Below are 58,100 nucleotides of genomic sequence, written 5' to 3' on the forward strand. Positions count from 1 at the left end.
TCTTCTGTTTTCAGAGATTTTCCTGTGTCTTCTGTTTCAAAATAATCAGCTCAAAATACAGTTGACCCTTGAACAACACGGGTTTGAACTGTGTAGGTCCACTTGTACATGGATTTTTTTCAGTAGTAAATGTTACAGTACTACATGATCCAAGGTTGGTTAAATCCACAGATGTGGTACTTCAGATTCAGGGGAACCTCAGATGCAGAGGTCTTATTGTGCGTCACACTCAGATTTTCAACTATGCGGAGGGTCAGCACCCCTAAGTCCTGTGATGCTCAAGGGTCAACTGTAATCATTATGCCAAAGGTGCATATTTTGGAGTGGCATTTTCTGCCACCTTTCAACATGCACCCGTGCCTCTGGTTCACACTCTTCTGGAATAGACTGTGGCTTTTGTGCAGCTTTAACCTGACCCTCCTTTCAATGTCCACTCTAAGTTGGATGTATGATTCAATGTCCAGCCACTCACAAACCTCCAGGGACCAGCCCAGCTCTTTGACACATCTCCCAACCACTTCATCACTGGTGGCCTGTCTCTTGATTTGTCTCTCACCGCAAGTTGTACAGGCACACCTTGGAGGTATTGCTGATTCAGTTCCAGACCACTGCAATAAAGCAAATATCACAATCAAGACAGTCACACAAATCATTTGCTTTCCCAGTGCATCTAAAAGTTGTTTACACTACACCGTGGCCTATGAAGTGTGCAAAAGCATTATGTCTAAAAGAACAATATGCATACCTTAATCTTAAAATAATGCTGATGGGAAAATGGTGCCAAGACTTGCTCAATGCAGGGGTTGCCACAAACCTTCAATTTGTAAAACATGCAGTATCTGGAAATCACAACAAAATGAGGTATGCCTGTGCTGTAATTATCCAACAATGGTTAGATTCTGTCTTGCTAGAAAGCTTTGCACCCCAGCATCTAGCATACCACCTGGCACACAGCAGATGCTCAGTAAATACTTGTTAATTGCTTAATAAGTATAAGCCTATTGGCTTTTGAGACCTTAGAGGCCCGCTTCTGAAGGGCCCATGGCATTCCACCCCAACCAGGGCCATAAATATTCTGAGGGGCAAACAAACTCAACTTGGAAGCCAGAGAATAAGGTCATTGTTTGACTCTAAATGAAACTGCAAAGAGGACTTTGGAGCTTCAAAGAGAAACTGAATTTTCTTTCCCTTGATCAGAAATTTCTAGGCCAGGTTTCAGAGGTCCACAGAACCTGAAGAAGGAGCACACTGAAAGGCCCAACAGGACAACCAGGTAAGATGTCTATGAATTCCTCTGCTTGATTCTGACAGAGACTGGACCATAGCAGGAGAGACATGGGGGCCTAGACGGGCCCTGAGAAGGGTCTCTGGGGAACTGCCATGACTCAGGAGTCTGTAAATTATGTATAAACCTTTTTATAAAAGACTTTGAGATAAGCCAGTAGACTCCAGCGAGACAAAGTTTGCAACTGCCTAACCTTGATGTTGCAGAGCCTGGGCAGCTGGGAGGTAAGTGAAGAGGGAGAACAGCTTTCAGAGACTAGTTCATATCTCTGTGTGGAGCCAGCGATCTTAAGATAGAAGGCGGGAAACCCAGCAGGGCATCTTCTGTCTCACCCCCTCCCCGAGTCCGGCTGTAAGGAAAGTGTGATCAGGTTTAGAACCTGTTCCAGAACCGATAGAAAGGCTCCTAGCAGGACTCCGTCCCTTGTTCCTGACAGCAGGGGAAACCGAAGGGGTCCTGGAGTGTCCATCACAGGATCCTATACCAATCGCCAGGTTTATAGTTGTATTGTTTTTCACACATATAAGGAGGGAAGTCTGTTCAGAAAAAGAGAGACAGAAATAACCCATTCTTTCATATCATGAAGCAGAATATAACATTCAATATGGTATTCATTATGAAAATTGAAGGCAGACAGACCCAGGTTCGAATCTCAGTGTCGGTGTTTCCTAGCTGTGTGTCTGTGACCCAGTTACTTAACCTCTCTTAGCCTCAGTTAGCTCGTCTGCAAAATGCTCATAGCAATGATATATGGCTAGAGGAATTGCTTGATGTCTACAGGGCTGTGAGGCCTAAACACTCATGTTTGCTGTAGTTGTTATGGTAAACCATCCCCACAGGAAACCTGAAGTTCCTCCGAGAAAGCAAGGGATGCATCAAGGTCAAGGCAGAATTGGCGCATGTTGCCTGTGTGGACACTGACAAACATTCCGCCACTCCTATGTCACCTGTAGAGAGAACATTCTTTTTTTTTCTTTAAGTTTTTTTTGATATGGACCATTTTTAATGTCTTTGCTGAATTTGTTACAATATTGCTTCTGTTTTATGTTTTGGTTTTTTTGGCCAGGAGGCATGTGGGATCTTAGCTCCCCAACCAGGGACCAAACCCACACCCCCTGCACTGGAAGGCGAAGTCTTAACCACTGGACCACCAGGGAAGTCCCTGAGAGGATTCCTTTTGAAAAATGAAAAAAAAAAAAAAAACACACACACACAGTGGAAAGACGATAGCAGTCAGAAAAAATAAATTTGAGTCTCAGATCCATTTATCCACAGGCAAGTTGTTTCACCTTCAAAGCCTCCATCTCCCTGCTTTGCAGGGATACAGGTAAGATAGAAAATAGTGAGGAGACGTAGGTGAATGCCTGAGCTGTCAGGTGACAGACCAGTGAAAGTTGTTGCTCTTATGGGAGAGCTGGAAGGGACCTTAGAGACCAGCTGGATTTTACAATAAGGAAAAAATTGGCAATTTCTTGAAGTTCTATTTAGTTAATATTTTTAACTGTTAGGGTCCAAGAGAAGGAAGTAAACCACCAAGGAGACATGCAGGACATCTGTGTACAGCTGTGGTTCTCAAACTTTTTACCAGCCTCAGAGTCACCTGGAGAGTAAGTCCCCACCCCTGGGGTTCTGATTCAGTAGGTCTGGGAAAGGGACCAAAAATCTGCATTTTAATAAGTTCCCAGGTACTTCTGGTCCAGAGACCACACTTTGAGATCCACAGCTGTAGGTACTGGAAACAAAACAGTTTGAGCTCAATTAGGAAAAACGTTCAAAGCAACGGCCCTTCTCTAAGGATGGTCTCTACCCATCAACAAACAAGTGTTGAGTATTTCCTCTGTGCCACGCTCTGTGCTGGAAGTTTTCTCACTTAATCCTGACAGCTCCCTTTGGAAAAGCTGTTATTAGGATCTACTTTTCAGAGATAAGGAAATTGACGCCTAGAGAGCTCATGCAACTTGGTCAAGTTTGTGTAACTAGTAAATGAAGGAACTGGGAAATGGACCCAAGGCTGTCTGAGCTCTTAGCCCTGATGCTGTCTTGCCTGTGAGTTTATTTTTTTAGCTGATTAATATTAAATAGTGCTAATCAAACAGCCAGTGCCAAACCCAGGTTAGTTGTTGACAGTTGGAGTGTTTTTCTCAATCTGGAAGCAGTTAGGACAATGAGGGAAGATGTGGAGGGATTCATTTTAAAAGTGCAAGAAAGCCCCCTGAATTGGGAGATTGGGATTGCCATATATACATTACTAATAAGGAAAAAATATCAAATTGTACACTTTGAAAAAAAGCCAAAAAAAAAAAAAAACCCTAAATAAATAAATAAACATATAGTTACATAGTGAAAGAGGGAAAAAAAGCCACCTGATAGCAGACTTCTGGAATCCAGTAACCATAGAACTCAGTTTCCTGCCAGCAGGGAGTATACAATTTAGATGGAGAGACAAGACCAGCAACTACAGCAATTAACATCAATTAGTGAATGATGCAAGTGACGTTTTCTCTCACCTGAGTGGGAAATCTTTCCACCTGCCGCCATCGTCAGGGTCTAAGGCTACGTGTCCACCCCCATCCACTGCATCCGTGTTCATCAGCATAGAAAAATTAAGATGTTCTCCAAGTCTCTCACCTTATCAGAGGTCAAATCAGGACCAGATCCCAAGTCACACTCCAAGTGATTCCCTTATCAGCTATCTCTAAAGCTCAGGACTCATCTGAAACTACATGCTAGGAAGGGTGGGGCCACTATCATAATCCCCAGTACCTTGCACCATAATGGTTTAAACACAATAAATAGAAATCAGCAAAACTCCTACATGGCCCTAATTACATCACCAACATGGACACGACTCATGGGATGAAAAGGATGATTGTTCCCGTTTCACTGGGTCTAGGGTCCCTCCTGGGATGGCAGGTAGCCAGGGACAGTCTGGGTTTTCTCTCCAAAACCAATTAATGTTAAAAAGTCATATACAAATTAGCTTCATTAGATTAAACCCATAACCAGTTAACTAGTGATACCAAGAGATTTTAAAGGGCAGAGAGTACAGCTGCAGATAATAAGAACCTGGAACCAAAATTAAAAAGCATCAGGATCCAAAGTGTTTCCCTCTCTCTGTCTCTCTCTCTCCTCCCCCTTCTTTAATTACTGCCCCACCCCCGCTCCACCCCACTACCATATCAGCTTCATTCTTTTCACCCTGTTAACTGACATTCTCCACTCCACTTCCCCTATACATGACACAAATGGTACCCTCTCCGGCTCTGCACAGTCCTCCATCCCACAATGGTTCTTGGGTCCACTTCCCAATTCCCAGGATTCAAAAGTTATGGGCCCAGTTGGGGTCACTTGTCCATCCCCAAACCAATCAGCTGTGGCCAGAGCAGGGGGCTGGATGGAAAGGTAGCATCTGATCACTCAGATAACTCAAGGCAGGCAGATTGAAACATCAGACTCAGGGTTCTAAACAAAGCCACTGCCTAAATTGTAAACAAAGGGTCTACAAAGATAAGGAGCCCTGGGAAGCCTAGTCTTGCAAATCCAAACCCATTAAAAAAAACAAAACAAAACAAAAACAAAAACAAAAAAAAAAAACCAGCACATCACAAAGAACACGGACTACAAGGAAGGCAAGAAGATCATTCTTTATAATATCTCACTAGGTGGTTTTTATTTTCATGAAGATAAAGCTAAAGGTAAGAATGGGGTAAGATGCAGTGCTCGTTTTCTCAGAGGAGGGAAAATGCACTGTCTTACATGTTTTGCAGGACTTGTGCATCATGGCCGAGCAGGCGGTAGAAGCCAACGGTGTGCCTGGCATTACTGCCCCAGGTAATGTCCACGTCATCCAGGCCAGGAACCCTGTGGCTTTTGGAAGCCAGGGGCAGCCTGTGGGCGTGACCACTTACTTAACATCAAGAGTGACTGAGTGTGATGCAGGAAGAGTGAACTTACAGAAGCCTCTCATGGTGACCCAGAATCCAGTGAAAGTGGAAGCCACACAGGGCCCACCCACTGTGCTCCAGCATCCAGCAGCAATGGCCAGTTTGCAGAGCCCACCGGGGGTGATCCAGTACTCACTGGGAACCACGGACCTCCAGACCCTGCCTGGGGACCCTCAGTATCCCCCAAATCTTATCCCTGGGCCGATGCACACCTCAAACCAATTCCAATGGAACATGCCATTTGCATCACTTTCTACATTTAATCCCAAGAAATTCGTAAATGAGGAGGTCAGAACACTGGGGGTGAGTGTGACTTCTTTTTCTCTCCAGTTTGGGTAACTTCATAAGCCCAGCTGTAGTTCACTTGGATAAGGAAGGGAAGGAAGTTAGAGGGCAAAGGCCAAAGAGGTAGGTGGCAGTTTCTGAAGGCTGGGTCAGGACGACCCCACAGAGGCCAGCCCCTCCCTTGCCTCCCTCCCACCCCAACCCCCACCCCCCAGATGGAGACTTGGTCTTTGCTGGAGGCAAACTGATAAAAAAACAAAACCAAAAAAGCTGACTCCCCTATCCAGCTCTCAGGTTCACAGTCAGCAAACGTTGCCCTGAAAAGACAATTGATAAGGAAGTCACAGGTTTCAGAGCCTGGTGGATGTGCTGTGCAGCCTCAGGCACACTTCTTCCCCTCTCTGGACCTCCATGTCCTCATCTTCAGAAAGAGAAGGTCTAGTGAGCTGCAATCTTAAATTTCTTCTAACTCTGATGTTCTGGAATTTCCTCTTCAACCCAGGTGGTTCCTGCTCCTTTCTTGCCTCCTCCATTTTATTTGGTACCTTGCAAAGCTCAATTTGATTCCACTTATGAGGGACCAACCAGATCTTTCTGCACCCACCAGATCCCCGGCCAGCTCCTAGCATGGAGCCAGGCAAGCGACAGGTGCTCAGTTGATTTGCATTCACCCCTTCAACGTGGCAGCCGCTCTGCAGGGAGCTAGAGACTCAGAGATGGGCCAGACACCATCCTTGAAGACCTAGAAGGGGCTTTGATTCTTGCAGTTGTTGTAATTACAATACCTTCTGGCAATTGCCATAAGATATGTGCAAACTGTGGTGGGTGCGGAAGAGTGCAAACTGTCCAGCTTTCCCGAGAGCATCCAACCCTCTGCTGGGAGCAGGAGGATAAGGACAGGCTCATACTCTCCCCAGCCCAGCTCTCCTTGTTGATCCTTCAGGAACAGACAAACCAGTGGACTATACCAAGAGCAAGGCATTATTTGCATCCTAAACTTATCCAAGTCAACTCTTGGACTAAATTCTATAAAACAGTACCAACAAAAATAATCAATAAACAATCTATGATAGGAATAGAAAAGGGTTTTATTTGGGCCAAACTGAGGAGTATAACCTGGAAGACAGCCCCTCAGATAACTAAGGAACTGCTCCAGAGCAGCAGGGTTTTCAGCACAGTTTTACATCTTGTCAGAACAAAGAACATCATACAAGTCAGTGATACATGTCTTTAAGGGTTCAAAAAAAACAGACCAGCATGTACACATCAAGTCAGTATGACCTCAGCACCTGGGAAGGGGGTTCATCATCAAAGGGGCACCAGCATGGGTGTCCCAGGAAGGGAGACATTTAATCTATTTAATCTTTATTTTTAACATAGATGTTCTTTCTTTTTTTTTTTTTTCTTTTTTTAAATGCATCAGGTCTTAGTTGCGACACACAGGATTTTCATTGCGGCACACAGACTTCTCTCTAGTTGTGACATGTGGGTTTTCTCTCTCTAGTTGAGGCACACAGGCTCAGTAGTTGTGGCATGGGCTTAGCTGCCCCGAGGCATGTGGGTTCTTAGTTCCCTGACCAGAGATCAAACCCATGTCCCCTGCATTGGAAGGTGGATTCTTTCCCACTGGACAACCAGGGAAGTCCCAAACACAGACCTTCTTTACTTCTGGTTGCTGTGCCCTTTTTTTAATAGTTAAAGCAGATGTACAATGTAGGTCTGAAAAACTTCAATAGGGAAAGATATCATATGATATTGCATAGTAATTATAATTTCATGTTATGATTACTCTCCTTACTATTGATTAATACTGGACAAATCCGTGTTAACTTTGGGCCCCAATTACTTTAAAGTCTTTTGGAAGAATTATTTTAAGTTAGGGCAAATGCCTGGGGAGTCTGCTCCAACACAGAGAAAAGCCCAAAACACAGACCGTCTTTAGTGAATTACAATTCATTTGGGAGAAACAATGTCTGTATCTTAAGATACAGATAAAGCAGGCACGCAGACAAGTGGTTCACGTGAAATCCAGATCTGTCACTAAGTCCTAGACTCATGGAGCCTGAGAGCTGGAAGCATCTGTTCAACATTGGTCACTTGACCCCAGAGGAAACTGAGGCTTGAAGAAGTCAAATGCTACCCCCACCTCCTCAGGTATAGCAAGTGCTGCGGGACCCCCAAATAGGAGGGAATCTGTCCTGAATGGGGGTGAGGGGGTCAGTAAAATGATGTAGCTGGTCGTCAGGGTAGGACAGGACTTTGGGGGTAAACCAGTACATTTCAGACAGAGGCAATAGTGGAAGAAAAGCAGAGGGGAAGGGGAGAAACACAGGACTTGCAGGCACTGAGGGTCCCAGGAGTATCACTGCAAAGGGAAATCATGGGCATGTGGCAAGGAAGGCTGAAAGGAGCACATGGCGGTGGGGACAAGGAAAGGCGTGAGCGGAGGACTTGGAAACACCTGCCACGTGCCAGGACCGGGTCTGTAAGCTTTACGGGCGGTTTTTTTTTGTGGGTTTTTTTTTTTTGGCCACACCTTGTGGCATGCAGGATCTTAATTCCCAGACTGAGGATCGAACCCGTGCCCCCTGCAGTGGAAGCGCAGTCTTAACCACTGGACCGCCAGGGAATTCCCTATGGGCACCTTTTCTAATCCCTACAACAACCCTGCAAGCCAGATATGATCATCCCTGTCTTAATACAGAAACTGAGACGTGGAGAGGGTGCTTGCCTGAGGCCATGCAGCTGGTTTGCTGCCAAAGCCCCAGCCCAGGCATCTTCTCTGCAGAGTCCAAAGCGAAGATGTTTCCCCCTCTGTTCTAAACTGTCCCGCCCTTCATGTATGCCCGTGGCTCTCAACTCTGGGTGTACATTCGCACCACCTATGAAGCTTTTAAGACAACACCTGAGCATGGACCCCACCCCCAGAGATTTTGATCTGGTTGGCCCCAACACCAGTCACACTCAGGGATTCTTGGGTGCAGCTGCAAGCCCACAGGCCCCCAGCTCCACTCTGTCTCATGATGCCTTGTCCTCCCCGGCAGGCCATCCAGATCCTCATCGGTCTGATGCACATCTTCTCTGCAATCAATCCTTTGCTGTATAGATCAGAATCTGTGACCGGGTTGTCAGGGTACCTGGTCTGGGGAGGAATATCCGTGAGTACTAGGCCCCGTGGCCTCCTTCTGGGTTACCAGATGGGGATGGGGGAGTGAAGGAGGAAGGAGCGTGGAATCCATTCCCAGCAATATGGCCCTGGGAACCCATAGCTAGCCCCTAACTCTGCAGGTGCAGGACAGGGTTAAGGACCCAACCCCTACCCTGTGCCCCAGCAACTCCTCCTCCTGCCTCTAAGGAACTTTTAGCTACACACAAGCATATTAGGCGCTTTAATTATTCCACTCCTTCTGGGTCCTCTTTTGATGAAAGATCTCATATGCAAATCAGAGCACATGAAGTTGTGTGCTAGAGCCTACCAGTCCCCAGAACCAATTGTAAATTTTTCAGGAATTCTGTAAGCTGGTTGTCAAGCCAGTCGAGAGAGGGAAATTGGTTATGGTTTTATAATAAATCTTGATACCTAGAATTCCCCTTCTTTTCAGGAGTGTCTTAACTAATTTTAGCTTTTGATCATCCATCAAAATTTCACATTCCATGAAAAACTATCTTGAGATTTTGATTTAACTTATTCTAAATCTACAACCAATTTAGGGAAAATTCTCATCTTCATGAAATTGAGCCCTCTGATCCACGAATATGGTATATCATTCCATTTTTAAAGTCTCCTTTAATGTCTTTCAATAAAGAGTAATTAACTTTTCCATAAAAACATATTTTTTTCTATTTTTTCCTAAATATTTTTTCATTTTCCTTGGTTAAATAAATTTTATTTTTCTTGTGTAAATATGTTTTAAAATTACATTTTCAGACTGCTTATTCCTGATATATAGACATGCAATTAACTTGTTTTCTTACAATTGACTTTTTTTTCCAGATCTTTATTGGAGTATAATTGCTTTACACTGTTGTGCCAGTTTCTGCCATACAACAAAGTGAATCAGCTGTATTTGTACATATATCCCCATATCCCCTCCCTCTTGAGCCTCCCTCCCATCCTCCCTATCCCACCTCTCTAGGTCATTACCAATCATTGAGTTGATCTCCCTGTGTTATGCAGAAGCTTCCCACTAGCCATCTATTTTACATTCGGTAGTGTATATATGACAATGCTACACTCTCACTTCGTCCCGGCTTCCCCTTCCCCCAACCTCCATGTCCTCAAATCCATTCTCTACATCTACATCTTTATTCTTGCCCTGTCACTGGGTTCATCAGTACCAGTTTTTAGATTCCATATATATGCGTTAGCATACGGTATTCGTTTTTCTCTTTCTGGCTTACTTCACTCTGTATGACAGACTCTAGGTCTATCCACCTCACTACAAATAACTCAATTTCATTCCTTTTTATGGCTGAGTAATATCCCATTGTATATATGTGCCATATCTTCTTTATCCATTCATTTGTTGATGGGCATTTAGGTTGCTTCCATGTCCTGGCTATTGGAAATAGTGCTGCAATAAACATTGTGGTACATGTATGTTTTTGAATTATTATGGTTTGCTCAGGATATATGCCCAGTAGTGGGATTGTTGGGTCATATGGTAGTTCTATTTTTAGTTTTTTAAGGAACCTCCATACTGTTTTCCATAGTGGCTGTACCAATTTGCATTCCCACCAACAGTGCAGGAGGGTTCCCTTTTCTCCAGCATTTATTGTTTCTAGATTTTTTTGACAATGGCCATTCTGACCGGTGTGAGGTGATACCTCATTATGGCTTTGATTTGCATTTCTCTAATGATTAGTTCTGTTGAGCATCTTTTCATGTGTTTGTTAGCCATCTGCATGTCTTCTTTGGAAAAATGTCTATTTAGGTCTTCCATCCATTTTTGGATTGGGTTCTTTGCTTTTTTGATATTGAGCTGCATGAGCTGTTTGTATATTTTTGAGATTAATCCTTTGTAGGTTGCTTCATTGGCAAATATTTTCTCCCATTCTGAGGGTTGTCTTCTTGTCTTGTTTATGGTTTCTTTCGCTGTGCAAAAGCTTTTGTTTCATTAGGTCCTATTTGTTTATTTTTGTTTTTATTTCCATTATTCTAGGAGGTGGGTCAAAAAGGAGCTTGTTTTGATGTATGTCATAGAGTGTTCTGCCTATGTTTTCCTCTAAGAGATTTATACTGTCTGGCCTTACATTTAGGTCTTTAATCCATTTTGAGTTTATTTCTGTGGATGGTATTAGGAAGTGTTCTAATTTCATTCCTTTACATGTAGCTGTCCAATTTTGCCAGCACCATTTATTGAAGAAGCTGTCTTTTCTGCATTGTATATTCTTGCCTCCTTTGTCATAGATAAGGTGCCCATATGTGCATGGGTTTATCTCTGGGCTCTCTATTCTGTTCCATTGATCTATATTTCTGTTTTTGTGCCAGTACCATACTGTCTTGATCATTATAGCCTTGTAGTATACTCTGAAGTCAGGGACCCTGATTCCTCCAGCTCCGTCTTTCCTTCTCAAGATTGCTTTGGCTATTCAGGGTCACCTGCATTTCCATACAAATTGTAAAGTTTCTTGTTCAAGTTCTGTAAAAAATGCCACTGGTAATTTGATAGGGATTGCATTGAATCTGTAGATTGCTTTGGGTAGTACAGTCATTTTCACAATGTTGATTCTTCCAATCCAAGAACATGGTATATCTCTCCATCTGTTTGTATTGTCTTTCATTTCTTTCATCAATGTCCTATAGTTTTCTACATACAGGTCTTTTCCCTTCTTAGGTAGGTTTTTTCCTAGATATTTTGTTCTTTTTTGTTGCAATGGTAAGTAGGAGTGTTTCCTTAATTTCTCTTTCTGATTTTTCGTTGTCAGTGTATAAGAATGCAAGAGATTTCTGTGCATTACTTTTGTATCCTGCTATTTTGCTAAATTCATCGATTCGTGTTAGCAGTTTTCTGGTAGCATCTTTAGGATTTTCTATGTATAATATCATGCCATCTGCAAATAGTGACAATTTTGCTTCTTCTTTTCCAATTTGAATTCCTTTTATTTCTTTTTTTTTCTCTGATTGCTGTGGCTAAAACTTCCAAAATTATGTTGAATAATAGTGGAGAGTGGGCACCCTTGTCTTGCTCCTGTTCTTCGAGGGAATACTTCCAGTTTTTCACCACTGAGAATGATGTTGGCTGTTGGTTTGTCTTATATGGCTTTTATTATGTTGAGGTAGTTTCCTTCTATGCAGACTTTCTGCAGAGTTTTTGTCATAAACAGGTGTTGAATTTTGTTGAAAGCTTTTTCTGCATCTGTTGAGATTATCATATGGTTTTTATCCTTCAATTTGTTGATATGATGTATCACATTGATTGATTTGCATATATTGAAAAATCCTTGCAGTCCAGGGTTAAACCCCACTTGATCATGGTGTACGATCTTTTCAATGTGCTGTTGGATTCTGTTTGCTAATATTGTGTTGAGGATTTTTGCATCTATATTCATCAGGGATATTGGCCTGTAATTTTATTTTTTTGCAGTATCTTTGTCTGGTTTTGGTATCAGGGTGATGGTGGCCTCATAGAATGAGTTGGGAGTGTTCCTCCTTCTGCTACATTTTGAAACAGTTTGAGAAGGATAAGTGTTAACTCTTCTCTAAATGTTTGATAGAATTCACCTCAGAAGCCATCTGGCTCTGGGCTTTTGTTTGTTGGGTGATTTTTTAATCACAGTCTCAATTTCCGTGCTTGTGATTGGTCTGTTCATATTTTCTATTTCTTCCTGGTTCCGTCTCGGAAGGTTGTACTTTTCTAAGGATTTATCCATTTCCTCCAGGCTGTCCAGTTTGTTGGCATATAGTTGCTTGTAGTTGTCTCTCATGATACTTTGTATTTCTGCAGTGTCTGTTGTTATTTCTCCTTTTTAATTTCTAATTCTATTGATTTGCGTCTTCTCCCTTTTTTTCCTGATGAGTCTGGCTGATGGTTTATCAGTTTTGTTTATCTTCTCAAAGAATCAGCTTTTAATTTTATTGATCTTTGCTATTGTTTCCTTTATTTCTTTTTCATTTATTTCTGCTCTGATCTTTATGATTTCATTCCTTCTGCTCACTTTGGGGTTTTTTATTCTTTTCTCTAATTGCTTTGGGTATAAGGTTAGGTTGTTTATTCTATATTTTTCTTGTTTCTTGAGGTAGGATTGTATTGCTATAAACTTCTCTCTTAGCACTGCTTTTGCTACATCCCATAGATTTTGGGTCATCATGGTTTCATTGTCATTTGTTTCTACATATTTTTTGATTTCCTCTTTGATTTCTTCAGTGATCTTTTGGTTGTTTAATAGCATATTGTTTAGCCTTCATGTGTTTGTATTTTTTGCAATTTTTTTCCTGCAATTGGTATCTAGTCTCATGATGTGCAATTGACTTTTGTGTTTTGATCTTATATCTAGTTAAGTTGCCAAACTTTCTTATTAATTCTAGTGATTTGCACTGAGGATCTTTTGGGGTTTCTGTGTAGACTATTGTATTGCAGACTAATAATTACACTGTTGTTTCTTCTTTCTCAATCCTTTTATGTTTTTATTTCTCTTTCTTGTCTCTTTATACTGGCTATTATCCTCTTCCTGCATTCTTAGATTTCAGGTAACTTTTAGGTTTTAGTTCCTGCACCAAATCATCTGGAACTAGGTTTTAATTTTCAGGATTTCTGATCATCCAACAAAGCTTCCTTCTGAATTTACAAGGATTCATCACAATAAATGTTTTTAGAGCACTTTAATATTTACAAGTATTTCTCAGACAGCATCTCAGTGATCTTTATGAAAAGTAATGTAAGGAAGGAGCTATTACTATGATTATTTTACAGCTGAAGAAACTGAGTTTAAACAGAAGTGCAAAGAGATCGTCTGTCTAGAAAGCAGGAGAGCTGTGCCCAGTGGGGTAACTTCCCAGATCCATTCCAGTATTACTATTCTTTCCAAGCTAGAAGGGACCTTTGGTGTCATGCATCTCCAGCATTGTCATGAGATCACCAGATATGTCAATATCTTTAATCCATTCAGGTTTTTTTTCAGCTGGGAATTTTTGAAATTCATTTACAAACCTAAATTGATTACTGCATGGTGGGTTAAGTAAAAATGTCAAAAAGGTACCAAATACCCTCCCCTTTTAGATTTACATGTAAAAAATAAGTCACAATAAGAAAAGTTAGGATAGGTCAATCTGCTTTTCCCTGACTACAAACTTGGAGTCTTCAATATTAAAATACAGCCTTGTGGAGGTGGAAAGGGGAACTGGGGATGACATAAGAGAGTAGCATTAACACGTATACACTACCAAATGTAAAATAGCTACCTAGTGGGAAGCTGCTTCATAATACAGGGAGATGAACTCGATGATGGGTGATGACTTAAAGGACTGGGATAGGGAGGGTGGGAAGGAATCACAGGGGGGAGGGAATATGGGGATATATGTATAAATACAGCTGATTCACTTTGTTGTGCAGCAAAAACTGGCGCAAGAGTGTAAAGCAATTCAATTCCAATAAAGAGCTTTAAAAAATAAAAATAAAATAAAAATAAAACACAGCCTTGAGTTGGCCAGATTTTAGACTAGTTTACCACCCTGATGACCTGGTTCCAGGCTTATTTTCCCTACATAAAGTGACAAGGACATCTGCCCCCTGGGGACAACACCTTGAACATAAACAAGTCCCATCTGTGAAGAATGTGGTCATGGCTGAAAGGCTGAGAGTTGCTTTCAGCAGGAGGTGTTATATAACACCTCCTGCTGAAATGTGGAAGTCTTTAGGGAGGACAGGCACCTGTCATGCTCCCAGTCCCCCCTGAAAGTCCCACAGTGGCTTCCTAGCAAGCCCCAAATCTGCGCTTTATGCTCCTAACCTTACTGACTTCCAGCTTCCCCAGTGGCAGAAGAAGTAAGTTCCTTTGGGGATTAGCTTCAAGAGGGCTAGCAAGGCCCCAACCTCCCCATTTATAACCCCACCCTATTCTCCCATTAGAACTGCATGACCCACCTCCACTTTTAGGTGGAAAGGGCAGGGATTGTTAGTTTATATCCATTTGCCAGATGAGAAGACTGAGGCTCAGAGAGGTTAGGAGAGATGACTACAGCCTCACAGCCAGGAAGTGTTGAAAGAAAGTCTTGATAGAGCCCAGGACCCCTCAGTTCAAGGCTCTCATAACTGGACCAAGTTCTTACTGCCTCTGGGTTCATACACCCATCACCAGCCTTGAAGCATCAAGGGCTAGTTAGGACCCCCAGGCGGGGGCAGCAACTTGTCTTGGGTCACAGCAAGGTGAGTTAGGAGCAAGAGTGGAGCAGAAGTTTAGGTCTCCTGTCTCCCAGCCCCAAGGCTCTGCTCACCCTGCTACCCTGTCCCTGCTTTTCCAAGATCACAGTCAAGAATAGGGAAGCATGAGGCCAGATGAACAATCAAAGAGTTTGGGCAATGCCTATGCCCAGGCAATGGACCCAACGGGAACCAGGCACAAAAATGAGGCTTCTAGCATCCTGGCACAAAATGCAGGCTTTTAGAGAAAAAGAAGGTTTTAACCCAGACCCACAGAAGTTTGAGTATTGTGGTATTTGGTATATTTGGCATCCAACTACTGGGATAGTGAAAATGTTGAGAGGAGGTAAATAGACTTGCACATCTTGGGAAACAAGGTATGTAGAGCTTAAAGACTGGCTGCGAGCTATGCCTCTTAATGGACAATGGTCTTTTTCAACGCACTGCACAATTTCTCTTTCTCCTTTTTGTCTGTATAGTTTATCATATCTGGATCCCTCTCAGGGCAGGCTGAAAAGGACCCCAACCCCTGTATGGTGAGTTACAGTTCCATCTTTGATCATCCCTGAATGTTAGAATGTGACTCTCTATGGGAAAGAGGCCTCCCAGTAGCTGAGTGGCCTGGCCCTGGCCTGGGGTTCAGTGCTCTTATATACTTTGCTTCATTCAGTCCCCACAGATCTGGTCCTCATTTGCAGAGGAGGAAACTGAGGCACAGATAGGTCAGGTGACTGGACTAAGATCACACAGCAGGAATGTGGCAGAGCCAGGATTTAAACCCAGAGTCCTCTGATTCCAGAGCTGTGCCTTCACCTTTTGCATTTAACTACTTGAAAGCTTGGTATTTGGGGAAACTCACAAGTATTCACAACACAATGACACAGGGGTGCTCTGAACTAAGCAGAAAGCCAGGTGGAGGCCAAATGGAAATGTGTGTACATTTCAGCCACCTATTTAAGGCATTTCTCACCCTTCTCTTTGGCTGGACCTAGAACAGTGATGGGAATGTTTGCCTTGAACAGTTTAGAGTCAAAACAACAGGACACAGGACCCAGAACTCCCTTGTACATTTGGAATGCCATTTTCTGTCTCAGCAGCCAGCAATGTAACTGCACATGTTTTGATTTTTTGTAGTGGCCCCTAAGAAGCTTAGGGAGAAATGTAGAGCTTCAAAGCACCCTCCTTTCATCCCTGGATCTGAGTCCTCCTTCCCCTTCTCCACGTTTTCCAAATGGCTCCTTGTCTCTTCTGCCTTTTTAATGGGAAAGTGATGGATCGGCTAGGAGCTGAGTTGTGTAACAGAGTTTCCAATGACCAATCCCCAGTCTGTAAGACAAATTCTGCTGCCCCTCAGTCTATCTTACTCCATCCCCTTCAACAGGACCAGGACCTCCCCCCTCCTCAACCCTGGCACCCCAATATCAGCTGAGCTCACAGTGCTCCTTCATAGCCTAATAAAAATGAATTGAACTCTGTCCCACATCCTCTGGGAAGTCCAATGCCCTCTCCAAGATGCCTGCCAATTCCTGGGGGGCTCCCAGTCCCCTCCGGTTCTGATGCCTGACTTCGGGTTGAAGTCTCTACTTCTGTCTCTACTCTGTGTGCCAGCTGCCCTAGCCTCAGCCCACAGGTGAACATAGTCCCTTCTGTATTCCCTCCCCATCTCCATTCCCATGAACCACTCCCCAGCTTCAGCAGGAGACAGAGAGTGAATGATTGGAGGATTTCAGCATCTCAACACTGGGCAGCAGATCCTTTAAAATGGAATACTAGACTTTCTGGTTCTGAAAACCTTCCCCAACCAACCCTGCCAGCCCAGACTCCAGCCTCCCGCCAGCAGGACCAGAACTTTCCCTCTCTCTTCTCTCAAGACAATCCCGGAATCCCTGCTCATCCCCCCTGTCACCACCACCACCCCACCCCTGCTCATTTCTTCCATAGAGCGATTCAGCATCCTTGCTTTCTCTCCTTCCAACCTGGCTTCCGAATCCATTTCCTGCCCCTCAGCTAAGTATGGAGGTATTTTCCCAAACAAATAGAGTCCCTGCCCTACGTGGACTCTGCATGTTGAATAAAGAATAATCTTCTTACCTCACTGCACTCGGGATAAGCTGGCTTCTCCACTCCCATCTCTTTCCTGCACTGACGCCTTTTCTCCTGCTCCCCGAGAGTCGGCACAAGCTTACCGATGCCTCTCCCTCTGCCTCCTCCAGGTGAATGGCAGTGTTGGCATGAACGTGGTCAGCTCAATCTTCGCCCTGATGGGGGTCTTGATTCTCATCGCCGATCTGTTCGTTGCCCATCAGGTGAGCGTCCAGTGCCCCAGGCTTCCAAAAGATTGGAAAGGCTTGTTTACGAGGTTGTTCCAGAGCAGGAAGGGATCACAGCCAAAGTCCATCTTGGTACAACATCCCGAGGTTCCAAAATGCTTAGCCCTTGCCAAGACCCCTGACTTCTGAGGCAGGCAAAATAGACCCCATTTTACAGACAAGGACACTGAAGCTCAGAGAACTGAAGCCATGTGGTCCCTCCTTATGTCTGTTTTATTCCTGCTTGGAGGCAGCAAGTGCCAAGGCAAGCAGGCAGGGAAGCTGCTACACTCAAATCCACAAGACCGCCTGCCCCTAGGAACCTGTTGAAAGAGGTACCTTGTCGCACGAACAGGAGGTGCTGGCACAAGGTTCTTGTCTTATCCAGGGCCCCCCAGAAAGCAGATGCTGGGACAAGGACTCAGGTGCAAGTCATTTATTTGGAGGTTCTCCCAGGAAACACTGATAGGGGAGGGAATAAGATAAGTTAGGAGAGGAAGCCACAGATAAAGGGCATCACCAAGCTAGTCACCACCAGAGCTTAATCCTGCTGAGATGCTGGCAGACAATGAAGACACTGCCTCAGTTATACCCCTGTCCTGGGGTGAGGGGCCTGGGGTACTTGCCCAGCAACTGCCATCATTATTGATTGAAAACTACTCCTGGGGCATAAAGTCCCCCAGGGTCCAGTCTGCTGCACAGGTAAGCAGATGTGTCTCCATGGCCAACAGAAATGCCTGGGCAAAGTAGTGTAGCAGGAAGGCAGCCAGCAGATGTGGAGAGGGTCAGGGCCAGTGGGAGCCAGGCAGGACACCACTAGCCTCGAGTAGGCCTGCAGAACAAGATCCACGGTTACCTGCAACCTGGTCCTCCCTCAGGATTAACCAAGCAGACCAGGGAAGGCTGGTGGGCGCAGGGTCTTAAACCCGGTCCATCTACAGAGTGCACTCCCTAAGGGGAGAGGTCCCTGCAGGCTCAGCTGGTGTAACTTGGTATCTACAGGATGCAGCAGCAAACCACAAACCTGTTACCAAACCAAACTTGGGTCCTCTTGTCTGACACACAGCAAAGCCAATCTACTGACACTGTGGTGGTGACAAAAAGTACAGTGTTTATTGCAGGGCTCCAAGCAAGGAGAACAGGCAGCTCGTGCTCAAAAGACCCAAATTCCCTGAAGGCTTTCAGGAAAGGGTTTTTAAAAACACTGTGAGGGAGAGGGTGTAGGGTCAGCTCATGCACAGGTCTCTGATTGGTTGATGGTGCAGTAACAGGGTGATGTTTCAAGACCCTCAATCACCAACCTTCTGGTTCCAACTGGTCTGGGGTCTATATGCTGATGACCAGCATGCCCTTAACTTCTTTCACCTGGTGGGAGCTTTAGAATCTGCAAAACAGCTCAAGGATATCACTCAGGATATGATCTATAGCCCTGGAGGAGGAACTAAGGGTCCCAGACCTTGTTTTATGGCTAAATTATTATTATTTTGTCTCTCTTGACTGCTTTCCTTTGTTTCTGTGTCTTCTCACTTCTCTGGTTAACTTTGTTCTTTTGAACTTGGGGAAGGCTTAGGAGGCTAAAGCTTTTCTACAAACAAGAGGTGAGGGACATGGGGCGGAGGTGGGGGGGGCGATCTGTCCCCTGGAAGGTCCTGCAGGGTCCTATTCAGTTTGAAATGCAGGCAGGGTGCTGGCCTTGGGAGTCCAACACAAGCAACGAGGACATCCCCACATGGGGGTGGATCACGGTCATGGGGAGTCAGGAGCTTCAATATCTGCAAGTCCTTTAGGTCTTGACTGCCAGTGACTTTAAGTGGTCACTGGTGTCACTGGTAGTCAAGACGTCTGTCAATCAAGGAGACTACTTAGAGGAGTGTGGCACCAGGGCTTTGCATTCTCAGCCTGGGTGCCCCCAAACCCTGCCGTAGAGAGGAGTGTAGAGGGGATCAAGAGAGGAGTGTTGTTCTCTGCAGGAGCTCTGTGGACCCGCACACCCCACAGAGGGTGGGGCCTCTTCCATCTGGCCTTGGCCAGGGACAAGGCCAGGGCCAGAACTGTCCTAGCAGGACCCCTTGGAGCTTAGAAGGTCCTTTCCAACCTTCCAAGGTAGCGTCCAGGCAGGATCACAGAAAGCAGGGCTACAAAAGCCAGGAGCCAGGCAGAGCTGATGATCCTGACCCCAGGGACGAACCCCAGCCTCTTCACAATGTACGCTGACAGTGTGCTTGGGTGGGGGGCGGGTCTCGCTTTGCGTTCCTCCCAGAGCTGACTCTGAGAAAAGTACTTTATTTGGGAGAGGAAGGACATGCTAGCAGGGCATTGAGGAATGAAAGGGAGAAGAGAAGGGACCAATAAAGTGCCATGTGATCAAGTCACTTACCCTGAGTGTTGGTTCGCAAACCAGCCCCTACGTGTGAAGGGCAGGGGGACCAAAGAAAGAGGCAGCCACTCTAGATTGGCAGATGGCAGGTTTAATAAGCAAGGGAACTCATGTATGAGGTTTGTCTTGGGTGGCTGCAAGGTGAGTCGATCTCCACACGGCCCACCAGCATCCTAAAAGCTTATATAGAGGCCTTAACAGCATCCAATCACATATACCATCCAGGTGGTCTCAACACCAGCTTACTCTCAAGGCTGCATCCTTGAAAATGGCTCCCACTGCAGAAGTACCTACCAAGGACAGGGGAGAGGGTGACGACTCTCTGATTGCCTGTGTCCAGTTAGAGGGTCAACTAGCAGTCCCATCCTCTAGATGACTTCATCCAACACTGAGGGCGATGGGAGCTCACCTGGGAAGATGGTACAGACACATGCTGTAGTCACCCCCTCTCAGCCCAGGGGTGAGAAGTGAGGGCATTTGTCCGCTAGCCCCTGACACTCATTGATAGATGGCTGCCCTGGAATTTCCCCAGAATTTTGGACCTGTTGTGCAAACAGCAAATTGGGCTCCAAAGGCCAGAGAAAGCCCCAAGGCAAAGAAACGCAAGTGCTGGCAGTTGGAAGTCTGACCCGTGTGCACTCAAGGGTAGGGCGGGGGTGTGTGAAAGGAGTACCCACAGCAACCGCCCCACAGAGCACATGGGAGAGGGTCTGGGGTCCTCCAGGTGAGGCATGTGGCAAGTGCCTAATGAGCCCTACAGGTGTGGACAGTCACCCAGACAGTCACCCCACGTGATGAAAAGCCTCCGATTCCTCTCTGCCTCTAGGTTGAAATGAAGACAATTTCCGGTGGTGTCCTCCCCTTTGCTCTGCTGGAGTTCTGCCTCACCTGCGTGGTCTCACATTTTGGGTGCCAGGCTGTCTGCTGCAATCAGTTTGTGGTGAGTGTTGGGCTCTGCCCCAGCAATCAGAGCATGCTCTGGGGGTAGCAAAGGCGACCAGAGATTGGGAGAAGTGGGGCCTGAGAGGATATCTTAGTTGGTTTCAGGATGCTATAACAAATATACCATAGACCGCGTGGCTTGTAGATAACAGAAACTATTTCTCACAGTCAGGAGACTAGAAGTCTGAGATCAGGGTGCCAGAATGGTCCGATTCTGGTGAGAGCTCTCCTCTTGACTTGCTCTTATAATAATATCTTCTTATTATAGCCTCACATTGCAGAAAGAGTAGCAGAGCTCTCTGGAGTCTCTTATAAGGTCACTAATCTCATTCGTGACAGCTCTGCCCTCAAGACCTAATCACATCCCAAAGGCCGCACCTCCTAATACTGTCACTTTGGGGGGTTAAAATTTCAACATGAATTTTGGGGGAACACAAACATTCAGTTCACCACCAAAAGGGGATATCAGCTGAGTTTTGCTGCATAACAGACTACCCCAAAACTTAGCAACTTGAAACAGCAACCATGTCTTTAGCTCGTGATTCTCTTATCAACGTGGGCTGTGACCAGTGGGTAGCTCTTCTGCTGGCCTCAGATAGACCCACTCTGACATCTGCAGCAGGTGCCAGGTTGGCACAGGGATGGATGAACTGCAAAAGCCTTGGAGGAAAAGCCCATCCCTGCTCCACATAGTACTGCATCCTCCAGTAGCTGGCCTGAGCTTCTTCACAGAGTAGCTGGGTTCCAAGAGCAGCAAGACACAGCCAGCCCCCACAGGCAAGCACTTTAAGTCCTGCTCGCATCACCTTCTTTAATGTCCCTTTGGCCAAAGTAAGTTGCATGACCAACTCCAGATTCAAGGGGTGGAGACAAGAACAGGATAGCTGCAGTGGGCCCCCTCATTTGGTAAGAGGAAGAACAGGAAATACAGGGCAGTCATGGCTCCATAATAATCCTGAGATCCTGGGGCCAGCTGTTGCCCCACGCTGGGAGCAGAGAACCTTCCTTGATGAAAGGCTGATTCTGCTCCCCAGAAGAGTCTGCCCAGACCACGGTTCTCTCCTGCTTCCCCGGAGGAACTTCCCACCCACATTCTCCATGGCCTTGACTGCATCCTCTGAACTCTTGGCTCCACCCTCAGAAACATTTTTCCTTTTTCATAAGAAATGACCCATTTTCCATAACAAACGGTCTATCTTTTTCACCTTGAGGAAGAAAAGTAGCTCTCTTAACCTGCTTTCTGTATGAAGAATGTAGGACCCAAAGGTCTTTTTGCAGTTTGAGTCACTCCAAGCTGGTCCTAGTTGATGGTCGGTTTGCTGATACAATTTCCTTTAAACCTGGGAGAGTGTTTTATAGAGCAGATTATGGGTTTTACCATTTGACAAAAACTACACCTGAGATTATGTTCCAGACATTCCTCTCTCTTTCAATCTACCAATATCTATTTTAGGGTTAAGTTTCCATGGGCCCACGCCCTTAAAATTCTTAGAAGCCTCTCTGTCTACTTGAAAGGGTCTGCTAGTCACTTGCCTTAAATCTTTTAAAGGTCTTAACAAAGGGTTGTATAGAGACAGCTCAATTTGATCTTTGTTCTCAGACCTACTTTTACTTCAAATGTCATTTATGTGTTAGGAACCTGGAAATAAGAGACAAATTTAATTTCTAATTTTTCAAGTCCTGGGCTCTCTTTTTTCCCTCCAAATACTACTTACAAACTGAATCATTCTTTATCTGATCTCTTCCTTCCAGTACTTTATCATATGCAGCTGGGGCAAACTACTGACATCCCCTTATAACACCTGATGACCTCCTTAGCAAGATGCAAAAGTTTTTAGGTACATTTTCTGTCTTCCAAAATGTGACAGTGCTTCACCAGTATATAACGTGGGTAACTCTACACCCAGCCTGTTAGGCCAGGCTTCTCCAGCCTCACTGGCCACCCAGTCCCAAAGCCAATGCACGTGTTACATTTTTATTATCCTGCTTCTAGCTGCCAATTTCTCTGTCAATTAGCTTTTGCTACATATCAAACAAATACAGAGGCTTAAACAATAGCCGCTTCTGTGGTTAGTGATTCTCTAGGTCTGTTGGGCGGTTCTTCTGGTCTGGACCAGCTCAGCTGAGCTCTGCTGGGCTCGCCATGAGTGTGCAGGTGGTTAGTGAGTTGCCTGTTGGCTAGATCATCTCAGATGCTCTCACTTGCATGTCTGGCAGTTGGCACACCATCTGTCAACAGGGACAACTTGCCCACTTATGTCTTATCATCCAGCAGGCCAGCCCAGGCTTCTTTACCCGGCAGCCCCAGTGTTCGGAAGAGTGGCAAGAGAGAGCAAACCCCAATGTGCAAATACTTCCCAGATCTCTGCTTGCTTCACATTTTTACAGTTGTTCCATTGACCAAAGAAAGTTCCATGACTAAGGCCAGCATCAATGAGGGAAGGTCTACCCAAGGGCATGGCAACAGGAAGGGGAAGAATTTGTGGCCATTTTTGCAACTGACCACATAGGAAGTTAATGGCCTCACATCCTTTGTCTTTCAGAACACGACGGCAATTCCAACCATAGTCATTGCCAATCCAGCCAGTGCCACCATGGGCCCCATCAACGCTACCACCAGCCCAGCCAGCACTACCACAAGCCCTGCCAACCCCACCTACGCCAGCAATGCTCCACCAATGGTGCCCCCTACACCCTCCAATGAAGATGTAGCTGATTTTGCCCAGAAATAGATGACCTCTTTCAATGATGAGGAGTGCAGCTGAATCTTTCCTTCTCCCAGAAACATCCATGCCCAAGACCCAGAACTGTTGCTGGTCCAAAATGAACAATCATTTTCTCTCTTCTTTACTCTTCAGTTCCATTTTTGTTATTGATGTCTTTTTTTTTTTTTAATTCATAAATAACTTCCCTAGGACTTAGCATCCTTTAACCTTGGTGAACTGCAGAGTGCATTTTTACAGTTGCTCCTGGTATAGGCACACTGCTCAGAGACTTGTTCTAAATTGTTGCCTTAGCCGTGGAACTCTTGGAGGTCTGACTCTTCCCCTTCCCCAGAGCTCTGACCCTGACATGGTCGCCCCCAAGGATCAGGGGGAGCAGTGGAGAGTGGGAACACTGTGGCTAGCAGAGTGGACACCTCAGCACTCGTGGGTGACCGAGTAGGAAAGTGTATGGGCCCAGGCACTGTTGTCTGGAGCTCTGGAAACATGCCTCACCCCTGCCCCAGAGAGAGAGCTGTTCAGGTTTGGCCAGTGATATACATATGAACTTAAAACAATACCTTTACTCAATGAATAGGTACTGTCCCCATTTGCACAAAGTGCCCTCTGGACTAGCAGCGTCCCTGCAAGTGCTTTCAGCCCATGGAGAGTCAGCTGCAGGGGCCTCCCCTCACCTCCCTCCACCTTCCAGGGTCCTGGCTCCAGCCTGACAGCAGACCCAAAGTCAAGATAATGGAAGCCACATTCCTGGTGCCATACAAGAGGGTGGCAGTGGCTCCTTACAGACCTCCAGAGTTATTTCCTATCGATGCATCGACAAGGAATCAACCAGCCACTCTCTTGCTAATTTGACAACCGCTCCTAGCATAACTGCAGTAAGTAAGTCTGCTCAAGCATCTCTTTTCTACCAGGAGCAAGGAAGATGGGGCAAAAAAATGAGTGAAGGCCATAAAGGTCATACCTGATGGCCTGAAGCATCCCAGTCACAACTTCTGGATGACACATTTGTGTCACTGATCATCCGAGGGCCCTGTGACCACTATATAGCCCTTAAAGTGTGGTTCCAGAGGCCATTCTGTTATAAGAGCCGGGGGGCTGGGAGGGTCAGAGGGTGGGCAACTAACACGTATGCAGCAGCTATATTTCACTGAGCATAGGTATTTACTAAATGATAAACAATAATACAAGTAGATACTTGAAGCCCATTTTACAGATGAGGAAACGGAGACCCAGAGAGAGAAGCTTTTCTCTGAGCCACAGTTACGAAGCAGTGGACACAAAACAGGATTTCCAGCCTCCTAACCTACAGTCCAGCACTCTGTCTACCACACTGGCTCATCATGCTTCCTTTTTTTCTCTAAAGACTCCAGTTCCCTCGTCTACCCCATAGGTGGGGAAATATAAGGCACTGCTGGCTGGGGAGCAGTCCACATGCTTGGGGCCAAGGAGGGTATAGGAGAGAAATCTGTGGGGGGACATCTATTCTCAGTCCTCTCAGGAGGAAGACCTGGAGGCCGGGATCCAAAGCGCTGGGCTCAAGGCTGCCCACCTTCTTCGTCATCCTTACTCAAGACCTGCATGCCAGCAGCCACTGGTATGCCACCCTGATTCAGAGCATAGCCAGGACCGTGAAGGAGGGGAGGGACACACGTCCATGAGCTGGGCAGCATGTAGATGCCGCCATCTGTTCACATAGGCAACAAAAATACATGGAGTACCTGCTCTGTGCCAAGCACTGTACCAGATGCTCAGAGTGTGCCCAGGGGTGAAAATCTAAGTATTTAACAACCAATACATCAACAGCACCAAGCAGTCTGGATGGATAAATGTCCCAGTGCTGGAGCAGGGTTCTGGAGGCACAAGGTTCTGAGCCTTTAGTTGCTGGATCATGAGGAGATGAGGGGGCCCAGGTGACAGATCTAAGCACAGGACAGACAGGTCTGGGATCTCACCAGGCTCAGGACAATCAGAACAAAAAGATTTCAAGATTACAATAATCAGTGCATGGTGCCACTGTCGCCTAGCACAGCTTTAGCCCAGGGGACAAAATGGAACAGAACCAACACAGCTCCTGCCTTCTTGGAGTTCACCATTCAGCCAGGAACTTTACACTACAGCAATGCTTTATAGCTGTCTTCTTGTTGAATCCTCAAAACATAATTTTTAAATGAGGAAAGTGAGGCACAGAGAATAACTTACCCAGAGTCCCAGCATAACAACATCATTGGAACCAAGTACAAAATCAAGCCTTGGGCTCCAGAGCCAGAGCTCCTGATGCTGTGCGACCGCAAACCACATGTCTGACATAGGACTTGTTTCCAGAAAATATAAAGAATTCCCTAAACTAGACAGTAAGAAAACAAACAATCCAATTACAAAGTGGACAGGAGACTTGACCAGACAGTTTAACAAAGAAGAGTTAGGATTGCAAATAAGCATGTGAAAAGTTGTTCAGCATCATTAGTCATTAAGCTGTGATAACTTGGGCTTCCCTTGTGGTGCAGTGGTTAAGAATCTGCCTGCCAATGCAGGGGACACGGGTTTGAGCCCTGGTCCGCGAAGATCCCACATGTCATGAAGCAACTAAGCCGTGCACCACAACTATTGAGACTGTGCTCTAGAGCCCGCGAGCCACAACTACTGAAGCCCACATGCCTACAGCCTGTGCTCTGCAACAAGAGAAACTGCCATAATGAGAAGCCTGCACACCACAACAAAGAGTAGCCCCCACTTGCTGCAACTAGAGAAAAGGCCACATGCAGCAATGAAGACCCAACACAGCCAAAAATTAATTAATTAATTTTTTTAAAAAAGCTGTGCTGACTCACCACTGTACATCTATTAAAATGGCTAAAATAAAAGATACTGATAATACCAAGTGCTGACAAGGAGGCAGAGCAACTGGAAATCTCATGCATTGTTGATGGGAAGGCATGGCCAGTCTGGAAAACATTTTGGTAGATTATTATAAAGTTAAATAAATATTTACCAGATGATTGGCAGTCTTCCTCCTGGATATTTGTCCTGGAGAAAGTAAAACTTATTTTCACACAAAGGCCTATACACAAATGTTCATAGCAGCTTTATTTGTAATAACCAAAAACTGGAAACAAGGCAAATGTCCTTCACTGGATGAATGCTGGAAAAGCAAACTGTGCTACATCCATACAATGGAATACTTCTCAACAGTAAAAAGGAACAAGCTACCAATACACACAACAACTTGGATCCCAAGGGCATGACTATGAGTGAAAAAGCCAGTGCCAATGGGCTACTTACTGTATGAGTCCATTTATATGACATTGTTGAAGTGACAAAATTACAGAGAGAGAGAACAGGTTGTCAGGGATTAGAGTTGGGAGGATGCTATGACTATTAAGGGAAAATGTGAGGGAGTTTCTCTTTGGTGATGGGACAGTTCTGTACCCTGATTGTGGTGGTGGTGGTGGTGATAAAAACCTACATAGGATAAAATTGCATAGAATGGTATACCCAAAACATGGGATTGAAAACTGGGAAAACTTAAGGAAACTGTCTTCTAAAATTAAACACATTTTGAATTAGAAATATGCAAGCATGTTTTATTTTTCTCTTTCATGTGTTTTTTCCTAGTACTCTAGAGTTGTTTCTTAACTCTACTGAAAAACCCACAAGAAACAAAAACAACTCAATTTCATAAGCACCCCAAAGCCCAGATTATAGTCTCTAAATATCATTTCCTACTAAAAGAGCCAAGATTCCTTGGAGAATAGACTAAGTCTAGGGACCTGTGCCATAGAAAAGAAACTGTCAGTGACCACAGAGGTCATCTCAGTAGGACACAGGAGCCAATTTGATGGGGTTCTCACTGGCTTAAAAGGGAAAAATTGGAACATCAAGAATAATAACAATAATGCATGTGATGGCTTGAAACACAAGCCCTCACATGGATACTAAAAAAATATCTTTGATCACCTGTGGAGGCTGTTAGGGCACTCCTGTTATTCAGAAAATGGTAAATGACAGGAAAGAATCAAGCATTCCCAAAAGGAAAAACAAGGAATCCCTCAGCTAGAGAGGGTGGCTGCCCGCCGCAACCAAATCATGAAGGGAGATAGGTCATCAGCTATGGGAAAGGAATGGGTGAGGCTTAGTGATGGGCTTAGAGTCTGGATGGTTCCATTTTTCCTGCTGCTCCCAGTTGTTAAAAGGTCAGCACAGCTTCTTTGGTCCCTGGCCTACAGGGTTGCTGATGGGAGAGAGGAAAAGGCCACCACAGGGGAGTGGATTGCTTCATTCTGCCATCACCACAGGAGGACCACATGACATCCAACCACAGAACCTCAGTGGCCCTCCTCCAGAAGCATTGACTTTTGCTCATGAGTCCATGGGTTGGCTGGGCAGGTCTCCTGATCTGATCTGGGCTCACCCATGCGTTTGTGTTCAGCTCCGGGTCAGCCAGTGGCCCTGCTGACCTTGGCCGTGCTCTCTCACACCTCTGGGGCCTCATCAGGCACAGCTGGGCTGGCTTGGCTCTGCTCTGTGTGTCTCATCCTCCAGCAGGCTGGCCCAGACACGCTGCATGGCAGGTGCCTGTTTCCAAGAGAGAACGGAAGCAGGTGAGGCCTCCTGAGGCCTCAGGTCAGAACTGGCACCGACCACTCCTGCCGCATGTTGCTGGCAAAGGAAAGACCAAGGCAGCCCAGATCCATGGGTTTGGGAAACTAGACCCCTGCTGTAGCTGCAAGAGGTGTGGCTACATGCAAGGATGGAGAATCAGGGCCATTTTTGCAATCGGCTGCCAATCTTTCTGGTTGAGCTGAGAGCTAGACCAGGCCTTGCCCTTCCAGACCATCCCCATGCCATCTCGAGCCCACAGGTCCTGAGCCATCTTCCCAACTGTGCCCAGGTGCCACAGGGGCTATTTGGACAAGAATTTGAATCCAGAAACTGATGCACAAATTCTCTGTGCCCACGCCACTGGAATACCACTCTGTGGGCATACACACCCGCACTCACACACTCTGGCACACTCAAATACCCTCACACACATTCACACCCCCACATACATACACCACAGTCACATACACACACGTGCTCACATGCTTGCATACTCACATACCTACACTCATGCATGACCACAAATATTCACACGCGCACACACTTACATGCATACACTCAATGCTTTCACATGCTCACCTACACTCACACACATGTTCCCTCACTGACATGCCTTCACATACATATCCGCATGCTTACACACATGTTCTCACACTCACATCTGCACCCACTCACACCTACAATCACACACTCTGCCTTCTGCCACTGGAAAGCAGGGGACTGACTACCCGGTCCCTCTAATCTGATGTCAGACAAGTTCAGGTGGACAAAAGTCAGGTAGACTTCAGGTGATGCTCAGAGCTTCCCGTCCTCAGCAGCAGGAGGGTGGAGGTCCATGGGGACCCCAAAGGGGACCACCTCCCAGTTCTGACACTCACAGTGGAACCCCGCAGGCCAGTCGCTTATCTGGGCCTCGGTTTCCTCTCTGTACATTGAGGAAAGGAGCTGATGCTCTCACGGCCCTGGTCCCAGAAGACCAGTGTTCCCAGCAGCAGCTTCATGCGACCCCTCGGTAGGTCAGGCCGGATGGGTGAGGCCTCAGAACTGGGAGGGACTTGAGAACTTCCCAGAGGCAGCATCTCACAAGCAGAGGATTTCCAAGCCCCACACGAACAGCAAGATTTTCACGGGAATATGTGTGAACTCGGGGGGGCCGCAGGAGAGCAGAGGCAGCAGGGAGCGAGCGGTGGCGGCGGGCACAGCGGCGGTGGCAGCCTGGTGAGTACCCCTTGCCCTTCCAGGAGCAGTGGCCAGGCCATCCAGTCCCTGGGGCGTGACAGGGGACATGGGGCAGGGGCATGTCAGCCCCGGGCAAGGAGAGAGGATGAGATCACTGGGCAGAGAAGGTGGTGACCCTGGGTCTCCCCACCTCCCCCCACCAGCACTAAGGGGGCAGGACAGCTCCTAGGCCTCTGATTTCCTGGCCTCCCTCTGACCGGGGACCCCCCTCCCCCAGCTCAGGATCCAGGGGCCCCATAGCCAGGTGACGGGGCTAAACGAGGGGCATATGTCTTCTCTCCTCAAAGCCAGTCACTGAGAAGACTCAGGTATCCCCCAGCGACCCTGGGACCCTAACCATCCTCCCAGGGAAATGGAATCTTCCTGTCACCTCCCCCCCATCCTCCGTCCCCCACCCTCACCCAGGTGTAGCAGAAAGGTGATTCCAACCCAGATGCAGGTGCCCTGCCCTTTCCCTTCTCCAAGGGAAAGAGAAGGACCGGACAGATTCTGAGCTGGAAAGGGGCTTTGGGGCAAATATTCTCACCCCTCTATTATGGATGAGGGAACAGGCCCAGTGAGGGTGAGGGGCTGTCCCCCAGCCAGGCCCTCAGTGGTGGGTGGCCAGCAGAACAGAGTGGAACCCTACAGAAGTGCCAGGCAGTGGGTGTGGAGGCGGGGGAGGGCTGTCCTCCTCCAACATGTATGTGCACCTTATGGCATCGTTACCGTACAGCGGGGCAGGTCTAACCCATCCTGAATGGGCTGGGGTTGGGGGACCCCAGATAGCCTCCTGCCAGCCCAATGCCACAGGGTCAGACTTAGATAGAAGGGGCAGATTCCTGCCCATTGACAAAGTGGTGGAGCCAGGAGGCATGGGGGGGGCAGTAGATGGGGCATCCTCGGAAGCCTAGAGCATCTTGCATCACAGCCATCCACTTGACAGATGGGGAAACTGAGACCCAGGGCCGTTAAGCAGCTTGCCTGAGGTCCTGCAGCTGATTGAGCTGGCAGAGTGGTAGGGTGGACTCTTCCCAGGTTAACACCGGGGCCTAAGATCTCAACCACTCAGCAAAGCTGCCCCCTCCTATATGTGCAGCCTCCCCACTCCAGATGTGCTCTTTGCCTTTCATCCGAGAGCCTCTCTCCTCCGGCTGGCAACACCTCCCCAGCTGCTCCAACTGTGAATGAACGAAGCTGCTTTTGGCACCTCGTGAATAAAGCTGATGCCCAGAGATGCTCACAAGACAAGTCCAGGCAGCTAAGGGGTGGCCTGTGGCAGGAATGAGCCCAGCCAAAGGCAGTGGGTCCATGAGTCAGTGCAGGACCAGGAGGCCTCGGTCAGGGGAGGGAAGCCACTGGAGTCAGCGTCCTAGGGCTCCCCAGGGTCACCTGGTGCAGTCCCTGTGTTCCAACAGATCAGAGAGGCTGTGGGGAGTTGGGAAAGAGCAAGGGGTGGAGTGAGAGGACCCAGGTTTGCGTCCCAGCTCCATCCCTTAATCCAATCATGTGACCCTGGGCAGGTCACCTTGCTCATCTTCAAAGCGACAGGTAATGAGCCCACTCTCCTGGATGGAGTGTGCTGAGCCACTGTGTCTCTGCCAGGCCAGGAGGATCCTGGAGAGAAGCGCCCAGGGAGAGCACAGTTCACCTCACCCCAGGTTCTATAGGAGCTGGGCTAGAACACTGGAAGGGATTTTAGGGACCCATTTTACATATTGGGAAACTGAGGCTCACAAGAATAAGTCACTGGATGGAGACTATACACCTCACTTAAGGTCTCTGAGCTCAGTTTCTTCATCAGCAAAATGGTAATAGTACCTACTTCATAGGGATGTTACCAGCAATAGAGGCTAAAAGCATTGATTGCCCCTGCATGCCAGGTACTGTGCTGGGCACACGACAAGCACCATCTCTTTTAAAACTCGCAGCAACTATGTGCAGTGAAACTGGGGCAGTCCCTACACTCCTCTGGCTGCTCTCAGGGGAGGCAAACAGCCGTGATTTGGCCACCGGAGGGTCCAATCTCCTGTTACGTCACAACGTGACTTAGGGCACTTGGGTCCTCGACCCAGCACATGGCAGGTAAGAAGAGGACCTGGGGGGCCTCTCCTCACTTTCCCACCAGTTTTCCCTCCTCCTCCCCAGCTAGTAAGTGCAGTTTCTCCAGGGCCGATGATGGGAAGGAGGAGATGAAGGGGACAGGGAAACCTTGCAAGCTTTGCAAGCTGCTCTTGCAAACTGACTCCCAGAGGCTGGCGGTGTTTGAGCCAAGTTCTCTGCAGAGGTGTTTTACAGGGTCTGTGGAGGTGCCCCCCCATCCCTGGGGGCCTCCCTCCTGTGTACCTCCCCCAACAACTCCTCCCTCAAGTCAGAATCTGGCAGGAGGTCCAAATTGCAGAGATGCGTATCAATTTCTTCAAGTCTCCTTAAAGCCAACCCCTCCCTCTTGTCTCAAGGTGAGCAGGGAGGAAACCCCCTCCCCGGAATTTAAACTCAGATCATTCCAAATGTTCTGTTCCAAAATACACTCTCAGTCTCCACTCCCAGCCGTATGGGGGAAGGTGTCAAAGTCACCTAGTAAGCTCATGGCCACCTGCTTTTGGCAAGTCCCACCACGTCATCTGTGGCACAGCTCACTGCAGTATCTGGACTCAGCTGAAACTTTTATTCTAACATCTCTGACAATTATGTCCAATTTCAAAGCCCATGGCCTGAGCCACTCAACCACATTGTAATTTCTGCCCCTCAGTTTAGTGGTCTGCAAAATGGGCTGAATAACACCAACCTCATGGGGCTGTTGTAAGGGTCCATGGTTCCAATATAGATGAGGACTCTGCAAAATGCAGAAGGCTGTGCAGGTGAGGGGCCAGTACTGCCACAGCTCATGCAGCTGTTGATATCATGCCTTGTTGATGTCTAGTTGTTTCACGTGTCTCTGTCCCAGGCAGCCATTCCTCTGGCAGGTACCTGGTAAACTCCTGGAGTCAGGGGACCGTGACTTTCCCTCTATTCCACCTGCCTGTCCCTGGCACACATGCATTAGGGTTTAGGGTGAGCTGGCTGATTCATTAGCAAGGAAGAGTCTCTTTCTGGGGGGCGCATAGCTGGGGGCATGGGCCAGCTGGCCTCTGGAATGTGACAGAGGGGTGGTCCCTGGCCTGAGGGTGCAGAGGTGCTGGTGGCAGCTTCAGGGGGATGAGTAGAGAGAGGGGATTTCAAGTCTCAGGAGCTACGTGACACTTTCATTGCCACTTAACCCGCGACATCAGCTGAGAGCCTATTTTTGTAGGTGTTTTCTCTTCTTCTAAGGTGGGGTGAGGCCTCAGTTTTAGCAAGTTTCTCACCACCAACCCAGGAGAGAGGTTGTTAATTACACTCACACTTCCTCCTGAGGTCGCTCCGGCCCCTCGGAGAGCCCAGGAAGGGTCCGGAGGCCAGCTGTGACACTGGTTGTCAGGACCCCAGAGAGTGTGCCACAAACGACCACAGGTCCTGGGCACAGTTTTCACCTGTCTCTGGGGAAATGACAACTCTTCAGGCAAAGCAGCACCAAGTTAAATTTGTCCCACTTAAAGGTTTTGTCCTTTAATCCTAAAATTATGTTTTTCCTCCCTCTCTGGTGCTCAATATCCTTTCTAGGTGATGATGAGAGTGTGTGTGACTTCTTTAAATGAACATACTTGAGGAAGTAGAAAGCCAGCAGGATTTTTCAGGCCCCATTTGTTGATAATTCACTGATCTGTGGACCCTGAGCAAGTTAGGACAATTACTCCAAAGAGTCGATTACAAGGTTGGTCCCCTCACTCTGACAAAGGCAGGATTCGAACCCAGGAATGGATGCCTCCCATCAAGTCAGCACTCCTTCTGCTGGGAGACGGGAGTCCGGACCTATCCCAATTCTTCAATACTGAGCTGCTGTGTGACCATGGGAGACACCCTCACCATCTCTGAACCTCCATTTCCTCATCTCTAAGCAGAACTAACAACCCATGCTTTCCCTCCCTTAGAGTGAGATGAGGACTTAAATGTTCATTATTCACACCTCAAGAAGGAGGACCCACGGGGCGGGGGGGTGAGGGGTCCCCCAAACCCTCTGTGTCCCAGTGTCTCACTCTCATCCAGTGTGCTTGGACTGTCAGACCAGGGACTCTTTCACAATATGCTCAGCAACTGTCTACTCTTCCCAAACACGTCTGGCAAGGGTGTAAATGGTCAATGGATGGGGAAGGAAAAAAAGATAAGAGAAAGAGAAAAGGGAAGGAATGTAGGGGGGTGGGGAGGTGAGAGCAGAGGACCCCTGTTTCCAGTCCATGCCCTCCCTGAAGACATCGCTGAGTTCACAATTGGGTGGAATCAGTTCCCGCCTCCACCCGCCCCTCTGTCCTAGCAGAGCCCTGCTCTACATTGCAAGAGTCTGAGAACAGGACATCCCGTGTTAATTCATCTTCCTGCTCCCAGCCTTGAGCTTTGTGCTTGGTAAATGCTCGATCCTCGTCTGCTGGGCTGAATTACAAAATTATCTTGCCCCTCCCACCAGACTCGAGGCTCCTTGAGGGCATGGACTCTGGGCCTGACCCCTAGTCACGGTCACACTGTAAAGGATGGCTTTTCTCAGGGTCGTGTGTTATTCCAATTCACACCAAACCCTATGAGATCATGCCCAGTGTTATTATCCCATTTTACAGGTAAGGAAACTGAAGCGGGGGAAGGTGGCCACCTTGCCCCATGTCTCATGGTAACTAGAGGAGCCAGGATTCAAACCCCGGCTTCTATCTGCAGATCTGTGTGCAGAACCAATTAATGCCAATGAGAAGGATGCCTGCTTTTCATCTCATTGTATAATCTGGCAGACTCATCCCTCTTCTGTCTCCTAGTAAACTCATTTCCTCACAGTTGGGTGGTTTTCCCCAAAGTGTTTGCTCAGGCCAGCCACACATAAAGTTTCCATAATCCATGCATGCCTCAGCTACATTAATGGTGATTGCTTAAGTGGCCAACGAGAAACGCTCCCACAGCAGGAAATCACCCTGGGGGATTATTTACACAAGCATTAGCTCTGGGCTGAGGGACCAGAAACAATGGGTGAGCTCCTTTCCTGGCTGAAGAGAGGCTCAGCCCTCTTTCACACTAGCTGTGTGTTCTTGAGCAAGTCACTTGCCCTCTCTGGGGAAAGGAGGCAGTTTAAATACATGCTCCTCCTAAAGGTTCTTTCCATGTACTAATAGCAGAGATGAAGAATGTGGCTTCCAGGGTCAGGAAGGCTGAATTCAAGTCTTGGCCTTGCCTCACCTTGACCTCTGACATCCCCTCACTTCTCTGAGTGAAGCTTCCCTTCCTCATTGAGCAGAGATTCGGGTGCCATCTGCAGGAGCTGAAGTGAGCAGGGGTAGGTAGGCAGGTTGTTCATAAACTGAAACTCTCTCATGCAGATGTGTAACCATCACCGTTAACACCATTATTTCCGGAGCCTTTGCCTCCCAGGCTCTCTGACCACGATGTCCGCAGCTCCCGCCAGCAATGGGGTGTTTGTCGTCATGCCACCTGGCAATGCCAGCGGCCTCCGCCCGCCCCCAGCCGTTCTGCCCACCTCCTTGTGCCAGCCTCCCGGGATCATGCAGTTCGAGGAGCCACCGCTGGGGGCGCAGACTCCACGGGCCCCCCAGCCGCCGGACCTGCGGCCCATGGAGACATTCCTAACGGGAGAGCCCAAGGCGTTAGGGGTAAGAACAGCCTCTCTGACCACCCAAGGCATAGGTGCTGGGCAGGGAGGGAGCATTCATGCACCTTGGAGAGAGGGCAGGCAGTCGACAGATATTTAGTGTGGACTTGAGGATGCAGCCGTGCACTGGGCAGATGAGGACCCTTCTCCTGCGGAGCTCACAAGGAGTAAACCAGTGAGCAAATGACCAAGATAACTCCAAATAGGACAGTGATGTCAAAGATGACCATGGGGGAGGGACAACACTAGCGAAGGTGGACAGAGAGGTCTCTCTGGGGAGATGACGGTGAAGCTAAAAATCTAGATGCTGGGCTGAAGCCAGCCAAGTGAGATCTGGGGACAGGGGCTCAAAAGGTAGAGGAAATAGCAAGTGCAAAGGCCCTGAGGTGGCTTGTTCAAAGACAGAATAGAAGGTAGACATGGCTAGAATGTAATGAGCAGAGAAAGGAGGGAGATGAGATGAAGTTAATTTGACCCAGGGCCAGCTCCTGACTCCTGCAGGGCTGACAGTCCAAGTTGCCTCTAAGGTATTTTCCAATCTCAGATGTCCTTGAGTTGTTGATCTCTGGGAGGGAATCAAATATTAGACAGTAGATGATAGATAGATAGATAGATAGATAGGCAGAGAGATAGACATATTCATAGATATATACATATAGTGTTTTCAGTTTGTCCCTTGGCCTCAGTTTGTCCAAGTGGAAGATGAAAACATAGCTTAAGCAATGATGATGATGGTGGTGGTGATGATGGTGGTGGTGACAGTGGTGGTGGTGACAGTGGTGGTGGTGGTTGTGGTGATGGTGGTGGTGATGATGGTAGTGGTGGTGATGATGGTAGTGGTGGTGATGATGGTGGTGGTGGTGGTGGTGGTGGTGGTGGTGATGGTGGTGGTGGTGGTGGTGATGGTGGTGATGATGGTGGTGGTGGTGATGGTGGTGGTGGTGGTGATGGTGGTGGTGACGGTGATGGTGGTGGTGATGGTGGTGGTGGTGGTGATGATGGTGGTGGTGATGGTGGTGGTGGTGATGAGGACAATGATATCAACCCTCACTTACTGAGGGCCCCTGAGAGGTGTGTGCATGCACTTGGCCAAGGAATTTGCACACATTGTCTCCTTAGAGTATCATCACCACTTGTGAGACAGGGATCAGAGTTCCCATTGAACAGATTAGGGAGCTGTGGCTGGTCAATGCTAAGTCACTGGCCCAAGGCGGCACATCTGGTAAGTGTCATTCTGTACCCTAGGATGGCCTGACTGTAAAGTTCTACTTCCAACCCCACTACTTCGAGCACTCAACAACTTGAGCTTGAACGTGCTGGAACTTCAGATTATACACTAAAGTCTGCAGCAAGCCCATTGCTGCAGGAAGGGACTAGAGACAATGGACAAAGATGGAGTATCTATTGCTGGAGGCCTGAAACCTCAGAGCAGACTCTGGGAAACAATGACCTCCAAAGGCCTTTCGTGAGACAAATGCAAATTGCTGAAGAACACAAAAAGTGGAAACTACAGATAGGACTTAAGGAGGGTCACACAGGGAGAACACTGGCTTTAGAGTTAGCTGGCCTGCCACGTCATAGCTAAGAGACCTCAAAGAAGTTACTGAATACCTCTGAACCTCGGTTTCCTCATCGCCAAAATTAAGATAATTTTAGGATACCTACCTCATCATATTAGGGTTAAAAGAGATGTCTGTAAAACAGTCAGCACATTGCTTAGTGTAGACAGGTGTTCAGTAAGTGGCAGCTGTTATCTTATGAGGAGTCATTGGAGTAGCAGTGATGGTCTAGTAGCAGGGGAAGGACCCACTGAGTAGGAGAGCAGCGTTGGCAGCTGGGACATGATGCCCCATAAGGAATCTGAGAAGATGGAAGACATGCAGCTGAGGAGAGAAGGAAAGAGAATATTCAAGGGGTCATACCATTAAATGTACAAATTCTTGGCACTCATGTTAGAAAGACATATATATTCCACATCACCCCAAGAATATGATTCCACAGTCAGAACTGTGCATAAATGGACCACCATGGTTTGAGAGGTAGTGAGAACCTTCTCACTGAGGGAGTCTGTGTATAAGCCAGGAGCGGGAAAGGGCTCCTGGATTAGGCAGAGGTTGAAATCAGGGGGGTCCAGAGTCCCTTTCCACTCAGTTCCAGAATTTAATTGTTACCAAAAATATTTGGAAAGAAGTGTGGCAGCACGAACAAGAAGCTCACACGTTACCAGCCTTGGGAAAACCATCCCACTTCTGAGAATGGATCCGTGGGGCTCTAGTAAACCGTCCCTTTTAATTAGTTAATTGATTGATTGATTGATGGGTAAAACCCAAGTCCAGATTCCAGCAGGTGGGAGGCAGCTCCAGCACATGCCTGGGATGACCAACAACAGACACTCATAGGAGGAAGATACCCAAGGCGATATCTGTGCAGGCTGCAGGGGGGTGAGGAAAGAAAAGGTGAGGCATTCAGTGCAGGGAATGTTATGCCATTGAAAGGACGGCTAAGAAAACTAGGTAGCAACACAGAGGATGCTCGAGACCCATGGGCCAGAGCAAAAAGCAAACCCGCGGAGACATGGTAACAGAAGGGTGGGTCCCGAAGACTGTGGGGAACTGGCTTTCCTTCTTTAAACTGCCTTTTACGGTTGTCATAATGACGTCTCCTTAAAAGAACGGAATCTGAGTTTACTTCCAAGTCGCCAACGGTTCGCTGCGGTAGCGCAGGGCCCCGCCACGCTCTCCTCCGCGGCCGGCAGGGGGCGGTGTGGAGCCCGCCCCCGCCCGCCAGGCTGAGCCGCCGCCCGCTCCCCACAGACGGTCCAGATCCTCATCGGCCTCATCCACCTGGGCTTCGGCAGCGTGCTGCTCATGGTCCGCCGCGGCCACGTGGGGATGCTCTTCATCGAAGGCGGCGTCCCCTTCTGGGGAGGAGCCTGCGTGAGTGCTGGGGGCATCTGGGGGGCTGTACCCAGGCTCATTTCTCCCCCCTGCGCCCACCCCCCACCACATCCTTCTGGGCACAGCCAGCGCTAGTTGGGGGTCTAAGCCTAAATCTAACTCCAGACTGCAAACCCTAATCATAATCTGACCCAGACCCCACTCTTATGTATGAAAAGTTCCCAGCAAAGAGCCTAGCGTGGAGCAGGCTCCCATAAAGGATGGGATGAAGGGGATGATGGCAGGGGATGAGGGCATTAACCACCTTGTTACCTGGATCCCAAGCTCCAACCCGAATCCAAACCCTGGGCTGCAGAAACCCATCAGCTCCTCTCCTGGGCCCCAGCCCACCACGAGCTCTGTCCCCTGGGAGTCTGACCGACTCTGAAGACCCTGAGCCTGCTCCTCTGACAAATGCCCAGGCCACCCACCCCTGCTGGAGAATCAGGGGAGGGCACGGTTATAATACCCAGCACGAAGAAAGCACTTTCGCATTTACAAGGTCCCTGTCTGCACCTGAGCCTCCCAGCACCCCCAGGGAGAACAGGGTTTGGGGTCAGGCCAAGTGGTCTGAATCCCAGACCCACCGTGTGTTATCACGGGTCCCCTAGGCAAGTCACTGCATCTCAGCCTTAGCTTCCCCATCTAAAACTCGATCCATCATTCTGGCCCCACCTACCCCATAGTTTGAGGGAATCAAGTGCTACTACACGTGGGAACCAATTACCAGCCTTGATTCTGCAGCATGCATCCAGCTGCCAGAGCTAAAATATGCCAAGTCATCCCAGACCCTTCTCTTCCCATTCCACGTCCACCCCACCTGCAGGTCCTTTCAGCTCACCTTCCCAAGCAGAGCCTGAAACTGTCCATGTCTCCCCACCTCCGCTGCCACCACCCCGGTCCACCCCACCTGGTCAGCTGTGTTGCTCCCTCCTGGTCCTCTCTGTCTCTGTGTAATCCCAGGGCCTCCCCCACCCCTCCCCAACCTCCCACTGGCCTCTCCAGGTGGTCTGTCCCCGTGGTCTGTCCCCAGCATGGCAGCTGAGTGCAAACACGGCAGCTGCTGTGTCTTCTAAGCATTAGGCCCAGAACTGGTCTAGCATCATTCGGCTGCATCTCTCATCTAAGCCAGTCTCAAGACCAGCCCAGGGTCATTGTTGGAGGCAAGTGTCAAGGACATGGGCACCCTGATGTGGGGTTCATTGGGAGCCATCCCTGGAGGGCAGCCTCCAAACCAGCCCCTGCCACTCCCCACCTAGCCCAAATCATCACAAGCCCTGTATCCTCTCATTTGCATCTCTGCTTAGAGAGGTCTTCCCTGACCACCCCACCTCAAGTAGCCCCCAGTGATTCCTTACAGCTCCTGTCACTACCACCATACTTCTTGATTGTTTATTTGCTAAGTGTCTGTCTCCCCCAGTTAGAATAGAAGCCCCATGAGGGCAGGGATCTTGTCTGTCTCACTCAACTCTGCTACAATCTTGGCACATCCCTGCTGCTCAGGAATGTTTGATGAGTGAATGTTTGAAGGAACAATGCCTTCCCTGCAAGGCTCTGATGATATGATGTCAATGAAAACATTCACCTTGCAAGCTACGGCCCTAGTTCCCGGACAATGGCCCCTAGTAATCAGGTGACACCCTCACAGAGAGATTCCCAAGTACCTGGCCAGGAGGCTGTTGGCCTCTTCATGATACCCACAGCCTCAACGGCACCAGGCATGGTGTGCCCTGCCCAGTATCCCAGCTGAAGCCTCACTGGGGTCCCTGCTTTCCCACACAGTTCATCATCTCGGGGTCCCTCTCAGTGGCAGCCGAGAAGAACCACACCAGCTGCCTGGTAAGTCTGAACAGGGGACCCGGGGTGAGGGTGGGGCCACAGCCAGGCTCCACTCCACTCTACCTCCAAAGACACTCACTCATCCAGCTCCTTCAACAAGCCTTTCCTGGGGGCCTGCTTGGGGCCAGGCACTGGACAACATGCAGACAGCCAGACACAGAGCCTGCCCTAGCTACGGGAGAGGAGGAACCAAGATGCACTGTCAAAATACACTACAAGGCAGTAAGTGAGGGTTCGCAGAGGAAGTGCTCATGGCCTTCCAGAGAAAGGGATGAGGCAAAAAGCCCTCCTGAAGCTGAGCTTTGGTGGCAGGTACTATTGAGAAATACCGAAGGAAAAGCATGTGGGTGCAAGGAGGGGCCATGGGCAGGGTTCCTATGGAAACCACGTGTAGTTCCATTTGACCAGAGCAAAGGCTTGGGAAGAAAAGTGGAAATAAATTAGATGGAGAGATGGGCTCGGTCTACATCGTGGAGGGGTCCATGCCTTCTGCAGGCGCCAGCAAGGAAGCAGCAGTGGGGAAGAGGGGTGCGGGGCTGGGGTGGGGGGGTGATGAAGGCTTTGGACAGGAGAGTGTCAAGCATCACACCAGAGTCAAGTCCCTGCCCTCATGGAGCTTACATTCTGGTGTCTGGTAAGACACCCAAAAAACAGACTAACAAATAAGGTAGTTACAGAGAGTGAAAAGTGCTGAACAAAGCACCGGGATAATGTGAGTGTTTCTGCTCAGCTCTGACGGTCTGCAGTCCCTGAGCAGTGTCACTGAGCTCATTGTTCAGAGGGTGGCAGCCACAGAAGAGCCTGGGGACCAGCATCCCAGGCTGGAGAATGAGAAGGGGAAGAGCCTGAGCATCAGAGAAAGGGCCAGGACGCAGGATTACAGCAAATAGGCGGCAGAGTGGGAGGAGCTGAGCTGAGAGGGAGAGGCAGGAGATGATTCTGGGGATGGAGACAGAGTCTGGAGTTTAAGGGCAGTGGGAGGACACTGCGGGTTGAAGCAGGGAGATGGTTGCCCTATTTACACTCCTGAGAGCTGCTGGGTGGAGAATGGATTACAGCAGGACAGGACTGGACACAGGGGACCCTCAGGATCAAACCCACGTTCCCCCAGGCTGTAAAGCCCCTGGGGGGTGGGGGGTGGGGGGTTGTGGAGAGCTGACTTACTCTGCCCCAAGTGCTCACAGCACCTTGGACAGTTCCAGGCAGGCCGCTGGTGCTCAATGGAAGTTTGCTGGGTAATTAATCAATTAATTGGTTTCCTGTGAGGCTGCTCTAGTCTCAATGACCTCCTCGCTGTCATCAAAAAAAAAAAAAAAAAAAAAAAAAAGGAGTCGGAATCTTTGAGCCTGAGCGGGTCCTGCAGTCCCCAACCGACCCATGAGTGGTCCCCGCCTTAGGGTCAGAAGTCTTCAGCTGCTGGTCAAAAGAGTAGCGAGTTCTGGCAACATGGGGAGGATGACCCTTGAGGGGTGGCCTGATGACCACCCAGAGATCCACGTGTCCCGAAGCCCTGGGTCTCCCAGTGAGGCCCTGGCCCACGGACCTCAGGCTCAAGGCACCTGCCTCTCCCGTGCCTGGTGCCCCGCCAGGGTCTGCAGTGCCTTGCGCTGCCGGCCTCTGCCTGGCACCACGTGGAACTGACCCCAACACCTCTCCCAACCTCCGTGTCCGCAGCAGAGGGCCTCCCCCCGAGCCCTGCCCCTGGGGCAGCTGCATCTGCAGGGTCCTCGGCCTGGGGCGGGGGGCGGGGAGCGGCACAGTTTCGGGTGGGTGAGGAGCCTCTCTCTGCGAACCAGGGAGGTGGTCGGGCCCCTTTGCCAGCAGCTTAAGGGGGGTGGGGGGAAGAATAGGAGGAAAGAAGGTCAAGAAGACAGGCATCCGCATGAGCGTGAGGACATTGCCCCCTGGTGGCGGGAGGCCTGGTGTGGGAGGCCGGCGTTGGGGAATGGGGAGAGGGAAAGAGCTGTCGCCTCTTGTCCCATCTCCTGCTCCCTCCTCTCCTTTCCCTCTGTCTCTGCCCCCCGCAGGTGAGGAGCAGCCTGGGGACCAACATTCTCAGCGCCATGGCGGCCTTTGCTGGGACGGCCATTCTGCTCATGGATTTTGGTGTCACTCACTGGGTAGGTTGTCTGACGCCCCCCAGGAGTGGGAAAACTTGGAGAAGGATACAGTCACATCCGGGGGGGGGGGGGGGAGAGTCTGCAACACCAGGAGGCCCAGGGCTCTGGGCCTTGCCGGGGCCTGCCAATCCCAAGAGACCCCATGAGTGCATGGACCCCAGGACCCTACCCCAGGGATGCGCGTGGGGGGAACGGAGAGGCAGCCTGGAGTGCAGGGGAGGGCACAGGACGGGCTCCGGCTGCGACATCGGCTGTCTCGGTGACTTCGGGCACGTTATCCGCGCTCGCTCTGGGCCCCTTTTCTCCTCTATTCTAGAATTCTCGGCTTGCCTTGACTGTGGGTTTTCGTCCCCAGGATGTGGGGAGGGGCTATCTGGCCGTGCTTACCATCTTCACCATCCTGGAGTTCTTCATCGCAGTCATTGCCACCCACTTTGGGTGCCAAGCCACCCGCGGCCAAGCCCACGCGGTGAGTGCCTCACCCCCTCCGACCCCCACCCTGGGCCACTGCACTGCAGTGAGCTCCCCGCTCATGCATCCGGGCACCCAGAGGAGCTTCAGCGGGAAGGTGGGACTGTTCTCCTCCTGGCCACAGGGGAGACGCCAGCACCAAGGAACCCGCTGCTCTATGCGCCTGGACGCAGAGGCTTGGAAGGCAGGCGCCGGCGGTGAGGGCGAGCGCTGTCCAAGGATGAGTGGGGACCCTCCAGAGTGGGGACCCTCCAGAAGTTCAAGGCCATGAGGGAGACTTGGGCATCCGAGAAGGCAGCATGCCTCGGGTGGGAATTGACCTTTGTTAACCCCTAAACTGGAGGACGGTGCAGACAGAGAGGGGATGGAGGAGGGAACCAGTTGGAGCAAAGTCAGCCTCCGCGGGAAAATGCGGGCCGTAGTGTGGGGGTGCCGCTCGGGAGGTGGATTTGTGCAAAACGGGTGTGAGGCTGTTGAAAGTCTGAGCGGAGGAGTGTACGCCCAGAGGGGAGGGTGAGTAGAGTGGGGCTCAGGGGAATCAATCTAGAGGGTTTGTCCAATGCAGGAGGGTGGCGGGACGGAGAGGCGGGGCTGGAGGCAGGGAGGCCGCTAGAAAGCGGGCGCTATGGCATCCAAGCCTTGAACCAGTGCAGGGCTGGCCAGAGACAAAGAACCCCAGAACCGTAGTTCCTAGAGAAGTGAGACTTCTGTCTGTTTTGTTCACGGCTGCACCCCCAACGCCCGGGTCACAGTTGGCCCCAGTAAGTATTTTGGGGAATATTAGTTGAACTTAAATGAGCTGGCCCAATTCAGACTTGCAGTATTCACTACGAGGGCGCTGTTCTCAGAACACCCACAAGAGGGCACTATTGCAACAGTTCCATAAAGGCGCCCGAGCCCCTAGGATTGCCTGGGTTTGTTTTCTTATTCTTTGCAGCCTGTGATTTTCCTGCCAAACGCCTTCAGCACAGACTTCAGCATCCCCAGCCCCGCAGCCTCTCCGCCCCCCGCCTATGATAACGTGGCATATATGCCCAAGGAGTCGTCCGAGTAGATGGTCACTCTGGGGGTTGGAGTCCCGCCTCCCCCACCTCCGACCCCAGCCACCAGGAGGGAGCCCAGCTTCTCCCCACCCCCACCTCGTTAGTGTGGGGGCAGCCCTCGGCCCCAGTCTTCACATATTGGGGCACCGAGTGGAGTCCCTGGGGATGTCTGTCCCACACATTTCCCGCAGTGGTTCATTTCCTTAAAAAGCTAATTGATGTTAAGGGTGTGTGTCCCTCTGCCCCCTGGGCCACCAGCACTATCAGGAAACGCCCCCATGTGCCGCTCTGAATTTCTCTCTACTCATTCGTGGAAACCCTGGCCTCACAGGGAAACCGGTTCAAGGGCTGCCCTGGCCCTCAGGCCTTGGGACCCTTGGGAGGGTCATTAAGCTCAGAGAGCCCAGAATCCTCCAGAAGGGAGTACTGAGGCCACACAGCCAGCAGTGGCTTGGCCTCAGCTCTCCAGGCCCCAGGAGCAGCTCTGTCGTTTGTAATCTGCTGCCGTGTCACTGGGCCTCAGCTTTCCTGCCTGGAAATGAAAGCGTTGAACCAGATGACATTTAAGACCCTTCCAGCTCCCCGGGCTCCTTGAAGGCCCAGGTCTAAGACACTGCCCCCCACTGCCTGCAGAAAACGTTTGGAGTCCTTATTGCCTCAGCCCTGCCCACCCCCCAGGGCTGGGGAGGTCGTGGGGAGGGCTGAGGCTAACCCAAGGCACCTGGTCAGCTTCTACAAGTGGCAGTGGTGGTGGCTCCTAGCCCTGGGAGGCTCAGGACCTCCCTGGGGCTCTCAGTGCTCCCATCCTCACCCCCCAGCCTGAGGAGAAGGCTGCCTCTAAAGGTACCGCGAGCAGGTCTGGGTCTCCAGGCCCAGGGGACACCTCTACCTGGTATTCAGAGGCCCTGGCAGGTGGCTTCTCTTGTCCATACCACAGAGGGAAATAAACTGTGCTTAAAATTCGATCTGGTCTCATAACCATGACTTTTTTTTACCCTTGGGGGCTCTAAAGGGTCATCCCATATGTATCAGAAGACCAGGGTAACTGTCCCATTGTCACAGCCAAAGGGCATCTCTGGGTGCTGGGCTCTGTGTGGTGTGATCCTTGCCCTTGTTCTGTCCCTGCCTGAGCCCAACTAAGCAGGCATTCATGTCCCCACCCTGCCACAGAAGACACGGAAGCTTGAAGAGGTTGAATCACGGGCCCAAGGCCACCAAGCTAGTTAGAGGCAATGCTGGGATTTGAACTCAGCTCCGTCTGATGTCAGAGACTGTGCTCTTACCACATGGCTCCCCAGAGTCCAAATCCAAGTGCTTCCCACCAACCTATTCCCCTCTCTCCTCCTGTTTCTTCATGCCAAAGACGGATAGGGCTGCATTCCTCAGCACCCCACGTCTTCATCTAACTAACTCCTGCTCCTCCCTCAAAACTCTATTTTAATATTGCCCCTTCTATGAGGTCTTCCCAAAGGAGGGTAGTCAGCTAGGTGGCTAAGTGCCAGTCAGCCACAGAGCTGGGACAAGGGTGCGGCAGGCAAGGCCCCCTTCAAGGAGGCACTTCCTCCTGGAATCAGGCTCGTGTAGCATCGGTTGGGGGTCACAACAAAATTCGTCTTTCAAAATCAAGAGCCGGGACTTGAGGACCTAGACCTGAGAATTTAAGATCACACAGTATAGAGTTTGATGTCGTAGAATCCGTCTAGGGAGTGGATTTGTGATCTCCAAAGGAAAAGAATTTTTCCTTGAGGTCAATAACAAGCCGCCACTCAGGTTTAAGTTGCGGAATAACAGTTTATTAAGAAGAAAGTACAGCAGCTTTTGGCACAGACACCAGAAGGGGGTGGAGAGACCCGAGAAGGGGGTCTTGCATGAGTAGGTTTTATAGCATCAACGTTTGCCTAAAATTTACCATTCCCTTAGGAATTTACAATCATTGATACTCAGTGATCTGTGACGTCCCAGGTACCCACCATCCTAGTCGTTAGTTGAGATCACAAGGGAGCGTCATAAGAATCAGTCTTAAAGAATGAGTGAGGTTAAGTCACGTTTTTCCACTTCTTCCACCCCTCCCCCTGCCAAGTCAAATAAGAAGCTGACAGATTGGCCGCCCACTGTTATTTGTACCCGGGGTTCCTCAGATGTTATCATGACAGGGGCCTGTGTGGGGACCCCTGGGCCCCATCAACCTTGGGTTTGTGGGAGGTCTGATCCCTGGGACCTTTGCCCCTGGGGGCAGTTCTTCCTCCAGTGCAGTCCCTTGCAGATAGGACAAGGAGCCAGGGGCGGCTTTACAGCAGGGGAACACTCTCCAATGAAGTGCCCCTCCTTTCCACACAGAAAGCAGCTTAGTCCCTTGCCAGGGACTCCCCAATTTGAGGAAGCTCCTGGGGCTCTGGGTTGTTTCATTACAGCCTGGACTGTCATCACCAAGCCTTTAGCTTTTTCTTTAGTTTTCTTCTGTTTACGTTTTTCCTCCTCAGCATCTCGACCATAATAAACTCTTTGTGCCAATTGTAACAGTCTGTCTAAAGGCTGGTCTCGTCCAAAAGCATGTTTCTGTAATTTCTTTCGAATATCTGGTGCCGATTGAGTGAGGAATTTATCCTTCAAAATAACTTTGCCTTCAGGGCTTTCAGGGTCTAAATCAGCAAATTTTTGTAGAGTTTCTCTCAGCCTTTTTAAAAATCTGTCGGGAGGCTCTCTCCTTGTTTAATATCTGTCAATTTAGAGTAATTAAGGGGCTTAGCCCTTGTCTTTCGCAGTCCCCCAAGAATACATGTGACAAAATGATTTCTATACCATTTACCCACTTTCAGTATCAAAATCTTAATCAGGCTCAGTCGGGGAAAAGCTTACACTCTAATGGGAAGTGTCTTACTTTTTTTTCAGATTTCTCCCTAGCATTTGATTTATATCATGTATCCCTGCACTTCTGAGCTTCAGATAAAACTCGGTCTAGAGAATCCTGGGTCAGAGTCTGACTTAGTAACATCACATCTTTTTAAGTCAAATCATACAAGTGACTAAGAGTCACAAAAGTCTTTAAATATTTATCAGGGTCTTTTAAATATTCTCCCAAGTCTCCTTTCACCCTTTGCACTTCTTGATAAGAAAAGGGTTTTTGAATTTTTGTGGGTCTAAACTCTCCATTAGCCACTTCTTGAAGAGGCATCATTTTAGGAGGTTTGGACTTGAGAGAGGTCTTAACAGGTAACATTGTTTTCTCCCTGATTGGACTTTACCTCTCGGTCTGACTCCAGAGGAGCCGAGGGTAATTGAGGCATCTGTCTAGTCTCCTGAGGGGAGTCAGAATATGGGGGTAACTGAGAGAAAGGGGGAGTCATCACCATGATTTTATTTTTGGCACACATCTCAGGCCTATGTCTTAGGGCAAAAAACAGCACTATACAAGGAATTTTTACCCATTTTTCTTGTTTTCTACAGAACAAATCCAGTTGAAGGATTGTATTATAATTAAGCGTCCCTCCCTGGGGCCAACATTTACCATCTCCCAAAGGGCATTGTGGCCAGGCAGTATTACAAAAGAAAATCAGGCGCTTCTTTTTTAAACTCTGTGGATCAAACTTGTCCTAGTTTTTTCAAGATGTAATCCAAAGGGGTGGGAATGGAATTTTGTGAAGTTCCCATCTGTAAAACAAAAATACGGCGTCCATTGCCAATTTTTTTCCAGGAGGCGTCCCTCCTAACCCCAGATGGGGGTGGAGGCAAACTTCCACCAAAAGCTTCTTCCTACCCCCTGGCTGGACTTAGTTTGCCCGCTTTTTACGGATGCAGGTGTCCCTCCTCCCATCCCTACTTGTTCCACCAACAAGTAGGGGTGGAGATGAGCCAGCGGTGGATCTGGTGTCATCCCAGATATGTTGCCAGTTTCTCCCCATTAAAACCACTTTTTAAGATTGTCTTGTTGCCTAACATACCATCGATAGGCTTCCCATGCCAACTGCCGAAGTGAAAGCACCTGAGTTTTCCTTCTAGGACACAGCAATGGAGGAGGGTAATCTCTGTGGAAGAGACATACTTTTACTGGCCTGTTTTGAATTCCATAATGTCACACCACATTAGATGATAGCAAAAGAAATGGTGTAGAGACAGCCACAGGGGTGGACAACCCAAAGGAAAGTCCTTGGGATCTTCAAAAGCACTCATCTTTACGCAACAGATGGAACAATAAGAATACCGTAGCAGCTTTTTTAACAATAATTTAAGAGCGTAAGGTGGTCCACTACCAACCAGAGAGATCCAGGGAAGAAGTCCACTGCATTTCCAATCTGCCCATATGAAGGGGCTCCCATTCAGGTTCTGAGAAAGTCCATATAAGTCATAAGGGTCTCTATCCATAGAATCTCAAGATATAGCCATTGAAGCGAACAATCTCTCCTAGGCGTAGCTCGGCTACTAGCCGCTGATAGCGTGATCTCTAGCCGCAGAGTGGTGTCTGGGGCTAGGGTGCCTCCCAACTCTTTAACATGTCTCTCTTGACAGTGTATCAACAGACAATGCAAATGGAAACTTATGTCTCTATGGGGTGAGGCCGAGTACCCCAAGAGTGTTGTCTTGATATGGGGATCAGTAGAAAACAGCAATAACAGCAGGGAGAGCAGATGCCGTGAGCCTTGTATAGTCTGAGTGTTAGGTTAGTCTCACAACTTCCCCAGGTCACAGAAAAGTGTTCAAAGAGGCCAGAAAAGAAAGGGGGAGATGGGGAGGAAGAAGGAAAGTCCAAACTCTTTGTCCTCATCCGGCCACTCCCCTCTCAGGGACATGGGGTGTTTCTTAGCTTTGGCAGGTCAGTACAAACCCCTGACAGGCTCCCTTAAAGGCTGCCCTTAACCATATGAAGGCACCCACAAAACCACGGAGCGGGACTCCACATTCAGTCCGTCCTCAATCAGATGTCTCACTCTCTCAGTCACTCATACTGTAGTAAGCAGATTAGCAGAGACAGGAAAGGGCAGAAATCAGAAAAATCCTGAGCGACCTTACCTTGTCATCGATCCCAGACGAGCACCCACAATGATGTCATAGAATCTGTCTAGGGAGAGGATCTGTGATCTCCGAAGGGAAAGAACTTTTCCTCGGGATCAATAACAAGCTGCCACTCAGGTTTAAGTTACGGAATAACAGTTTATTAAGAAGAAAATACAGCAGCTTTTGGCACAGACACCAAAAGGGGGTGGAGAGACCTGAGAAGGGGGTCTTGCATGAGTAGGTTTTATAACATCAAGTTTTGCCTAAAGTTTACCATTTCCTTAAGAATTTACAATCATTGATACTCAATGATCTGTGACGTCCCAGGTACCCACCACCCTAGTCGTTAATTGAGATCACAAGGGAGCGTCATAAGAACCAGTCTTAAAGAATGAGTGAGGTTAAGTCACGTTTTTCCAGTTCTTCCACCCCCCGGGCAAGTCAGCCTCTGGAACTCTCAGTTGGGGGAAATGTATTTGTGGATTTACAAACAGTTTTCCTGCCACACGTAGAGGAGATTAGAGACATTTCTAAACAGAGGGGAGAAGTTTAGAAAGAGGAGGGAGGAAAGGAGGAAAAGGAGGAAGAGAGAGCTTAGCCTCAGGCTGGGATTACCATCATCTGCACCCTGTTGACTAAGTTCCTCAGAGATGGGGCCAAAAGCCACAGATCAATTAGGAGGAACTAACATCCCAGGATGTAATCTGAGGAGACTTCAAGGCCCCTAGAGATGCCCCAAGTTCAGACAGCACGGATCCAGAATGTGGAGTTGAGATGGCCAAGGGCCGTGACTGGTGACATGACATGCAGCCCTACATTCCCATGTGGGTATGAGTAGAAGCATCAGAAAGCTTCCTGTGTCCCCCAGGGAAAGCAGAAAAGGCTGAGAGGCTGATGCATGATGTGGGTTGTATGAGACTGAAGCTTTACAGTAAATAAGAATGGAGACAGTGGCCACCAGGACAGATCATGCTTATGGACTGGAAGTCATGGGAAGTAACTGAGTTACCCTTACATGGCAAAGTTAAAACTTCTGCCACTGAGAGAAAATGGGAGTTAGAGAAATAATTGCCAAAGAAGCCGAAGAATTCTGAAAACTATGAAATATTGCTAAGAGACATTACTGATGATCTAAATAAATGAAGAGCTATACTATGTTCATGGATTGGAAAGCTCAAAGTTTTGTTAAAATGTCATTTTTCTCCAAAATTTATCTATATATTTAATGCATTCCCACTTGAAATTCCAACAGTTTATTTGAGGGAAAATTGACAAGCTGATTCTAAAATTCATACAGAAACTCAAAGGATCTAAAATATCCAAGAAAACCTTAAAGAAAAACAAAGTTTAAGGATTTAAATAATCAGATTTCAAAACTTACAGTAATGCAGTAATAACACAGACAGCACAGTTTTAATGCATGGATAATTAGAGCAATGGACTAGAGTCCAGATACATACTCTCAGAGTTCACTTGACTTACGACAGAGCCTCCACTGCAATGCAGTGGACAAAAGACGTTCTTTTCAATAAATGGTGCTGGAGCAACTGGATTTGGTTACAGAAAATAATAATGAACCACAATTCCTACATCATACACCATACACAAAAATTAATTCAAGATGGGTCAGAGACCTAAATTTTAAAACAAAAAAAAAATTTTTTTTAATAAATTAAACAAAAACTTCTTTTAAAAAAAAAGGAAATATCTTCATTACTTTGGGATAAGCAAAGATCTCAAACTGGACACAAAAAAAAAAACACTAAAGAAAAGATTTATAAATTAGAGTTTATTAAAATTAAGAACTTCTATTTATCAAAAAGTAGCATAAGTATGAAAATGCTCTACAGACTGGGAGAAGATTTTGAAACACATACTATCTGACAGAGGACCTAAATGCAAAATATATATATGTGTGTATGTATATATATATATCCTAAAAATAAATAAGAAAAAGAGAGACAGTTCAATTAAAAATAGGCAAAGAGAATGCACAGGCAAGCCATAGAAAAAGATCTCAAAATAGCCAATAATTGAGTTCAACATCATTAGTCATTGGAAAAATACAAATTAAAACCATAAAGAGATACCCCAACATTCCAAAATGGCTAAAATTAAAAAGACTGACTATACAAGTGTTGATGAATTTGGGGAGCTCATCTTATACGTTGCTGGTGGGAGTATATTTTGATATAACCACTTTGGAAAAAATGTTTCACAGGATGGGTTAAAGCGTACGGTATAACCCAACAATTCTATTTCTGTATGTACACTCAGCAGAAATGAGTGAATACATCCACCAAAGGCATGTCCATGAGATTGTTGTGACAGCTTTACTCATAAAAGGCAAAAACTTGAAACATCTCAAGTGTTCATCCACAATAGAACAGGTAAGTAAATTATGGTATATTCATACAAAATGAATAAATGAAAAAGAACAAACTACTGATACATCTAACAAGCAGACAAATCTCTGAGTGAAAGGACATACTCTATTACTCCATTGATACAAATTTCAAGAACAGGCAATGTAAAGACAGAAGTCAGCACAGTGGTTTTCCCCCAAAAAGCAGCAATCCATGGACTTCCATGGTGGTGCAGTGGTTAAGAATCCACCTGCCAATGCAAGGGACACGGGTTTGAGCCCTGGTCCAGGAAGATCCCACATGTCACGGCACAACCAAGCCCGTCCTCCACAACTACTGAACCTGTGCTCTAGACCCATGAGCCACAACTACTGAGCCCACGTGCCACAGCTACTGAAGCCCACGTGCCTAGAGCCCATGCTCTGCAACAAGAGAAGCCTCCACAATGAAAGGCCCACGCACCACAACCAAGAGTAGCCCCCACTTGCCACAACTAGAGAAAGCCCTTGCGCAGCAACAAAGACCCAATGCAGCCAAATAAATTAATTTAAAAAAAAGAAAGCGGCAATCCTGATGGAGCCATGCGGCAGCCTCTGGGGCATGGGAAGTGCTCTATGTCTTGCTCTGGGTGATAGTCACCTGGGTGTGTTTATATTGGTAGGTAAAAAATTTGCCAGGATGTAAATATTTATGCCTTTATGTAATTACCTCAGTTTTGTAAAGTAGGAAAAAAAGACAGAAAAAGTCAGTTAATTGTTTCTATGTAAAAAGTTACCACAAACTTAATGACTCAAAGCCACACACATTTCCTATCTCACAGTGTCTGTGGTCAGGATCCAGGTACAGCTTAGTTTTCTGCTCAGGGTCTCACAAGGCTGCAACCAAGGAGGCAACCAGGCTGCATTCTCATCTGGAGACTCAACTGGGGAGAAGAATCCACTTTCCAAGCTCATTGCAGGTTACTGGCAGAACTCATTTCCTTGCAGCTATGGGAATGAGGACCCCGGCTTCTTTCTGACTCTCGGCAGTCAGCTTCCCGAAGCCCCTAGAGGATTCCCTCAGCTCCTTGCCACGTGGATCCCAGCCCATGGCCGTTTACATCTTCATAGCCAGCTATGGAGAGGGAGCAAGTCTGCTAGCAAGATGCAGTCTCATGTAACAATGTGGTTACAGAAGTGACATCTCATCACCTTTGCAATAGTCTGTAGGTTAGAAGCACAGCACAGGTCTCACCCACACTGCGAGGGAGGGGGAAGGGTCCTTGGGCTTATTAGAATCTGTCCACCACTGTGAAACTTTTGCCCATTAAAATGTTGTGAATGTGAAAATGCAATGTGTTTCGTTCTCTCCCAGTTTAAAATGCCCTGTCTTGATGCCCTGAACCCCTTCTGCCGTGGGCTTACTTTTCTCCTCGCCTTAATAGAATCTACTTGCTCCTTCCCCAGTCGTGCCACTGAAATTGCTCTCTCCAAGGCTGTTGTCATGACCTCATGGTCACCCAAATCAATGGGCTTTTTAATATCCTTATTTCAATAATAATAACTCCATCCACCTCTTAAGTGTTGCCTACCCTGGACTCTCCTCTGTGCACGCCACACATTCCCTGTGTGATCTCATCCACTGCTCTGGTTTCATTTCATGCTTTATTCAGCAGGTGCCTATTGACTGCGTGTCCAGACTCTGAGGATGCCAGATGTTAACCCAATCCCTGCTTTCATGGAGCTCACAGTAGGTGTCTATTCCCATCCTGACCATTCCCAAATCCCTGTCTTCCACCCAGATCTCTTCTCTGAGCCAGTTTCAGAATCCACTTTCACGTTCTGCTGACATGAAACTCACACCACTTGTCAATCAATGTCACTGCAGACTTGCCCAGTGCCCAAGCCAGAATCTGAGAATCATTCTTGGTTTCCTCTCTGCCTCAGCCCGAGGTGTAATCATCCCCCACTGACTCTCCTTGCTCTAGCTTTCTCAATTCTGTCCACTCTCCCCATCCTCTTTCCCAGCACCTGTGGATCTCTGTCATCTTTCACCTGCATCATGGCATCAGACTCCTAACCCCCTAACCTTTCCCCAGCTCCAAGCTGGGCCAACCCACGTCTGGGCTAGATAACAGCCGAGAGATTTTTCTAAAGTACAAAAGCAACACTGTTATTGCTCTGCCTAAAGTCACTTGACACTCTCCTCGCCCTCAGGCTAAAGTCCAGATGCTCTAGCAAGGTTTACAGAGTCCTGATGACGTAGCCTGCTCCCTTCCCTAGCCCCTCCTCCTACACTTGACCTGGCCACCATACTGAACCTCTGTGACAACCCCTCTTCCTGGAATGCTGTTCCCTCCCTGACCCCGACTCTCCTATTTTTCCCACTTAGCTTCCAACCCTCCTTCAGACCTCAGTGTAGACACCACCTCCTCCAGGAAGCCTTACTGGCCTATCCTTCTCTGGCCGTTCTAGGTGAGATGCGCTCTGCTGGGCTCTCAGCACACACACATAAGGGGGTCCCATCCCCTCCCCTCCAGACTATCGCCTATCTCTCTGATCACCTTATCATTCCATTCCATCCGTTTCCTATCACTGCTGTAACCAATTACAACAAACTCAGTGACTTAAAGCAATACATTCAGGGACTTCTCTGGCGGTCCAGTGGTTAGGGCTCCACGCTTTCACTGCTAAGGGCCTGGGTTCAATCCCTGGTTGGGGAACTAAGATCCCACAATCCGTGTGGTGTAGCCAAAAATAAAAAAATACATTTATTATCTTACAGTTCTGGAGGTCAGAAGTCTGAAAATGAAGGTGTTGCAGGGCTGAGCTTCTCGGGCAGGCCCTGGGGAAGAATCCACTTCCTCACCTTTTCTAGCTTCTGGGAGCTGCCGCATTCTTTGCCTTCTGCCCCCTCCTCCAACTTCAAAGCCAGCAGCGTAGCCCCTGCCAATCTCTCTCGCTGACTCTGGTCCTCCCGCCTCCCTCTGATAAGGGCCCTCGTGATTACAGGGGACCCACCAGATAAGCCAGGGTAATCGCTCCACCTCAAGACCCTTCACTTAATCACACCTGCAAAGTTCTTTTACTGTGTACAGTGACATAGTCACAGGTTCTGGGGATGGGGACATAGACATCTCTGGGGGCCTCCGGGGAGAGGTTGACCACAGCCTCCCAGCTCCTCAAAGGCAGGGCAGAGCCTCGTTCAGTCCTGGCCCCCCAGCACACGGCACAGTGCCTGACCGCAAGTACTCATTGAGGGTTTTATCAATGAGTGGGTCAGTTAATGAACAAGGGCACGGGTTGGGGTGTGTGTGTGTGTGTGTGTGTGTGTGTGTGTGTATGTGGTATGTAACTAAAAGTGGTGAAGTAGAAGCCTCTAACCCACCGAAAAACCACAGGTTCTAGGAAAACGTCACCCCATGAACTAAGGTTGTGGGTGAGGAGCAGGTGCAAAGCAGCTAATGGCAGGTGGGCCCCACATCTCAGGAGGTCCCAGGACATGTGTCTGGAGACTGCAGGGGCGGGGCGGGGCTGCCTTCAGGGGAAACGGACCTCTCCCAGAGCTATGACTGCCGGCCTCACCCCACACGGGAAGTCTGAGAGAAGATGAGTGGCAGGTGAGTGAGTGTGGGAGGTTGCTCCCCATCTGGTGACGTGTGTGACACGGAGCGTGCATGACAGCAGAGCCTGAGTGGCCCCTGAGAGTGAGCGGTGACTGTAATATCTGTCCGTGGCGCCAGGCACCGCTTTAAGCATTCCATATGTTCTCACTCACTTAACCCTCTAGCGATTGCATGGGTATTATAACCCTCATCTTGCAGAGGGGAAAACTGAGGCCCAGAGAGGTCAAATAACTTGCCTTAGGTCTCACAGCTATCAAGGGGTAGAACCAAGGTTTGAACTCAGGCAACCCAGGGCCCAGAGTTCAGCTCTGAAGGCGATACGTGTGGGTGTCGATGACTCTCCAGGGGGCTGCTGGGCTCTGCATCACTTCCCTCCCCATCCCACCCCCGCCCCCTACAGCATAACAACTTGGAGAGAGAAGCCAGGGAGAAATGGATGAGCTCAGGGTAACAGGTGAAGGTTGTCAAAGCCCACCCACACCCCTTCCACCAGAACTGCCTGCTCGAGGGTCTGCTCACCTCCCAGAGCGTGGGCCTCAAGCTGGGGGCAGCACCGAGACAGGGCACCAGGCAGAGTCTCCCCCTGCCCCCTCAGCGCAGGGCAACCTGTGGGCCATACCTGGACCCTGATTCAAGCAAACCGAAGGTCACAAGATGCTGATGAGACAATCAGAGAAATGTGAACACTGAGTATTCACATTTGGCATCTAGTAAGTAGCAAAAACTGGGAGAAGAAGAGGTTTTCCTGACGCCAGGTATTGAATTTTCCTCAACGAGGGAGCCAGCTAACCGCAGCACAAAGCTCTGTGCGGCTGCAGGGCTATTGCATCGCCCAGAAATAGGCCCCAGGGAGCATCAGGTCTTCACTGTTTTAACTTTTCCATTGTGACCTGCAGTCACACTTTTTTTTTTAAAGAGTCCTTATCTTTTAGAGATAAATAGTAAAATGTTTACAAATAAAGCAGTAGGAAGTCCAAGCTTTGTTTATTGGTGGGGAGAAGGATAAATAGATAAACAGCAGATAAACAAGACGGGCAGAGAGCTGACAGTTGTCGATTGATTGTCGCTGGGAGTTGACGGGGCCATTCTTTCTACTTTTGCGAATAATTGAAATTTTCCAGAATTAAAAAGTTTTTGAGGAATTCCCTGGTGGCACAGTGGTTAAGAATCCACCTGCCAATGCAGGGGACACGGGTTCGATCCCTGGTCTGGGAAGATGCCCCATGCCACAGAGCAACTAAGCAGCCCATGCACCACAATTACTGAAGCCAGTGCACCTAGAGCTTGTGCTCTGCAACAAGAGAAGCCACCACACTGAGAAGCCCACACACCACAACAAAGAGTAGCCCCCACTCTCTGCAACTAGAGAAAGCCTGAGCGCAGCAACGAAGACCCAATGCAGCCTCAAAAATAAAAAAAATAAATAAAATAAATAAATAATAAAAACAATTTTTTAAAAAAATGTCTTTTAAAAGGCTGAGCCTCTGACTCTATGAAGATCACAGTCATCTTCACTCCACCTGTCCTGTGCAATTGTCAACACTTTACTTCCCAAAGGGCATTTGCAACTATAAGGAGAGACGTGTGGAAGGTGCTGAGAGCTCCACCTGCCTGGGTCTGGAGGTTGGGAGAGACTCTGACAGCTCATATGCAGCTGGGCCGTGAAGCAGGAGGTGGGGCCAGGAGGGAAGATATCCAAAGTCTAATGCTGTGAAGATGTTTTGATCTTCTGGTGCTGCCTCCGTGGGGCTGAAGCAGATCCAGAGGGCACAGCGTGGCTGGACGCTGAGAGCAGAGGTCCCAGGGCAGGTGAGTGGACCCCACGGCAGAAACAGGGAGGGAGTGTCTTGCATCAGGTTATCTAGAAGCAGAGCCTGAGACAAGGATTTGGGGCAACTGACTTATGAGGGAGCACTCTCCGGAGAAGAGCAGGGGAAGCAGGAAGGCGGGGGTGGGGGAGGCAGTGGGAAGAGGAAACAAGCCAAGGACAGATGTGGTTTCAGCTGCCCACTGGCTTCAGCCAGATCCCACTGATGAGTGATTCAGAAGCACAGACTGAGTCCCACTGTGAGGCAAGGGGGTCAGCCTTTTCTACCCCGTGCCAGCCAGTCATTGGCTGCAGGGTTGGGGGGAGGGAGTGTCATTTAAACTTTAAATGTAAAGGGAGCAGCTGAAAGCCCTTAGCAGCCAACGATTATGGCAGCTGGAAACGGGCACCCTTGCCTCCAATAAAGAGCATCTGGGAAGTGGGGGGAGCCAAGAGCATCTACCCCAGGGAGGAATATACTACCCAGAGCCCCAGTCACTGACCATTGGAACTGGGAGGGGCTTTTGGCATTTCCATTCCAATCCCAGAAACTCACACACAGAGACAATGTTGAGGACACAGAGCCCCAGAGAGGGGAAGGGACTTGCCCAGGACCACTCAGGACCAGGGTTGAAATCCAGGCCTCCTGACCCCATCCCAGGGCAGAGGCCTCCATTTCCTGCAGGGCCCCTGGCTGCTGGCAGGTGAACCTCTCTTCACCTTGTCCTGATGCCCTGGGGGGAGCCTGGCTTTGACACATTTGCGGCCGATTTCGAACTGGCATCCAAGAACTCCGATCCTGTACGGGTGGCCTTTGGCCCCCCACCATCCTCTGTGTCACATGGTGTGACTCGATACCTCTCAACCCTGCATTTCTCTGCTTGACATACACACACACACACACACACACACACACACACACACACACACACACACACAGAAGCTCACCCTGTCCTCTAGTCCTCCACAGTCTGATCCCATTCAGGTCACAGATTTTCTCTGCCTGCTTGACCACAAACTCCCATGGACAGATATCACTCACTGCTGCCTGGGTCCCTATGTTGTTGAGCTTGGTACCCCATAGATAAATCTCCAACCACAAGTTCAGCATCCATGGTCCTCTCCTTCCCTCCCCACACCCCTCCCCACCTTCCCCTCCGCCTCCCGGAGCCCAGAGCTCTCACACCCTCTCCCCCCAGGATCTCCCCTCCCTATAATGGGACCAAGATGTGTCAGGTCCAAACAGAGAACCATACAGGACAAAGTGGACCCTGGTGGCAGGATTCCAGGCACACAGCAGGCTGGAGGTGATTCTGGCCAGTGTGTAATGACCATTTGCTAGGTGCCAGGCCCTGCATGTTACAGATGTTATCCTGTTTAATCCTCAACCCCACCTCACCCCACCTCTAGGATAGGCACCAGCACTCCTTACGTGTCAGGTGTGGACACTAAGATGCTGAGATGCAATCAACCTGCCCAAGGTCAAAGCTCAGGGGAGCAGAGCCAGGTTCTGGCCCAGGCTTGTCCACTTGCACCTCTCATGATCTGGTCCACTCTGTGGGGGTGGGGGGGGTACTGGAGGGTCCTGCTTCCCTCTGTCCCTGCCTGCCCTGCCCTCCAAGAGCTGAAGGAACAAAGGGTATATGTTCTGTCCCTGGCTGGTTCCCTGGGGTGCCGGGCTGGCTGGGCCTGTGGGTCCTGAGCTGGCTGAGGGGACTGGAGAGGGGTCACCTTAAAAATATTCCTCCCACTGCCCACAACAGTCTCCTGCCCCCTCCCCTCCCCAGCCACCTCCACCCCCAAGCAGCCCTGTGCCAGGTTCTGGAGGTGGGGTGGGCAGGACAACAGGGCACAAGCTTCCTGAGGACCCAGGGTTCATGCCCTTTGCAGAGAGCAGGATCTCAGCATTACAAACAGGAGACTTTCCTCTCAGGCTATCTAAGTCTGCCCTCTGTACCTCCTTCCCCTCCCCCTGTATAAAGTTCCTCTGTCCCACGATAGAATTATTGATAGTTGAAAGTGACCCTAGAGACCACAGTCCAATCCCTGCCCCCACCGTGATATGCACATGAAAAAACCAAAAAGAGGGTTAAGAAGGCCAGAAAAAGAACAGAATTTGAAGTTTATAAGTTTAAGTCCACTTTGCCCAAAAATATTCCCCA

General features: G+C 48.6%; 2 protein-coding genes across 2 annotated transcripts; both read left to right on the forward strand.

Moving 5' to 3' along the window:
• The first annotated feature begins 5,064 nt into the window (after nt 1-5,064).
• On the forward strand, nt 5,065-23,233 carry MS4A18 (membrane spanning 4-domains A18). Its single transcript, XM_057727132.1, has 6 exons — nt 5,065-5,532; nt 8,559-8,672; nt 15,353-15,409; nt 17,087-17,179; nt 20,386-20,499; nt 23,045-23,233. Exons 1-6 carry the CDS (start codon nt 5,065-5,067, stop codon nt 23,231-23,233), a joined length of 1,035 nt encoding a protein of 344 aa, XP_057583115.1.
• A 5,785-nt stretch (nt 23,234-29,018) lies between these two features.
• MS4A15 (membrane spanning 4-domains A15) lies at nt 29,019-43,183 on the forward strand. Its single transcript, XM_057729848.1, has 7 exons — nt 29,019-29,041; nt 34,512-34,764; nt 37,577-37,699; nt 39,482-39,538; nt 41,566-41,658; nt 42,014-42,127; nt 43,067-43,183. Exons 2-7 carry the CDS (start codon nt 34,540-34,542, stop codon nt 43,181-43,183), a joined length of 729 nt encoding a protein of 242 aa, XP_057585831.1. The 5' UTR covers nt 29,019-29,041; nt 34,512-34,539.
• The last annotated feature ends 14,917 nt before the right edge of the window (nt 43,184-58,100 follow it).

This window comes from Hippopotamus amphibius, chromosome 3, assembly GCF_030028045.1.
Source record: "Hippopotamus amphibius kiboko isolate mHipAmp2 chromosome 3, mHipAmp2.hap2, whole genome shotgun sequence".
In the NCBI taxonomy this organism is placed as follows: domain Eukaryota; kingdom Metazoa; phylum Chordata; class Mammalia; order Artiodactyla; family Hippopotamidae; genus Hippopotamus; species Hippopotamus amphibius.

Bases quoted from the DNA above. Each gene is read 5' to 3' on its own strand.
- MS4A18 (XM_057727132.1), top strand. From the start codon at position 5,065: ATGGCCGAGCAGGCGGTAGAAGCCAACGGTGTGCCTGGCATTACTGCC. The intron at 5,533-8,558 runs GTGAGTGTGACT...CCTCCCCGGCAG, and splicing joins AGGAGGTCAGAACACTGGGG to GCCATCCAGATCCTCATCGG. The intron at 17,180-20,385 runs GTGAGCGTCCAG...CTCTGCCTCTAG, and splicing joins ATCTGTTCGTTGCCCATCAG to GTTGAAATGAAGACAATTTC.
- MS4A15 (XM_057729848.1), top strand. From the start codon at position 34,540: ATGTCCGCAGCTCCCGCCAGCAATGGGGTGTTTGTCGTCATGCCACCT. The intron at 39,539-41,565 runs GTAAGTCTGAAC...TGCCCCCCGCAG, and splicing joins AGAACCACACCAGCTGCCTG to GTGAGGAGCAGCCTGGGGAC. The intron at 42,128-43,066 runs GTGAGTGCCTCA...TATTCTTTGCAG, and splicing joins CCCGCGGCCAAGCCCACGCG to CCTGTGATTTTCCTGCCAAA.